A 72,089-nucleotide genomic window follows, 5' to 3' on the forward strand; every position below is an offset into this window, starting at 1 on the left:
GTGGTCAGATTATATTGATATCAGATTAGAAAATGACTTGGATGCTTTTCAACTTTTTCTATTCTCTGCAAGACAGAGTTTCTGAATCTTGGTACTTTAATAACAGACCTGAAACTGCCATGATGCGGTATCTTCAGACAGTGGGATGGGGAAGAGAAGCAAAAGGGTGTGACTAGTCACCGTTACTGATTGAAGCATTTCTTCCGTAGTTATTCACACTTTCTTCTTTACTTTGAGTCCATTTTTTTTTTTTTTTTTTTTTGTGAGGAGATCAGCCCTGAGCTAACATCCGCCAATCCTCCTCTTTTTTTTTTTTGCTGAGGAAGACGGCCCTGGGCTAACATCTGTGCCCATCTTCCTCCACTTTACATGGGACGCCGCCACAGCATGGCCTACCAAGCAGTGCGTCGGTGCGCGCCCGGGATCCGAACCAGCGAACCCCGGGCCGCCGCAGCGGAGCGCGCGCACTCAACCGCCTGCGCCACCGGGCCGGCCCCTGAGTCCATTTTTTAATCCATAATTTTATAAAAAATCTTCTGTATTTTTAAGATTTTCTCTTTTTTGCATAGATTTGTACATATTATTCTCAAACATGCATATGCACTTTAATTGTGAAAGCAATAAATTCAATCTTAGTAAATTTAAAAATGCATTACAAAAATAAAAATGTCATCATTAACTGTAAACACCCAAAGAGAATCATTGTTAAACTTTGAGGAGTACACTTTATCAATCCAGTTATATCCATTCAATCTAGCCATCCCAGAAGAGTTAGTATTCTTATTGGTTCTCTTTTCTATTTTACATTGTTGAAAAAGCAAGCTGTAAAAAGGTACATTCAATGTAATAATATTTAAGAATTTAAAAAATAGCAGTGAAAGTATATTCTGGATACATACATATATTGGATATATATTAAAAACAAACAAAAATTATAGCTTTCAAATAGTAATTAATGGAAGGCAGAAATAGAAACAGGATAGGGATGGAGGGGCTTTTAACTCCATCTGTAACATTTCTTGAAAAAAAAGAGGGAAAGAGTTGAAGCAAATAAGTTATAATATGTCATTTCTGGCTGACAAGGTTGTTGTTGCTTTTACTATTATTTTCTGGAGTTTTCTATATTTTTGGAATATTTTATCAGTCAAATCATAAATTATGCGAATAACAAAGAATGAAGTCTTGAACATACTTATCAATGAAATATTTTCTACTTTCTAGTTCAATAATTTCTCCCTTTAAAATTCCATCCCTCCATCCACTTTCATGAAGTTTTATTTTTATGATAATTCTTTTACTTGTTTAATTTATTCATTTTTTAAAATTTTCTTGGTTAGTAAGGAAAGTATTTAAGTTGAGAAAATTCCACTCTCAGTACAGCTTTAGAAAATTCCATGTATTTTTGCACCAAGTATTCTTACTATCATATCTATGTTTTATATTTAAACAAATATCTTACACCTTTTGAATCATTTAGTAAGCATTGATTATTTCCTAATATTGCTTAATTTGTCAGATTCTCTATTATACATTCATATATTTCATCTTACTTAATACTCTCCAAAGTCCTCAAAAATACTTTTAAAAAATAACAGAATTCAAAATGTCTCCCAAATAATGTGACAAATTGATGGAGAACTCTAATGTAAGTGTTCAAGTTGTACAATTTTTCTAGCCCCCAGTATTTTTTATAATATTTCCTACATTAAAAAAAAATCAGAGCACAAAAGTCAGTGAAAGTCCACAAACACTAAAAACTCACTTATTCAAAATATAGTAAAATACAAGTGGGAATCTTTTGCTATTTTTAAAGATTTTTCCCCATAGCACTATCATATTCTCATTACACTGACACATTCTTCAGCACAGTTACAAGTGTTTCTTGACCACCATTGGCAAGATCACAGAGTTTTTTCAAGCAAAACAAAGGAAGAACACAAAGAAAATTACGTAATATTTTCCAGTTTGTTGTTAATTCTCTATGAAGACCATTAAAGTACTTCTTTCAAGATATCTAAATCATTTACAAGTTTAAATGATCCTACAACTGTTAGTCTTAGTCCCAATATTGAATTTTATAGTGCTATACATCCCTACCAAAGAAACAATAGGAAAAACCTCACTAACTTTATTTCACACTAAAATAACCAAATTTTAGATGACTTACTTCCACCCAATGAAAGGAAAATAAATCTAAAAGTTGAAGAGTCAAAATGAATTATACTAATACTTATTTATTATATAAATTATCAATGATACAACTTTATCAATAATATTTAATTTTTAAGAATCAAAAGAATAAACATTTTAAATATTTCCAATAAAGATATTCTTTAAATAATTGACTCTTTTTGTGTGCATTGGCTTTACCAATTCTGTGAGTCTATTATGGGATTTTCTTTGGTCTTAGCTGCCCATCCATTCCTCACATCCATTCATTCAACAAATAATACTGCGAGTCTCCTATGGCCATTGAGATAGGTGCTGTGAATATAGACGTAAACAAGAGATTTGGTCAATGCCTTCTTGGGTCTTTTAGTTCCGTAGGAAAGAAAAACATTCAAGTAACAAATAAATAATTACTTATCTAACGTTATGATATACTCTAAAAATACACAGGTCACAGGGGCTTATAACAAGAGGTCTAAACTGGGGTCTCAGACTGCTGCCTCGCTGACATAAATCCGTTCCAGGTGCTCTGTAAAGAAAGCATCACATAGTTGTGGGACAGCTATGTTGGAATAGATTTTTCTGAAAACAAATTGAATAAACAGAAAAGTAGCAAAAATAATTGGGACATCTATGGAGAAACTTGGAAAAAACTATGGAGGTAACACAAAAATTATAGCTCATAAAAGAATATATAGCTTGAGAGATATACAACAGGAAATTTCTAGATAGTTACACTCTGTGTAATATATAAAATCTAGATTATAAGACAACAGCCTGAGATGAAAAAGAGATAAAAAAAGAGAGCAGGCTGTGATGAAGAATAACACAGTAATATCAAAGTAGAATTGAAGATTGCACTTGGACCTGCAGACAGCCTAACTAGGCATTTTGGAGAACTGAATTACTAACTGTAAGTGGAAATCTTAAGAAGCTATTTGAAAATGCAACAGAAAAAATCAGAATAGACTATATTGAGATAAGGGATAATAACAATGGAAGATAGAGAATTGTGATAAACTGTATTAAGGGAACATATCAAATAGATCTGAATTAATAATCAAAGTTATAAATGAAAAAATAACTTTTAAGTTGAACAAAAATGACCATATAGAGTAGAATGGCCCATCAAATTCAGATGAGAAAATAGTAAAAAGATTCCTAATGGTATTATTCATTTTTGTGTCTGTCAATGATTCCCTAAATTTCTACAATGGATATACAATTTTTTAAAATAACATCTTTTCTTGTATTTTTAAATAAATTTGTTTTATTTTAGAACAGATTTAGATTTACAAAAAAGTTGAAAGATATTACAGAGAATTCCTATACACTCCATACCCAGTTTCCCCTGTAATTAATGTCTTACATGAGTATGGTGTATTTTTTATAATTAATAAACAAATGTTGATAAATTATTATTACCTAAAGTTGATATTTTATTCGGATTTTCTTAGTTTTTACCTAATGTCCTGTTTCTGTTCCAGGGTTTCATTCAGGTTACCAGAATACATTTAGTCATCATATGTCCTTCGGTTCCTCCCGGCTGTGACAGCTTCTAGACTTTCTTTATTTTTGATGGCCTTGACAGTTTTGAGTAGTGTTAGTCAAAAGTTTTGTAAAATATCACTCAACTGATATTTATCTGATGATTTTTTTCATAATTAGACTAGGTTATGTGTTTTGGGGAAGTTTTGGGTTTTGGGGAGGAAGACCTCAGAGGTAAAATGCCATTTTCATCACACTATCAAGGGTCTATATGTTTTTGTTGTCGTTGTTAGTGCCATTGAATGAATTCTGACTCGTAGTGACCCTGTGTACTGCAGAGCAGAACCTTGCCCAGTCTTTTTGCGCCATCCTCGCTCCTTCTGGTAATATATCAGACAGTGCTCTGCTGCGATTCATAGGGTTTTCATGACCAATTTTTCAGAAGTAGGTGACCAGGTCCTTCTTCCTAATCTGTCTTGGTTTGGAAGCTCCACTGAAACCTGTGTACCACGCCGCCCCCCAACCATGGGGGACCCTGCTGGTATTTGAAACACTGGTGGCATAGATTTCATCATCGCAGCTACCACAGTATGACAACTGACAGACAGGTGGTGTGCTTCCCTGACAGGGAAGTGAATCCAGGGTGTGGCAGTGAGAGCACCAAATCTTAACCTCTAGACCACCAGGGCTGGTTCTATGTAAGTATAGATTCATATATATTTATTTTATACTTTGGGTTATAATACAATACTATTTCAACTAATTTTTGTTCAAATTGTTCCAACTTTGACCATTAAGAATTCTTTCAGTTGGCTCCTGTGTCCCTTTGACATGTCCCCATCACTGTTTATTGTTGTTTTGAACACTTCTTTACTTGCTGGCACTGCAAGATGCTCCAGGCTCACCTCGTATATTTCCTGCTACAGTCCTAGAATCAGCCATTTCTCCAAGGATATCTGGTTACTTTTATAAGAGAATAGTATTAGAAACCAAGTTCTGAAATTTAAATGCACTCATTGCTACTGGGGTACTTTTACATCTAGGCCTTCTCAGCTGAAGGAACTATAAGTATATAGTAACCCACGTACATACACACATATACATTTACTTCTATGTTTAACCAACTGCATCTATGTTAAGTTAAACATGAATTCATTGAATGTCTCCAACTCTAACCCATTACTACATGGGTCATTCTAGATTTCTCTCCTTGCTTGTCTAAAATTTCCCACTTCAACAGTGAAAAACTTGGCTCTCAATCATATGTCATCCATTTACTTGTTTAACTCCAGTATACATGTATAACGGTTTGAGAACTGTCAATTGTACCCTAACGGAAAACAACTTTATCAACTAGTGAACAGAGCTCATGCACGTTTCCTTTCCCCTTTACTCCTACAGACTCCAATCATTTCCAAAGTTACTTAGGTCAGCACCTTTTCCCCTACTCCATTCAGTGAGGTTGTTTCACACATTTGTAATAGAGGTGGATTCTTTTGCTATATTCTTTATTCTCTCCTGGAATCCCCAAGCACCTAATTGATTTTTTTAAATGTGCATGTATTAAGGTTTAGTCTTTGTGCTGTAAAGTTCTACAAGTTTCCAAAAATATATAATATTATGTATTTACTATTGCAATATCATACAGAATAGTTTCACCACTGTAAAAAAACAAACAGAAACTGCTATGTTCACCTATTCAACCCTCTCACCTTCTTTGAGCCCCTGGCAACCACTGTTCTATTTACAGTGTCTTATAACTGGAATCATACTATATGTAGCCTTTACGGATTGATTTTTTTTTTCATTTAGTAATATGCATGTAGGATTCATCTATGTTGTAGGGATTGACAGTTAATTCCTTTTTACTGCTGAAGAGTATTCCATTATGTTGGATGTCCCACAGTTTATCCGTTCACTTATTGCAAGATATCTCAGTTGCTTCTAGCTATTATGAATGAAGGTTCTGGTAGTACCTTAAAACCAGTAAAAATGCTGGTTTTTGTTTGGACATATGCTTTCGAATAAGTTGGATAAATACCTAGGTCAATGATTGCTGGATCATGTAGTAAGACAACATTTGGCTCTGTAAAAAGCTGCCAAATTGTCTCTAAAGTGGTTTACCATATTGCATTCCCACAAGCAACGAAGGAGAGTTCTTGTTGCTCTACATTCTCATCAGCAGTGGGTATTGTTAGTTTTCTGGATTTTAGCCATTCTAATAGATATAGAGGTACTTCATTACAATTTCAGTTTGCATTTCCCTAATGACCAAGATGCTGAGTGTCTCTTCACATGCTCATTTGCGATCTGCATATACTCTTTGCAGATATCCTCTTTGGATAGCCTAACCTCTTTGGTGAGGTCTCTGGTCAGATTCTTGGCCATATTTTAATTCGGTTGCTTCCTTATTGTTGAGATTTAAGAGTTCTTTGTATGCTCAATATACAAGTCCTTTATCAAATATATGTTTTTTAAATATTTTCTCCTTGTCTATTCATTTTCTAACAATGTGTTTCACAGGATAGACATTTTTAATTTTACTAAAGTCCAACTTAACTATTTTTTATTTCATGGATTGTGCTTTTGGCACTGTATCTAAAGACTTATCACAAAATGTTAAGGTCACATTGATTTTCTCCTATGTTTCTTCTAGAAGTTTTATATTTTTGCATTTTACTTTTATGCCTATTATCCTTTTTGAGATAAATTTTGTGAAAGGTGTAATGTATATGTCTAGGTTCATTATTTTACACACAGGGTCTAATTATTGAAGCACCATTTGTAGAAAATACTATCCTTTTTCCATTGAGTTGTCTTTGTGCCTTTGTCTATTCATGTATTCTTAATTACTGATGTGGATACATATTCTAAAATCTCTTAAAGAGGAATAATAGATTCAGACCAGCTTTACTATTAAACAAGCAACAATTCATCTCAACAATGGTCCAGGCATTGTGCAAAAAACACACCCAGCTTCCAGGTATATATATTTTTAGTGTGTTATATTCACCACCCCCTCCCAGGGACAACTTTTTTTATTGATAGACACTGATCTAGGTACTGAAGAAAAAATATTGAGCAAAATAACTCAAAGTCTGCACACGCAGAGCTAATAGTCTTTCAGGAAAGACAGAGGATTAAATAAGCATGATTAAACAGTATGACAAGTTTTATAAGAGAAATACGGAGTGATTTGGAATCATCTAACAATTGTATTCTAGTATAAAAGGATCAGGAAGGGTTTCCTGAAGGGATATTCAAGTATTATGTTTATGTTGATTTAGAGTCGGGGGGGGGGGGGCGGCGCAGGACTGAAAATGGAAGGGGTAGGAGTAGGGGAGATGTTCAGAGAGAGAACATCTTGTGCTGACAAAGCATGATTCTTTACCAAGTATAAAAAAGGAACATAAAATTCAAATGTGTCAGTAGTAAGAGAAAAGGCTAAAGAGGTAGGCAGAGATCTAGTCATGAAAGGCACCCTAAACCATTATAGCAATTATTCTGATGACAATATTAAATAGTGACAATATCTGATTTGCAGTTTTGGAAAATCCTTATTACTGTGAAGTGGAAAAGACATGGAATAGCAAAGGGGGAAGAGAGACAGTCCTATTCAAAAGTTATGTGGTAATCCAGGCAAGAGATGACAGTGACCTGGCATTGAAGCTAAGAATTGAAATTGATGTAATAATGGCAGGTAGAATCAACAGTACTTGTTGACTCATTGGACACGGGAAAGGAAAAAAAAGAAGGAAGCAAGATGAATCATAGCTCTCTTAATCGCAGAATGATTTACAATATAATGCCATTGCTGAGTTAGGAAACAGCAAAATAAGTACAGATTTGGGGAGAAGATCACAAGATAAGTCCTGGACATGTTGAGTTTGGTGTACCTGGGAGATATTAAAGTGGATATTTTCAGTAGTCAGGTGGTCCTAGATCTCAGGAGAGGAGTTTTAGATGAAATGTATAGGCCTGGGAGTTATCAATCATGTAATTTAAGCGGAAGTAGCAGCTGAGATTGTTAAGGATTGGGTAAAGAACGAATAGAAGGTCGCATAGGTTGGAGTTCTTAGCAGTACTAATATTTAATGGAGGGTAGAAAAAGAGGCCCTTGCAAAAAAGATACTGAGGACAGCCAAGGAAATAGGACAGGAAAGATCAGGAAAAGGTGATGTTCGGAAATCAAGGGAAAAGACAATTTGAGAAGCATGCGGTGGCCATCGGGATTAAATGATGTTGAAAAGCCAAATTAGATAAGGCATGAAAAATGTCCATAGGTTTTATTTTGCAAGAGAGTTTTCAGTCATTTGGTGAAATAAATTTCAGTGAATTTTTATTGTCAAAATCCAGATTATACTGGATTAAGTAGTGAATGCAAATGGGTATAAGTGCTTTTTTTTTGGGTGTGCAATAAAAAGGGACCATGCAAATGGATGAGTTGGTTGCATTGGAGCTGGTTACACTTTATAGAAGCTCTCATGGATAAAATGTATTACAAGTGGGCGAGAGAGCCAGCTTAGAACTTTCTAAATTTGGACATGAGGACAGTCTGGGAAATATTGTAACTCCAATGAGTCTGTGTGACGTGAACTATAGAAAAATCAGAAAAACTGAAAACCAGACCTGGAGAAATGTGCATTGTCTATCACAAGTCCTTCTCCCATCTTCTTGTTTGTCCTGTGTCCTTTCCTTTCTCCCGCGCTGCTGTCTGGAATGTAGGTGTGGCTGTATTGAGCCATGAGGACAAGGGCACACGTGCTACCTCTTGGAGGCTTCCAAGAGCAGAGTGCCAGATGAGACCTGAACCGCTGGCCTCCAGATATGGTTTATGTGATGGACAGAAGAAGTTCAATCTTGCTTAAGATATTATTATTTGGGGGTTTTTATCACTCTGAGCAGAATTTAATTGTTACTGATAAACCAGTCCTCTCTAAATAATTAATTTCAACCCAGAAGGCAAGTTTGTGTGTTTGGTGACAGAAAAGTGGATGAACTTTTGTTTTGATGGCTTCTATTTAATATCTGAAGTGAGAATAGATGGTGTTTGCACATCATTAAAGGAGAGCTCTGAGGTTGAGGGTTTGAGGAAGCTGGCAAAAGTTTGAAATAGTAACTACGAAGAATGTGGAGTGAACCAACTAGAAAGATAACAGATTTGCTATTATTACTATGAAAGTAATAGAGTTACAGGCATCATCAAGGGACCATCTGAGGCTGGTGAAAATGAATGTTTAATGATGTCAGTTTAATGGTAATGGTTTTGAATTTCTCATTGTTTAACTTTTTATTAAACAAAACTACAGAAAACAAAAATGTACAAATAAATAAATAATCACGCAGAGAATACGCATACAACCATTTCCCAGGTCAAGAAATAGATATGACCAGCCCCCTTTGAGCCTCTTCATACAACAAACCTTATCCTTTTCCAATATGGACTTCCAGCCCTGTGGTATAGTTATACCTGGGGTTTTTTTACTATTTTATTGAATGATATGATACCGTACATATTCTTCTGTGTCTGACATTTTTGTTCAATATGTTTATAAGATGTATCAATTTTGTTGATAGCTGTATTTGTCAATTTTCTTTGATGTATGATATACGACTACACTACAATTTATTTATCTATTCTACTGTAGATAGACATCTGGTTTATTTCTAGTTTTGAGTTATTAAAGGTAATGTTATTGTGAATATACTTGCACAAGCTTCTTAGCGTACATATACACACATTTCTATTGCATATATACATAAGAAAGGGATTATAGTTCATAGCGTAAGTACATCTTAGACTTAATGGATAGGTCAACCTGTGTTCCAAAGCGATAGTACCAATTTGGTACTACTCCCACCAAATCGCATGAGCTTTCCTATATTGCTTCACACAGGCCAACACTTGGGAATATCAGTTCTTTAATTTTAGGTATTCTAATTAGGGTGTATTGATATCTCATTGTGCTTTTCATTTGCATACATATTTCTGCTAAGGAAATTGAACATCTCTTCATGTCTTTATTGACTTTTATTTATTCTCTTGTAAAGTGAGTGTAAAATATTTTGCCCATTTTTAAAAATAGTATGCCTTTTCTTACTGATCTATGGAAATTCTTTATATATTCTGGATATGAACTTCTTGTTGGTTATGTGTTATGTGTTGCAACTCTCTACTCTACTCTATGTCTTTCATTCTGACTCATTTGGTGAACAGAACTTCTTAATTTTAATGAAGTCTAATTTATCAATCTTGGTGGTAGTGCTGTTTGTATCCTGTTTAAGCAATCTTTCTCTATACCAAAATCAAGATTTTCTCCTATATTATCCTCTAAAAACTTTAATGTTTCAGTGTTCACATTTAGATCATAATCAGTCTGGACATTTTTGGCTGAATGGCATAAATTAAGGATTATATTTTCCCTTATTTACATGTAGATATCCAATTAGCCAATTATCATTAATAGAAAAGATCTTCCTTTGACCATTTATCTGAAATCTCATCCATGTTACATGCAAAAGTCTATATATACACAGGGATATTTCTAGATTCTCTATTTTTAATTTCATTTGTCCATTTGTAATCATGCTAATGTGACAACTTTTAAAAAATTCTTTATACTAAGGCTCAATATAGCTAGTATACCAAGTCTTCATTTCTCTTCTTTTTTTTAGTCTTTGCTATTTTTCATGCTCAAGAATTCCCAAAAGAAATTTCAAATTATCTTGTCAATTACCACAAATAATCTCTTCAGAGCTTGATTGGAATTGCATAGATACATACGTTCATTTATCTTCCAATCAATAAAGTTGGGAATACCCTCATTTTATTTAGATCTTTTATTTCTTCCAACATGTTTGTAGTTTTCTGTAAAAAGATCCTGCACATTTTTCATTAAATTTACCCTGAGTATTTCATAAGTTTATTCTACTTTAAGTTATCTCTATATAATTTTTATAATTTTAATAGTCTAAACTTTTTTGCTATTAAATGGAAATACAATTGATTTGATATATTGGCCTCATGTCCAACAATTTCTTCAAAATTTACTTACAAATTCTGATAAGTTATCTTCAGATTTTATATTTTCTACATACATAATCATATCAACTGCAAATATTGACAGTTTTGTTTCAACCTTTTTTATTCTTACATATTTTATTTATTTTTCTTGACAATGCATTAGCGAGTACCTCCAGTACAATATTGGATGGTAGTGAAGATTGTGGGCATCTTTTTCTAAGTTGCAAACTCAAAGGCGCACATTAACATTTTGCTATTAAATATGATATTTAATATTGGTGTTTAATAGATGTCCTTTATAAGATTAAGAGAGTAGTTCTCTTATATTCCTTGTGTGCTAAGGGATTTTTTTACAAGAATCATAAATGGATATTTAATTGTATCATATTTTTATCAATTTATCAAAACTGTTCACTAAATGAGAGTCAGAATTTAAGATGCTAGAATTAGAAATTAAAAGTGACTTTCAGAGTTTACTTGGCTAGGTGACTAAAACTTGGATTTAAAGATGACCTGAATTCAATGAGGTCAAAATGATGAACTTCCATAGTATGACGTGGAGGAAGATATCCAAACATTTAGGAACACAGGAATATTGTATGTATTTACTATGTGAAACACATTAACCTTCCCACTATCCCCTGGGAGGGCTCAGAAGACACCCCATTCACTAAGAGGTTGAAAAATACCTTAGTCCTTAGTGAAGCATCGCCAGCTTCCATGATGTGGCTCTTCTGTAGGGCGTCATTGTAATGAGCTTGTTTTTTGATGAGATTGATTACTTAATGGCTGCACTTAACTTACAAAAGTACAATAATAAGCCAAAGGATTGTCATGGCAATCAGAGGGTTTTGACATCCAGGGACCTCTGGTTGTGGCCAATCGGTCATGATGGCCCTAGTGTATTTTTCATTTAGTCTTCTTGTTTTGAAATAACGCTAGTTTTTCTCCAAATATCAGTTCTTTATTCCTCCAGATTATAAATCACCATAAAAACCACTTAATTCTAGGAGTCTTTGGGTCCCCTTGAAGGAGTCCCCTGACTCATCAATTCCTGGGGACCTAAAATGCCACTATGGTTCACCAGATTGAATGCTTATGGAAATCAGGTCATAAATGGAATCTTGCATCTAATAAGTCTATGGACCAACCCTGTGGTTATTTCCCTTGTTTGTAAATGAATATTAGGATAGATATACTCAGAAACTTGCAGAATCCTTATATTGGCTCCCTGACATAACAAGTGAGGCCAAGCCTGGTTAAAATGATAACACACTGAATTTAAGTTTGAGACAGAAGAAAGTGAAAACAGGAGTAAGATGATATATATAGAAATGTCAGAAGAGAAACTGGCATGGACTTTTTGAAATAGCTGGCCAATTAATGTGGGAGTAGTGAAGTAAAATAACTGAAAGAATAAAAGGTTTTGGTAAGTGATGAAGTGTCTAAATTAATTATTTCCATGGTGCAACAGTTCCAGGAAATGGCAAAGTCCATAACAAGACAATGGAAGTGTGTGATTGAAGTAGGGTGAACAATATTTTTATTTCATATGAAATTACAGATCTGATATATCAGTATTTTGAAAGCATCATCCAAACGAAGGTTTAAGTAACTAAGGGATGAGGGCAGGTCATGGGTTACAGATTAAGAGATGAAGTGCTGAATCCTCAATAAATTAAGGAGAGAGTGTGTAAATAAGAAGAGAGATATGTTCTAGGTTGAATGACATGAGCTTCAAAGGGACAAAGTTAAGTTCAAGGTGGAAAAATCAGATTGGGAAGTTCTGATCTTTGGTTATTTTAAGTGTGAGAGCAAAAGTGGTCTCAGGAGAATAAGGCTCCTGCGGTTGGGGTATCAATAGAGAGAACCAAGCTCTTATTAAACACTGAATGTGTGACAGAGAAAAAACTGGTGAAGAGAGTGAAGAAGGGAGAACTCTAAGGCACAGTGGAGAGAACCAATGGAGAATGTTGGTTAGAGCATGAGAATGACGGTTCCACAGAGGAGAGAAGGCTGGCCTACATGCTCCGTGGAGAACAATGGACACAGCATGTGTGGGCTAGTAAAGTTATCTGGCTGAAAGATTGCAAGCAAATGAGTGCCAGCTGCAGTTTTCCCTTTAATCCTATATTTACTCAACTTGCCCCTGTTCCATCCCACCCCTGAACTTCACTGCTGCAGCACGTCATGTATGCAGGCGTACACACAAACACACACACACCTCTTTACTCTCAGTATGGAGTAGTTAACACACCTTTCACAATTAGTAGTCAAGCGCTCCAAATACAAAACAAATCTCAGGAAATTCTAAATACCTCCTTTATCTTTTCTCTTTTCTCCTTAGATTGCTAAGCATTTTTCCAAAGTATAGTTTCCTGCACTCATGATTCTTTAAATCTTCAAATCTAAAGCCTTTTTGCTCCTTTATAGCAATTACCAAGATTAATTGATGATTCAGCCCAGCCATCAGGGGCTACTCCCACAGGGCCTATGGGTCTTTCCAAAGAAAATGTGAGCTGACTCCTACTCTCTGAATTTAGAGTGTTTTGACATGAGATCAAAATTTTCTGTCTTCTAACCTCAAATAATCTCACAACTAAATCCTGGCCATTTAAAGGAATCTTAAATAGTCTTCCGTCTTGTACCTTGCGAGTTACACAGTCATGATCTTGAACTTGATACTGATCTAAGGGCTTCATATTCCTCTTTAACTAGGGTGGTCATATCATATATCATACTTTGAAAGCAAAAGTATGTGCTATTAATAATTACGATGAGACGATTGGCATGAACCAAGACCATTCTGGTGTGGTCACTATATTTTTAACCAACCTAGGACTTGTGTGCTGCTCCTTTAAAAGGCTTAGGATTCTGAGTTGGGGTATACACTAAGTTCTTATGATGACATAGATCCCATATCTAAGTCATTAAGCCCTTCCTAATGCAGTCAGACTAACTCCAATTGAGCTTATTACCATACAGAATGACTTAATAGCTATTTATTAACATCCTTGGCTTAGTTTTTTGGGTGCAGGTGGGATTTCCATGTATACTGGAGTCAGACCCAAGCCCTTTCCCCAGGATAACTCCATGCTAGAGCACAGCTAAATCAGTTATAGAACCCTGACTGCAGCCTTGGCCCCCTCCTCATAACATCTCATGATTACAGCCTCAAGGTCATAGCGTACTTTTTATTTAGTCTTGTTGTTTTGAACTAACTCCAGTTTTTCTCTAAAATATCAGTTTTTTTATTCCTCCAATACAAATGATTATAATTTACCACCATTTGCCTCTGGAAAAGCTCAGAATACTCCCATACATTCCTGTTAAAAGATCACTATAAAGTTTAACAAGACTTCCTTTTTCATTCAGTCCTAATTTTATAAAACCTCAAGCTCATGAGTCAAAAATAGGAACAAATTACAATAAAAATAATAGTTAGCTTTTATTGATCACTTACTGTATACCTGACATTGTCCTCAGAGAGTGTGAAACAGGAACTGTTATTTATGGAGAAACTGCGTGACATCTAGGGAGGATAAGTCACTTGCTTAAGGACATAGAGATAATAAATGCTGAAGAGAAACTTAAACCCAGTCTATAATACTTAATAATTGGGAAACATGTATATCTAAAAATGTTTTTAATTGGGAAACATATATTTTAAAATGTAAAGCTAGTTATATGTTTATAAATTGCTTTGTTTCTTGGAAGATTTTCAATAGCATTTTTATAAGTTATTGTTTACTTTCATTCAAATTGTAAACATAGGCAAAGAACAATGGACAAGCTTAAAAATTATAGACTCAACCAAAAATTACTGCTTTTCTTGTATTTTGGTTTTCTTTTCCCAAATAATTATCTATTGCACAAAAAAGGATGTAGAAGATAGTTATTCATGTCTAATCAAACCCACAGGACTTTTAATAAAAAAGCATATATTGAAATTAATAAAATCACAAATCCTGAGTTTCAACTGCCACATAATTTTTAAGCAAGGAGAAACGCTCTAGAGAGATATTCAGCTGCAACAGCCTCAGCTTTTCTTACTTTGTGGCTTCTAGCTACAGATTTTTTACTAGAGCATGACACACATCATATTCATGTTAACTTATTTGCTAATGACAAAATTAACTGACACAACTTATATTTGGTCATGAGCCCATTTTAATCCCTCATAAGAGAAAAAAAATGACTGTAAGGGCCCAGGAGAGTCACAGAGGGCATCTAAGCAGATCACGATATTAACTTTTACAGAAAATGCGAAGCTTCCCTTTGCCATTTCCAGAGGTCTCCTCTAGGCCAGATATAACAGTTTTAAAATGACATAACATGACCTCATGAATAATTTGAGTTCTCACTTTGTGAACTTCAACTACAAAGTTACGTAGAGTTCCACAGAATATGAGCTAGATCTGAGTAATCTACATTTTGGCCTTGTATAAAAGGAAAAGATAAAGGCAGAAGGCCATCTGGAAGATTAAAATGAACAGCAGCCATGTAATGGGCAGTTAGAATCCACATAGGCCACCAGGCTGTTTCAAATCTTCGATCACTTCCAATGACCACCAGTTGTTCTCTCTCTCTGAATTGTTTTCTTTATAAGACACAGTATATGAGATAAAAAGAAGTTGCGTGGAGGAGATTTGAAAACTATTCTCTGAGTCTGGAATTTCGAGTGGCTTGTTTACTAGTGTCTAGGAGAATTTGGTTGCAATTAATTTTATTTTTAATGGTCATTTTTTAAGTATAACTTATAGAACCAAGGGCATAAACAAGTTGTGTTTGCTTGCCTTAAAATATTTAATCCTCTACTCTCCATTTTAAGCATTTTAGGTCTTAGGCTCTTGAAGATATAAAGTCTTGATTCTCTTTTGTGATGCATGTGACTGGCTGTCACTAGCAGCCCCTGATCTCTCACATGTAGTACGAGTGGTTTGGATTAATTGCTTCCTAAACTCCATCCCAGTTCTGAAATTCACTCATTTTATGAAGACATTATGTGTACACGTATGGAAAGAGATATTATTCATGTTGTTTTTTTCTGTTATTATCATGTGTCCTTGTAATGTGACACGTGGAGGAGACCAGTAAACCCAGCACTACGAAGGCATTAACTTTTATAATTCAGTGGAAAACAAATTTTTGAAGCTCATTCATCTTTGTTTGATGTGAGTTAGTGGCTTTCTCCTTTACTCTTATTTTCTCCAGTTGAAATAGAGTTTCTGTGTGGATTGTTAATATTGCTTCCATATTCAAAGACTCTGTAATATTTCCTTTTATTTCCCCAAGTGAGAAAAAACAAGTAAACTAAGCGTGAGGTTACAGATGAAAATTTTCCTCAATAACCTGAAATATTCTCTCATGCAGTTTTGAGCTTCTCCAAAGAACACTTTCAAGAACACAGTAGGATGCACTTCTAGGTGCATGAATGGAGAGGCACGTGCAGCTCAACTAACCCCGTGAGATGCCTTCAAGAGAGATGAAGAAATAAAGCTTATGCTTCTGGATCCATAAAGAGATCTTCCAAATACTTAGATGGTTTTATTTTAAAGATTATTTCTTAATAAAATACCTAATTTTATGCTTTCCAATTATTCAGAAAATAAAAAAAGTTTGCATCAGGTACATAAGCCCCAATTTAGGACAGATTACGAAAGTGTACTATGGAAAGTCATTCTATCAGGAGCCTATGCGAGTGAAATATTGTGATCCCCATCAAGTCCCAGATGCACAAATGCCCCAAAGCCCTCTTAGAAGCAAGGGAGGATGTAGTCTATCGTCAGAGAACATGAAGATTCCCCTCTCCAGTTAGGGTCTTGGTAAATCAATGGTTCTGAAAGCATATGTAGAAGTCTGCAGACATCATAAGGTAGCAGTGTCTGAAAGACAAAGTTAAACAAGTTTTTCCATACAAAAAAAGAGTAAAATGCAATCTGAATAAGACACCAAAGGAAGGCAATGGAATGAACTCAAACAGATTGAATTATGCCTGAAAGGAGCATATTCAAATAAGCATTCCTATTACAAATTTTAGGGGAAAAGTAGCTGTGGTGATACATATATTTAAATTTTAAAAAAGTAAAGAAAAAATGATGAAAAGCTAATTCAGAAGGCAAGAAAACAATCAAAAAATGAGATCATAGGATTTTATTCTTGGAGCACTAGTTTGTGGGAGATCAAAATTGACCACCCTGAAATATATCTCTCTACTTTATTTTCTCTGGTGGACATTTGACCTCCCCCATTAACTGCCTAAAGGAATTTAACTCTAGGTGTAGACAGACTGGCAGGGTCCTTGCTAAGCCCATTCTTAACAAAATTCTGTTTACCAAATATTTACATTTGTAAAGGTATCTCCCTCTGTGTGCTGAGAAGAGGTGTGGAATGGCCTTGTCTCTGGAAACTGTTATCAGTACAGAAGGAGAATACTTAAATCTACATACTCTTGATTACAAAGAGAAGACTTAAATCTACATACTCTTGATTACTATAATTCCTGTCTCTCTGGCCACATTCTCTATAGGTGGCCTGCAAAGCATTGTCTGACAAACATTTACATTTCCCTCTTATGTAAATTGTCTTCTTCCCCTCTGAAATCCCAAAACATCACCCACTCCCAACATCCTCCTTTGTCTTTGGCTGACGATAGTATTAAAGACGAGAATCTCTGCCATTTTGTTGAGAAACTCAGTTTCCCTGGTTTCTCCCATGTATACATGTTATTAAACTTGGTGTTATTTTCTCCTGCTAACCTGTCTTGTTAATTATTTGTCCAGCCAGAAGAACTTTAAGGGAAAGGGCAGAGGGGGGAATTCTCCCTCTTCCCCAACAAGTTCATAAATAGGTATTTTTTAAAGAAGAAATTTGCACTCATTTCTATAGGATAAGGCACCAGCAATCACTTGGGGGAGGAAAAATTGAGCAGGAAATGTCACTCCCATATCTGGATGCAGACAAGTTGTCTTTTCTGGTAGGTTGCCTCCAGCTTTGCAGAACACAGTGTTTTACAAGGGCTTATTAAAAATGATGAGATAGTTCCAGAACTATGTCATTTGATATACTGTATATATTTACCTTTTAATTAAATTTTCTTATTTTAAACTGTCAATATAGAGACATTTTGTCTTAAATAAGGCAAAGGTTCCAAAGAGAATAATGCAAATGTGTTTACCAGCACTATTTACAGTCCTTGAGATGATATAACAGATATTTAAGATAAAATTTTTGGTCTACATCAGCAAAACTGAAAATAAAATAAAAAACATAAATTCTTTTCCAATTTTATCTTCCTTCTTTCTTCATTCTTTATTTCTTCTTTTCTTACTTTCTTTTTCCTTTCTTCCTTCCCTCCTTCTTTCTTTCTTTTGTTGATTAAATGCTTATAACTTCCTATTTAAAGTAGTTTGATGGTTTATCTGTCCTATGAAAGCTTTTCTCACACTTTACTTTTCACACTTCTAAGCTTATTTCTATTGTACTTCTGCAGTTACAGTGATCAAGTTCTCCTTAACAGCAGTTGAAGTGCTTTGCTAAAATAATACAGAAATTTCCTTGCTTAAAATGGATGCCCTTTTCTTTATATTGGAAACTGTTCTAACAGCAGAAAAACCTTGAAGTCAGGTCATTTTCATGACATATTAATCTCACGTTTATGTTAAATGTTCAAATAAAGCTAAGGCCTTGGGATAAACATTGAGCTATGCTTGTTAGGCATAATATTTAAAGTTAGAGATGACTAACCTCTGAGGATCTAATACTGCAAAGTTTTATTTATTTTCCAAATAATATTTAGTATGGGGAAGGTGTATAACTTGGATTTGTTTCTGTATTCTGAACACAATCTCTCTGAGAGAGTGTTTGGGCATAAAGAGACTTATTTTCTTGAAATGACATGCTTCAGAATCCTTTGCTCAATACAAGAAGGATATGGGGTCTTGTTAGCCTCAACATGAACAGATGTGAAATATCCCCCTTGCTTTCTCCAAATCTTATTTTCTGCCTCTACCCACAGTGACAAATGAATATATCTTCAGAAAATAAATAATGTTGGTATGAATTTATTGTGTCTTTGTTTTCCCATCTTTTAGGCTACTGACACATTCAGTAGTAGAAGGATAAGTGATTTAAAAATTCAACAGCCATGTTAAGGTTAATTTTTTCTAGTCAGTGAAGGAATTAGCCAACTTCAAAATCTTTACACTAAAATGAAAGTACATATACTGCCTTGGTTTCCTGACAGCATTGTTAAGACTGAGTCACATTTCCAACTAATACTGAAGATTTGTGGTATAGTTGCATAGAAATAATAATGGGAATAAAATATCTGGTAGTCTGCTTAGAAGGCAAATGATTTTAATTTTGCTAAAATGATTTAAATTCCCTGACTACTGGTTGGATTTCATAAGGACAGAGTCTTTAACGTGATATATACTATTTGCAGATTCTTAATAAGAAACAGAATATACATCTCAAATCTTCTCCAGGGCAGATAACTAGATTTGTTCTAAATTCTAAAACTTACTGTGCTTTTTGTTCAAAACAATATTTCTTATTCATATAATCCTAGAGAACATTAATGATTGTTATGCAAAAGAAAAGCAAATAAACAAAACAGAAACAAATCATGCCACGAAAACCTTAATGGTATTTAAAACCCCTCCCCCATTCCAAAATACGTGTGAGATGGAGGCAGGGAAAGCAGAGAGATATATGAATTAAAAAATAAATGAATAAAAGCAAATGTAGTATGGTGGGCTTTTCATTCTGGAAAATTCTCTCAATACGTGACTTTTTGTACTTCTTGTCTTTTCTATTTGCCAGCTAGAGTGGTACGGTGCCTGCATGAGCCGCCTCTCTTCCACTGGAGGCTGCTCAGCAATAAATTCATGTGAAATAACAGCATGTGACCAGTCTAGTTACAGCAGTTAATGACTAGTTAAGCGAAAGCGACATGTCTCTCAAATAGCTGTTTTCATTTCCCTAAAGCAGTCTCTTTCACCCCATCTCATAGCTCCCCTCCTCTTCAACAATGCCCCAACTTCCTGCTCAAATGTCCAGCTCCTAGCCCCCAGCAATCCAACACGGCAATCCTACAACCGTATTGTCCTCTTCAACGCTGAGCAACCCGATCCGCCGAGGGAGAAGGAGTCAGTCGACGGGGGAAAAAGCACATTGGAAAAAAATACATGCTCCTGCTCTCGCGAAGGAAAAGGCAGACTGGCCGCCCAGCCCCGTGCCCTCTGCGGGCTGCGCGGCCGAGTCCCGGGGGCGGGGAGCTGTCCGGCGCGCAGAGAGTTAAAGGCATCATCGCAGCCATTAGAGGGAAAAGTTGCGGCGTGGAGCCCGGCGGAGTCCTCCTGCCCGCCCCCCTTGCCCACTCCCCGCTCGCCGAGCCGGCTCGGTGTGGAGGGAGGGCAGTGATCACGCCAGCCGGAGCGGCGGGCTGACGTGGGACGAGCCGCCGGGTAGCTTAGAGCAGGCAGCGAAGCAGCGGGGACACTTCCCAGCGTGGCAAGCCGGGTCTGGACTCGAAGCCTCACCGAACCCGAGCCGGCTGGTTTTCACCTTCACGAACTGTTCTCCCCTCTCCTAAAGCCAGCGCTCGCCGAGCGAGCAGCAGGATGTTTGCAGTGTTCCGACCAGGACGCTGAGACGAAGCCTCTGATACATTTGCATTCCTTTCTTTTCGGGAATTTTGGCTGTTGGCTACACTGATGTGACCCCCTCCCCCTTTTTGGAATGATGGGGATCTTTTTGGCATACGTTGGATTTGTTTTCTTTTCCGTTTTATATGTACAGCAAGGGCTTTCTTCTCAAGGTAAGTCTGTGCTCATTGACAAATATACATTGTTTTGTGGTGTGTTATGTGTGTGTGTGTATCTTCTCTACGTTCAGAGAATGGCCAGGCGGATGTAGTGAGGTTCCTAGCAAGTAATAGTGAAATAGCATTTTGTTTGGCATTTTTCTTTAAAGTTTACTAAATAGTAGGCAAGCTAGATTTGAGAACAAATCTAGTTGGTGCCTGACAATGAGATAGGTTCCTCGGTGAGCACACACACAGGGCTCTGTGTGTGTGTGTGTGTGTGTGTGTGCGCCTTCTGTGTGCATGCACAGGGTAACCACTCATGCATACATAATCATCGCAAACAAACACGGAGCTGGGAATGGGGGACTCTCCACTGCCAGTCCTCTTTCTCAGTGTCAGCAGAATGGGTTTAGAGCTTCCTTTTCCTGGGTCCGTGTGACTTCGTTTGCATATGTGTTTACCAAAGGACAGACTCCTCTGAGGATCCATTAAAAGGCACGACTTGCATTACAAGCAGTAGCAGCCTGCTGAATCCAGTTGTTCTGGACTTTGCAGGCTGCAGTGAACATTTCAGCACCATGAACAGATCACATCTCTGCTGCCAGAAGACTGCATCACTTCTGCAAGCAGAAATGCCATACTGCTTCCAGCTTGAACAGAAAAGTCCTTTTCAGATCAGAATGTCTTCTAAAATCTCCCATTTCCTCTAAGTACAAATACAGTTCCATTTCAATAGAGATCAATTGGGATTTTATAAAATTTTGAAAAGAGACACTGATGGTGTCTCTCTAAAAAGTGGAGGAAAGTGCATCCACCCTAAATCAGTCCTGCAGACCCCTCAGTCCTCCGCTCCAAGAATGTGCACTGTAGCTGTGCACTTCCCTCAGCCACAAATCTAAGACTAGTTTTAGGGAATCATCAGCTCTTTGCAAAGTGTCCATTAGACAAGATAAGAACAACCATCCAAAGCATTCCATGTTAAAGAAGTGCCTTTGGGAGAAAAGGAATATCTTATTTTTGTGAGTTTCACCATGACTCCATGAATCTTGCCAACTAGCAGTGTCAAGGTTGGTAATGAAAAGGCTGAAAAAAATCTCTCTAGTGACTTCAAAACAACCTTTAATCTTAACTAAGCCCAGGTGTGTGATTCTCACATCCCATGATGTATGGTAATTTACAATACAGTGGCTTGATGGGAACAAATATGAAGGTTAATTTGGAAAGAATCACACCTCAGAAAGCATGCAACTTGTTTCATTGCTTCATAGCCTTCAACTCACAATTGCTAATAATTATTTTGCCACATCAAGAATGTACATTTTGACAGATAATCATGATCCATTCTCTATTACATGAAACAATCACAGATTGTTTAGAAACTTGGAGGCAAGAGGATCTCCTCATATATCAACTGGACAGATTTGTCTAAAATGTACCTCACTGAATCCCTCTGTAAATTTTGGGGAATACTGCAATCTGACACAAGGTATTTGGATCTAACCGTGGGCAGGTTGGCTAACAGAGGGGAGTTATTGGCAAGCTTCTTAACCTTTCCATTATCTGGGCTTGATCAACAACAAAGTGAGTTAGGCATGATACCAACAACAAGAAAAGAGAGTGGCAAAGGACAGAGGGTTGGGGAGCCAGGCAAAGTCCGGGATGTCACAGAGGGATTTTGTTCCTGTATTTTTAAGTCCAAAATAATAAAAATAAAAATGGAGCGAGCTCTCAGGGAAAGAGACGCTGGAAAGAGTGGTGTGGCTATGCCAAAAGGACGCGTTTCTGTTTTGCAGCAAAATTTACCGAGTTTCCGCGGAACGTTACGGCGACCGAGGGGCAGAATGTGGAAATGTCCTGCGCTTTCCAGAGCGGCTCCGCCTCAGTGTACCTGGAGATCCAGTGGTGGTTCCTGCGGGGGCCCGAAGACCTGGAGCCCGGGGCCGAGGTGGCCGGCGCACAGGTAGCGGAGTCACCCGCAACGTTCCCTGCATCTGTCCCACTCGCTCCCTTAGTCTGAGTTTCCAGCCAGGGGGCCAAGGCCGGAAATGGTGCCTGGGCGCCCCTGGGGATCTGCCTTGCTCTCCTGGCGTGAGTGACGCCCCGGGATGCCAGGGAGCTGGAATGTGTCCTGGAGACATCACATTAAAACCAAGGAGGAAGTCATGTTGTCAAGTCTTTCCCGGTTCAAGCGGGGAATAGCTGCCTCCTTGTAATTCTGGTTATTCTCAAGCTGTCCGTGATGGCACCACCGTGTTGATACATCCCAGGACACTCGCTGTCCCCCTTCCGGGACGGCGGAGCGGGGAAGCGTAATTCTGTCGGTGTCTCCATCACCCCCCCCCCCCGAAGTCAGTTCCTGTCGTGTCTGAGGTTGGCAGAAAAGGGGGGGGAGGTGAGGGGAGGGACAGAGGGGTGAGAGAGAAGGAGAAAGAGAGAGATGAGGGGATGGAGAAGAGACAAGGGGAGGACTGAGGAAAAGAGAGGAGAGAGAGGGAGCGGGGAGCGGGGTGAGAAGGGAGGACGGACTAGGGAATGAAGGGGGGCACGGGGGGCGACCTGAGAATAGATGGGAGGGGAGGGTGGAGAGGGACCTGGGAGGCGGAAGGGAAGGGGAAGAGAGGAGGAAAGGAGGAGGGGCAGAGAAACGAGGGGACGAGGAAAAGGGAAGTGGGGAGACAAGAGGGAGAAGAAAAGAGGATCAGAGAGGAGGTTGGACACAGAGTTCCGCAAAAGGCGGCGGACGCGTCGGAGCGACAAAAAGAACATCATCCTAAGGGCCGCGGGGAGGGGATGCAGGCCGGGCTAGACGCAGAATCCCGTCCCGGCAAACTCACCCCGCGCCCGCCTCCCCGAGGCCCTGCCGCTGGCACCGCGCGTCCAGGTGGCCCGAGGCGCCCGCGGGGCCCCGCGCCCCCTCCCCGAGGCCCTGCCCCCGGCACCGCGCGTCCCGGCGGCCCGAGCGCGCCCGCAGCGCCCCCGCGCCCCCTCCCCGAGGCCCTGCCCCCGGCACCGCGCGTCCCGGCGGCCCGAGCGCGCCCGCAGCGCCCCCGCGCCCCCTCCCCGAGGCCCTGCCCCCGGCACCGCGCGTCCCGAGCGCGCCCGCAGCGCCCCCGCGCGGAGGCCCGCCCGCCGGCCCGGGAGGGCACGTTCCTCCGCCTCCGCCTCTTTTCTAAACCGCGCTGCCTGAGATGTTTCCGCAGCCGTTTGGGTCATGCCGCAGGCTCCGCGCAGCGCGCTCCGGCCCGGGCCGGGTCCGGCCTGGCTCGAGTCTGAGGTTCGTCTCCTCTTCCCGCAGGCGGAACTGGTGCCTGACCGAGACCCGGACAACGACGGGACCAAGATCAGTGTGAGTATCACGGCGACAGGGCGCGCGGGCCTTGTCAGCGGCCGGGAGGCCCAGTGAGTATTAGGTAATGAAGTTTAGGTTATTAACAGCCTTTTAATTTGGTGTCCCTAAAAAGGCGGTTTCGCAAACACAGGTCGAGAGTCAGTTTTCCTTTCTCCTTCACTGGGTACATAACAATTGAAGCAGATTTTAGAGTTGATACAATAAAATTACTTATCATAAATATTTAAACAATTACTAGAGAATCATTTTGCCACCCAAAGCGGTGTGTGACACTTTTGTCCTTGCTCTTTTTAACAGTTACATAACTGTAAAAGCGTAAGGCTGCAATGCTAATGTCCATTCAAAACTATAGGAATAATCACTCTTTAATGGGAAGTAAAACACTAACATATGAAAATCTCCCTAGGTAGAAAAAATTAAAGCATCCAACAGGATGTTGAAATTGTAATGAAAACAACTCAATTTTCAACGTTTGTAACGCATGCAGTGTCTTTCTAATGCCAATGTTCAAATCATATAAATATAAAACCAAGAGCTAATATAAATATAAAACCATAATTGGAGGAGGTCAACTTATTGAAAGTATAGAGATGAGTTTCTACTTGTTATTACTTTTTATAAATGTGTGTGAAATGAGAAAAAAAAAGAAAATCTTATTTTTTTCCTATACCTCAAACGAGGCTACATAGAATCACTTCATATTAATAGAACTGCTTAACTTGTTGATAAATAGTAAACAAGTTTCCACTACTAGAAATGAAATAGTTATATAATAAGAAAGGAGGATGTCTGCTAAGCATAAATATATAATATCTTAGGAATCTAAAAATCCAATGACACATTTAAAAAGGAAATTTATTCTGAGGCTTTTACAATAGCATAAAGTGGTATAAGATTGGAGTTACATCATAACTAAAAGTGTAAAAATATATTGTACTTACAGAATAAAATTATGTAATCTAAATGTATAATCTCAACATGAAAGAAAATATCAAACAAAAATGAGAAACTTCCATTTATATTCATAAACTCACTGACTTTTTAGAATATTTCAATTCAATTATTCTTATACCACAGAAACTCTTGTTTTCAGGCAGTGATAGAAAAGCTTTATTGGTAGGATTAATAGTTAACAATTTTTTCTTAAATATTTCACTTTTCATACACACATAAAATTGGATAAATAGTTTATTGACTATTCGTCTTTCACCCTTCACCCATGCCCATGTCCTCCAAAGACCAGGGATGAAACAGCCTCACACGCGCCGACCTAGGGAAGCATACAATCAGATACAAAATCACGCACACAGCTGCTAACAGTAGTATCTAGGCCAATAGTTCATAAAAGCTAGTGGATTGGAAAGAGTTCTAGATACAAACTGTAGAAAGTCATTTGTTCCCAGTTGACCCACCGTGTGACCTTGAACATATATCCTAAACTGACAGTTGTTACTTAGAATTCCCAGGAGAGCTTTTATAAAATACTGATACAAGCTTCACCACTTAGAGATGCAGACTTAATGTTTCAGCATTAATCCAAGTGAGAACATCTTCTAAGAGCTCCTCAGAGGATTCTCATGTGCAGTGTTAGGAATCACTGACCCAAACCCACTGGGCCTCAGTTGACTGTAGAATAGGATCATAATAGTATAAGTGCTCTGACTACCTCAAACTTTATTAGGAGACTCAGCTGAGAAAGTATTTGAAACTATTGATTTCCATTATTTTTATAGTATTAGTATATTTATATGTAATTTTTCATACACATAAATATATACTTACAGTTGTGGTTCAAATGTTCAAAACTGTTTGTATATACAACTCTATATGTAAAAACAGATGAACACTTCCCACGTTTTCTTAATTATTTACAGCTATTTGAAAGTGTAGTGACCAGTAGCATAATAACTTTTGGCCTTCATTACTTCTTTTCTCTATATTTCAAAATCATCCAAATCTTTAATTCCTGAATGTCTTATGAAATCCATCATTTTGTCAAACATGGATACTATATAATATATATCAAATCTAGCTGTTCTGATAAAGATGCTTATGGATATATATTACATATTATATAAAATTTTATATGTTATACATAATCTTATATCAAATATAAATATTATCCTATTACTCTAGCATAAAAATTATTAGAAGAAATACGATTTGAATTTTGAAAAAGAAACCAGTGTTTAATTAATGACATCTCAAGTTCCAGTAGCATAAAGACCCCTGGTGCTCTGAGGGGTGTGTACTCTGAGCCATGTGACTTCAGGTGATGTTAGTCTGCACCCTGAGCCATGGGCCCCATGACTGCAGGTCAGAACGCACCAAGTCTGTGCTGTCAGTACCTTAGGAGTCATCTCAACGTGGGGTAAAAGCACATTCTCACTTAAGCTCTGTCGTGACCAACAAAATATTTTTGTGATCTCTCAGAACTGTAGCTGCAGTGAAGAAGAGAAGCTGTGTGAACTATAGACTCGACCCCATTAGGTTCCTGCGTCATTCAGTTGAGCTAACCAGGCAGAGGCCAGTCCCATGGCTGGAAAGTGGGAGAGCTGCTGCTGGAACCTGGGAAACGGGGACACAGGCTAATGGAATCTGGTGCTGGCCGGATTGAACTAATTATTCCATGATCTTGGGAATCCAGTTGTGCATAGAATACATGAGACCTTCAGATTTGACTGCTGAGAAAATAAAAAGCCCTCTGACTGTGGCTGTGAGGCCATTAAGACCCTTTAATTTTCCAACATTAGTAAGCACCAGTGTACAGGAACAAAATCATTTGATGTAGCACTTTATTTTTTTACCTGCAATTTTTCAGACAGTGAAAGTCCAAGGCAATGACATCTCTCACAAGCTTCAGATTTCCAAAGTGAGGAAAAAGGATGAAGGCTTATATGAGTGCCGGGTGACCGATGCCAATTACGGAGAGCTTCAGGAACACAAGGCCCAGGCCTACCTGCAAGTCAACGCCAACAGCCATGCTCGGAGGATGCAGGCCTTCGAAGCCTCGCCCATGTGGCTGCAAGATGTGAAGCCTCGCAAGAATGTCTCTGTGGCCGTTCCCAGCAGCATCCACAGCTCTGCCAACCAGCGGATGCACCCCACCTCCAGCCCTCAAGCGGTAGCCAAAATCCCCAAACAAAGTCCACAATCAGGTATGGAAACCCATTTTGAGCCTTTCATTTTACCACTCACAACCCCTCCATAGGAAGATCAGTCAAGTAGAGTAGACAGATGTATGTATGACGGTTTTTAAAATTGGAGACCTAGTTCAGTTGAAGTAAGAATGAGACAGGAGACACGGAGAGCCTGAGACTGGCTTCACAGAGGATGTGAATTGCCCCACTAGTGGCTGGCAGTGCTTCATGTCCAGAGGATCTAGGAGCTGGACTCTTTTTCTCCTTCTGTATTTGCACATTGTAAGAACAATAAATCATGTGATGTTGGTTGCATTCTAAAATGCATGTTCGTTTTCTCTACAGATTTGCATATTGATAATGACCCAAATTAAGGGAATTTCACTTAATCAAAATGTAAATGAAAGAGAAACACTATGTTTTCAGCAACCCATAGGTTTCAGCAGGGCTGTTCTCCAAGGGCTTTTGATTTTGAAGGAGAAACTTCAGCTGCCTGTTGCAAGTGGTGATGATATTGGGAGGAAGTGAGGGGATGAAAGGCAGTAAGTGGTGCAGTGATAGAGCAACTGCTGTAAATGTGCCTTTGATGCCATTTCAGAAGCTTAGTCACGCGTTTCCTAAGTCAGCTGTGCAAGTTAAAGCTGTTCTGAATAGCATTAATTTATGCAATCATCCAGCCAGTAGAAACTCATGGAAGTTTTAACTTTGATGTGGGGTGAGCAGTACCCTACATGACCCCAGGAATGTTCTGTATTTTTATCAAACACTTGGCATAGTATAGGACAAAGGGAGCGTAAAAATATTTAATCTATCTTTCTTTAAGTTTTTGTCTTTACGTTTTATCATTGAAGAATTATTGATACTACTATTGGTAATAGAGACTTATATTGCCAACACTCAAAGTCTCTTTAGCCATTATATTAAAAAATCTGGTCACTTCATCAGGATGATTTGCAGGGAGCTTGGCTTTTAGGGCCCTGCAAGTTTGCACTGCTTTTAAATGTAGGTGAGCAGCTATCCCGGCAGCCTGAGTCACAGCAGTTTATGTCAATCTGACAAATGGATAGCTCGGCCTCTCTGAAGCCCGGTTTGTGTGGCGATGTCTTATTTTCATCTTTATCATCTCTTTTGTTTTACAAATTAAAGAACAAAACCAGCATAGCTAGAAAATGTATGTATGTGTGTGTGTGTGCGTGTGTGTATATACATATACATATATAACAAATACATTATATATATATATGCACCTAATGGTTATAATTTTTATAACCATTATTTGATAAAGATTTAATGTCTTTGGAGGTATTGCCCTCTCCCCTTCATGCTATCAAAAGAGGAAACTAGACACTATATGCAAAATTACAAAGTACCCTCAACAGACAATTTATGACCTAATTAGTGAGATCTCCAAATCATGGAAGGGAACTTATTAGCCTACATAGAATATTCCAAGCTAGATGTCCTAAATCCATTCTGTGGAATAAAATCACACAAATTACCTATTCCAAGTGAAGGATTCTAAGCATGGAATGAAATGTTCTATCTATTTCTACACTATTTACTTTTTGGATTAAATAATGTACTCTAAAAATGTCTATTTTAATATCTCTCTCTTAGCATTGTGATGGGAGCTGAATGGTAAGCTCTAGATATCTTCTGACAATTTTCAGATAAAAATCACTGCTCATTTTCCACCCCACCACCTGCCTCACTCATTGCTTTTTCTAGAATGAGGGTGAGAGGAGGGAAGGAATGATGACTCGTGGAAGCCTGTGTTCATTAAAAGCCTTTTCTGCTAAAAGTTATCTGCTTATAACAAAGATTAATCTGAAATATATCACAATTTTTAATTTTTATTTTTTTGCCAGTGAATACTGGAAAATATTTTATATACTTTTCACAACATTTTCTAACTTCTAGTTCAGAAGCTGGGGTGGCACAGCCACCCTTTCTATTCATGTGTAAGTTTCTGTGCTTGCACAATTATTATATAAAACACGGTATCTGGGATGGATATTTATATATTATATTCACTGTAATACCCACATTCTGATTTATAATTTTGCCAGGTGATATTCAAATAAAGCTGATTTCAACATCCCTGCTTCATTTATTCACTCATTTATTCACTCTCCATCCTTTCAAGAGCTTTTGTGCCAGTATATTGACTCAAAAATGGAAGACACACTTCTCTTCAAAGAATTTATATTTTAATTTGTGAGAAAACAAAATATTTATAAATTCCATTTATCATGCATCTTTCTTTTCTTATTCTATTAAAGGCAAGACACAAAAATTAAAATCTTGCTTATTTTCACTTAATGCAAGGAGGCGTGCTTCATCCTTGGAATACATGACACTGTTATATCAACCTGTGTTACAAAAGACTGGTCTATCTGGCCTATTATTTTCGTCATAGTCTTTGACTTAGTTGACTGAATTATTTAGACTGAAATACTCAACTCTTAATTCATACTATTTTTCTCTCAAGAATTTCTATGTCTCTGTAAAGTATTACCTGAAAATAACTTTGTATATATTCATACCTATAATGTTCAAATTGTCATACAATTAACCAGTTTTCCTAAAGTAAAAATTTACATGGAAAAAGATAGTCTGTTGCCATCTACATATCACAAGATAAAAGATTTAGCTGTCATTTAATATAGCCAGTCCCATATCTTTTTCAAATATTTCTCCAAAAGTTAGTGAGCATGTGACTGTCCCCTCCTACTTGAAACTGTTTATGTTTATAACATCTCTTTTTAAATTCTTTTAACTCTACCTCCATTTCTACTTCCAGTTAGAACCAAAATAATGAAGAAAAATGATAAAGCAAACAGATAAACAGAACTTGGCTTTTGCAATCCCTTAAAAGTTTCTCATGTCTGATTCTTTTGAACCCTCTCCAGTTTTGTGTACCCATAACTAATTTTGAAGCTGTTGTGAGGAGGGGGAATTCCTGATTCCAATATGGAGTAGTTTAATTCTGTCTTCAGAAAGAGCACAGAGACTTACCTGAGCTCCCTGCCCTCCACCACATCCCCAAATACCTCCATATACTACACCATTTTCTACTCATTTCTTCCTGTCTTATCAAGTCTCTCCATTCCTTTCAGAAGCCAGACTTCCCCTCCATAAACCACCCCTCCAGGCCTTCCTTTGTTCCTCTCTGTCTTCTTTCCCCTCTACTGGTCTCTTCCCTGTGCACTTACAAATAGGCAAACAGTTCATTCAGGCCCCTGCACCTGCCCTTCCCAAGCCTGGCGTTACATCCCACTCCCCTTCCCCTGCCCAAGGTGCACACCCCCTGCTGCCAGCCACCCTCCTGCAGAGGGCGCTGTACACGTCTGCTCATCTCCCTGTCCCTCCTTGTCAGCCCTGCTGGAAATGCTCTCTGGCCAGTCATTGGTCTCCTCAACTCCCAGTCCCGGCACCTCTCGTTTCTTCTCCTGCTCAGTTTCTAGGCAGCATTTGTCCACTCGTGCCCTGTTTCTTGGTTGTTAGCCTTCCCCTCTCTCTTGGTTGTTAGCCTTCCCCTCTCTCTTTGTTGGCTTCTCTCCTGAATTCCTCTCCTAAATGTAGTTCTTTTCTCTTTCTTAACTCCCTGAACTTCTTATCCATTTCTGTGGTGTTAACTGCTAACTTTTCCATTGAAAACCCATTCACGTTTCTAATTCTGATTTCTTTCTGGAAATCTAAACAAGGATTTGCTGTTGTCCCCAGAACATCTCCGCATACGTGTCTACAGGCACTGTGGCAGAGTAGAGATGGCTGCACGTTTGCTGACACTCCACCCATTAAGCTGTGGTGCCTCTTTTCCCCTCTTGAACCTGGGCTGGCCTGTGACCACTTTGACAGTAAGGTATGAAGAAGTCATGCTATGCGAGTAATGCTAGCCTTGAACAGGACTGGCAGCTTCTGCTGTAGCTTCTTAGAAGCCAACCGCCATATAAGAAGTGCACCTAGCTTGAGACCGCCTTATCGAGTGAAGCCCACACCATCCTTTCACTTCAGCCGCAGCTGCTGTTTCACTGCAGCAGGAGAGACCCCAAGCAACACTGCCCAGCTGAACCCAGCTGACACATAGACTCCTGAAAGATAATAATAAATTGTCGGTTTAAGGCACTAAGTTTTAGGGTGGTTTGTTTCACAGCAGTAGATACCCACATCAGGCACCTAAACTCAAATATTCAAAACTGAATTTATCATCTTAGCTCTCTCACCAAAAGGAAATGTTCTTCTCATGTTCCCAAATTTTTAGTAACGTCGTCACAATCACAGATCTGATGGAAACTTTGAAAATGGTCTTATCTCCTCTTCCTTCATCAGTTCCTCACTGAATTAGTCATTCGTTTCTACTAATGGTCTCTTGACAATATCCTTGAGCAGCTGCGTCTTTTCTGGTCCACCGGCACTGGCTTAGTTCTCACCGTAGGCCCTCTGCACTGTTCCAGCAGCTCCTAATAGTTGCCTTGTTTCAACTCTAACACAAGGAACAGATCACAGCAGAGCAAGTATTAAATAATTACTGTTTCCAAAGCACCATCACTATCATGGTCTAGTTTCCAGCCTTGTTTCTCCTGAGTTCCTAATCCTCACACATAATCTTCCTAATTGGTATTTCCTGAATGTTTTCAGAGACTTTCTTACCTCTGTGACTTTGCAAATGCTGGTGTTTTTTGTGTGGTTCTTTCCCTGTTTGCTGAGTTCCTACTCAAATGCAAATTATCTTCTAAAGCTTTCGTCTTAGAATTGGTTGTTTGCTCCTTCAGGTCTCCACAGCAATATGTTCAGGCTTACTTTGGAGCCATCACTGTGCCTTGTTATTGTAATTTTTCGATGTGGCTTTCCTCCTTCTAGTGCTGGAATCCCGCCTTCTAGGAAACCTCTCAGTCTCAGGCACAACAGGATAGTTGCCTACCCTAAAGAAAACTTCTTGGAGACAGACATTACAACTTGCATTTGAAATTCTCTAAGTGCCTGGAACAAGCAGAGCTCATGTTTGGGGGAGAAAAGGGAAAGAGAGAGGGACAGTATAGCCTTGTTTTTATCTTCTTTTCCTTATAATTATATTTGCATAAATAGATAATATTGCCACTATTCCAAAACTGACCAAGACTCCTAAACAGTGTTTCTCAAGTGTGTAGTGCAGATGACCTATGCCAGACTCGCCAGGGAGCTTGTTAAAAATTCATCTTCAGGGCTTCACCCAGCACCTATTGAATCCAAGTCTCTGGGTCTAGAAACAGAAATAGGCATTTTTATGTGAATTATGAGAATCAAAAAGTTCTTATGAGTGAGAAACAATTTTTTATCCTTTACTGTGAGGTATGTGTGCATGTGTGTATGATGCTACAAAATATATTTTTAGGAACTGGCCTCTTGCTATTATTTTTTTTCCAGTATTGGGGTGGACTTGTGCAAAGCTGTTTTCTTCACTCCTGTGATCAACAGCTGGCGCTTATAAGAGAATGGCCACAGTTGAGGCCTATTTCTGTTTCCACGTGTGGAGTCTCTAGTTGCTTGCAGGAGTGCTGATTCTCTGAACGCCCAAATATAACTGTTATGTGTTTACCACGAAGTGAACCTGAGTGGTGACAGGCAGCTGCTGCTGCAGCTGCTGGAAGCCTCGAACTCCTGAAGTTCTCTGCTGCAATCAACTATGGCAGCTTTCCAAGTGGCCAGATTGAGCAGGAATGATCTTAAAGCAGAATTGAAAGCTGGTAGGGGGAGGGAGATGATGAGCTGAGGGTCTTGCGGTAGATTATTCTCCTGACTTAAAATATGAAGAAACGGTGCACTGCATCAAAGTGTGGAGCCAATCACCGATTGTATAATTCAGACCATAATGTCGATTTTGGGTTAAATGATCCAACTTGGCTGCTTACACAGATTAAATTAATTTGATCATTGTAATTCTATCAGTTAAAAGGCTGCTATGTAAATCAAGTGTCTATGAATAAGATGAAAAATAGATTTGAGGTAATGCTTTGGATAATACATGCCAAGGAATCTGCTAGAGCTGTGCTTGAACCAGAATTGTGTAGATTAAGAGTCTATACTGGCTAAATTCTCCTGCAAACCATGTTTAACTTAACTCATTGAAATGCTGTAACTAGCTGGTTCTATAAAAACAAGGCCCAGCTGTATGCTGGAAGAGCTTTTCAATGCATGACTGGCCATGTTAAGGTTCACTTGTGATTACCAGGAGCTCTGTAATTGAGGAGACATGAAGCAGAATTTGCCAATGTTCTAAGCTCTTTAATGATTTCATGAGCCTTGAGATCTCAGGAAGCTACCAGAGGAGCAGCTTTCTGGATAGATGACCAAAAGGTTGAGAAGTTGCTAGAAAGACTTCACTCTGTTGGTGAAAGTAACACACACTCTAGAAAAGAAAAGACAAGGGCTTATTCTCCCAAAGAACACTGTTGCTGCCTGTGGCCTGACACAGGTCCATTCACCTCGGCTGCAAAGGATGGGACAAGACAGGATGATGCTCCTTAGACCTGCCTCTGGCCTGGCCATTCGCAGGTAGAGGCAGTAGGCACAGCGCTTGAGAGGAAGACTGTTCATATCTCATCTCTGTCACTCATAGCTGTGTATGTCTCCGTTTCCTCATTTATTAAGTGGGAACTATAGTACAATCCTTACAGAGTTTTGAGGATTAAATAAAATTATATACATAGAGGGCTTGGCATTGAATAAGCCCTCAGTAAATGGTAACTAGTTGCTGTATCAATATTACTCTTATTGTGTGTGCTTATATGTTATTATTAGCAGCAATGAAATGATGAGAGTAAATGGTCTACACCACCTGGCTCTACTATGGTGAATATTTTCCTTAAGTGCATGTAAGTGATGAGGTAAAGAAGACTCAGTGTACATTCCTGGCTTATATTTTATTGTTTATAATTTCAGAGCTTTCTTTTTTATTCTATCATGATGCCATTGATGGATGATAAATTTCCCCTATATAACCATACATATTAGCCACCAGCTGTCTTGCCCAAGGTTGTAAGTAGATCCTTATTGTAAAACATAATAAAATTCCACAGGATTTTTAAGAATTCGAACCGTGTGAGCTGAATAAACAACATGTATTTGGAAGCTGCAATTATATAAACTAGCTGCTATCCTAATTAAATTCAGGGTTTTAAAATGACCCTCAGAATTTTTAACATCATAAAATAATTATAGATACATCTAAAAACATAAACAAGTGAGAATGCTGTTAAAAGCTTTCAAAAGAGAGAAACAGCAAATGGCTTGAGAGTGCTGTGGTGAGCAGTGCAGTCGGTGGTAGCAGGGGCAGGTGCGGCTGCTCCCTCCCTCCGCCAACGTGTGTGGAGTGAGCTGCGCACACGTCTCTGTGACCCTGGGTCCTTGTTTATAAAGTGGAGGTAGTAACACGGACGCCCCAAGAGCCGTTTCAGCATTTAGTGACGTAATGTATTTTAAATATGTCGCAGAGTAAACCTGGCTCAGCCGTCGCTGGCACATGTCCTCTGTACCTACCAGATATGACGGTGTATTATTAAATCATCATCATTTAAGAGGATCATAAAGGAACATAAATATGAATAGAGATGAAAGAAAAGAAGCCTAGAAAGCTCTAAAATTATGTAAAATAAGGTAATATCTGATGAATTCAAAAATATAATAAAAAGGCTCATTTAATTAATAAATGATAAACACTATCACAGTTTATGCTATATATTCCAATGAACTCCAATTAATTAAAGAACTAAGCAGAAAAGAAAAAGAAGATAAGGAAGATACGTGAAAAATGAGAGGCCCGAGGCTTTAAAGGTTACAGTTACTAAATGTACAAATGAAAATAACATTTACTATAAATAATTTAAAGCATTTGTTTAATTAAATCAAATGTAACTAAAAAGTGATAAGACGGACAAGGAAATATTTGTGGCTAATACTTACCAAAAGGAGGGAAAAAAATGTCAATTTTACAGATGCTATAATTATGTAATCTACTCCAGATGCCTTAGAGGTATCAAAAGTAATGGTGTAATGTGGATAAAGGAAAGATAAAGATATAAGCTTAAATCAATTCTGTGTATGACAGCAATACCCAAAGAGAAAATATTTGGGGCATAATATATAATCCTCAGTGGTAACAACAAGGAAAAGGTATAAAATATCTAGGTTTTTTTAAAAAAGACAATAATGAATAAGTCGTATATATATCTGAAGACCAGAGTTTAGGTTTGATTAAATGAGTAAACATGCTATGTTTTTGGATGGCCAATCTCAGTATTGGAAATATGTCAGGTTTATCAAAAGTATTTATAGACTTGATGCAGTCCCCATCAAAACCCTAGTCATTTTTTTAAATTTGGCACATATAATCTTGATAAAGATTTTTAAAATCAACATGTGTCATCAAGGCCACAGTGACTCAGGCTTTCTGCTGTATTAGTACTTGCACAGTGTATTGGTACTTTTCTTCTGGAGGAAAATTTGCCAGGAAAGATGAGTCACAGGGCTTTGTCCCTGAAGTGAGGCTCCTGGGAGGAAATTCCATGGAGGTTAGTCATGAGGCAGACCCAGCCTGAGGAACAGGGATGCTGATCACAGAGGTCTTCCCATAGTTGGAAGTACTCGAATGACCGAGAGTAGGGCAGTTACCTAATGAATGTGCCGAAACTGTACAGTGAATATTAAGCAGCTTCTAGAATCATGTTTTCAAAGAATGTTTAATGAAATTAAAAAAGACTCAATACATAATGTGGAAAAACGTAGAATAAAAAACTTTAAATCAATCCGAGATACGTGCATAGAAAAATGACAAGAAGAACTATATGAAAATATACATCAAAAGTCAAGTTATGATTTTTAATTATTTTGTTTGTATTGGTAACATTTGTATAATGATAATTTATTCCTTTTGTGACCAGAAATAAAACATTTTTTAAAACTTCCCAAATTTAAAAACAGGCCAATGCTAGACAGCTCATGAGAGACAAAACAAACAAACAAATAAATTATATTCAACAAATAAAGAATGGCAAAGTAAAATAATGGTGTGTGATTGTGGAGCTCCTGACAAATTAAAAGTATATATACCCGTGTACACATATGTATGTGTGCACATGTGTATTGATGCATACATGTACATGTGTGTACCTAGGTATATTAAAAGTACTGTTATGAAAGTGGTGTTCTCAGGAATTGCTAGGAGCATTGAAATTAAGAACGTTATAGCTTATTTCCAGGGAGCCGGGTGGAGAATCTGACCATCAAATTATTCTTTTTCTTTTTCTAAACATATGGGTGTGATCTTGATAAATTTCTGTTGATTAAATAAATCAGGCACATTAAAGTCCATAAATAAAATATCATGCAATCATTTTTCCTCTCAATAGTCTGACTCATTCGGCCCCCATTCAGGAGCTCAAAGTGACGAGCAAGGGTGCAGTCATTGGGAGTGTCTGGGAAAATCAGTGCGCTGCAAGATCTGTAAATGATAATTATATTTATTTAATATGACTGCTTCAAAAAAGTCTGAGAGAGCATTTCTGCATGAATTCAGAATCCTGTATGTATGAAACAGACCCAATATAGGTTAAATTCTTAGTGTTTGAATTAAAGCAAATTGTGGAAGCTAGGAGTTATGATTTCTTATTCCACGAATGATGACTATGGAGCTATTGAAAAAATAAAAAATAAAAAATTAAGTGATTTTATTATCTTCGCAGACACAAGATGTTTAGTGAAGATTAAATAATGCAGTCAGATATTCCAAATTTCAGGATATAAAGGTCTCAAGCAGTGTGCAATGAGGGGTCTGTTATGGGAGTGATTTTTTTCTTGCTTTGTTTAGATGTCTTATAGGTACATCTTTAGCAGCATTTTCTCCAATCATTTAGAAAATATTTTTAATTTTTCTGATTAAATTTATATACTATCAAGGCAATTTTCCCACTTCTGTTAGCAATGTAAATAGTTAATTTGAAAAATTACAATTAGGGAGCAACCAGTAGAATCATAACCACTAAATAGAAAAAAATACTTTTGAATTGAAAAATTCACTCTGTTTCTGATGATCTGCAACTATAAGGGTCGTGGCGATATGAAGTGTGTCCGACACGTCTGGTGCTATCGCAGCACCTGGCACTGTGCTTAACACATAATGGGAGTTAAATAAATGTTTAGGGATTGAATGTTATGTTTTGGTTTACGTATAGTGCAAAACACTTATGAGGATAATACCACTGCTAAGAAGATACATGAAGTTTTGTGTAATTTGGTCAATCTTTAAAAAAACAACCCCAGACCACTAGGTATTAATGGAGAGAAAGGACTGAAAAATAGCGCTTGAACCACCCTTCAGTACTTACCCAGGGTAAATATTCATTTATTTAAAATTATAGTTAAGAACAAATTATGTCTAGGAAGTTTGATGAGCAGTCCCTGGCAGCTGCTTACTTTTATCATTTTATTTGCATGCCTTGATAAATAGAATATGGATAAAAAATTATTCCTTCAAATATCTGTTGATTACTTAATTCTGATGGCTAAGAAGATAATTCATTATGAAGACAATTTATAAAACATTCTAATGCAGATAATTTTGAAATAGCTGGATTAAGGAAAATGGTAAAACCATTCACTCATTGGGAAATATATGGGTAAAGTCTTAAGACATTTTTGTGTTAATACAAGTGTGTTTTCTGAAGCTATATAATTAATGTCTTTGTACATCCTATTGACATTAGGTCATCAAGTAATTTTATCCTCAAAAGCAGACATTGCTGAACAATTAAAATTAATTTTTTAATTTAGGCAAAGGACTGTATTTATAAATTATGGTGAAATCTTTACTTTTCAGTTTACATAAGATATGTGAAAGTTGAGATCACATAAACGGCTATGTTTCTCTCCTTCTCTTCCTTTTACTTCTGTTTCTTGACTTTGAGTTCCTCAGTTGCCATTTCTCTAAAAATATGATATGCGTTTCCTTCTTTGATGAGGAGGTTTTCTCTGATGATGTTGGAGATGGGATCTGTGACAATGTGCAGAATGAGTGTGGGTGGGAGGAGGTATTCTTTATTCACCAGTGAGTGATTGCTCAAATATGAAAATACGTCTTTCTTGCCTCTCCACTCATTAATCAACAATACTAGCTGTGGTGCACTTTTTATCTGCTCCCCCCTCAGGGCCAACTATCCTAGCCTGCTCTGGGGTAAGTCTCCGGGATCACAGTCCCTGCAGCAAAGCCATCCCGCATGGGCACCAGTTGTCCTCATAGTTTCCTTTATTCCATTCCCCAACTTGAATGTACTGTTTTAAGCTCTTGGTCAAATTCGGCATTATTCAACAGCGTTGTCAGTGCAACAAAACCACACGTGTGTGCTAGCCCTAATAGGGAATTTGTGATTGTTCCAACAAGGTCTGGATTAGTATCTACCTTCACATTATGAATAAAGAGTTTGCTAATTAATAATGAAAACATACATGCAGGAGGCATATTTAATCTCCGTGAGTAAATAGTTTCAAGCCCTTTAGTGGCATTTATTTATATACCAGTAAATGGCATACTAATACTAAATCATTCTTACTCATGTGTTAAAGCAGTTGTTAAATATATGTGATATTAAAACTTCATTCCTTGTAAACATTTTGTTTTTGCGCTAATTTATATTGTTTTCCCTTCCATTTTGTCAAAGCCGCTCATATTTCCATATATTTTTGATATTAGGCAGAATTGAGAAAGCGTAGAAGATTTTTGAGGTATGAAGAATCACCAGATGAGATTATGATGCAGATTAGTTTGTGGAGTCAAACAGAACTGGCTTTGAATCTCAGCTGCACCACCTACTGGCTAAGTAAACTTGAACACATTTCCCTCTCAGCTTCAGTTTCTTAATCAGCAAAATGGTTATAATAACCTCACGGGATCATAGTCAGAGATAAGGAAATAATAATTGTTCAAAAAATATTAGCTGCTGCTGTCATCATCCTGTCTGCACCAAGATCAGTTCTATTTGCCTGAATGAATTGCAATGAAAATATGCTGTTTTCAGAGGCACTATGGCCTTGGCAGGCAGGAGCTATGCCTACAGGGACTAGCTGTAGGCAGGAGAGTCTGGAACATTCTGTGGTGAATGAGCGTCACCCAGGCACCTTGTCATTTAGGCCTTATGCACTTTCTTCCCTCCGCTACAAGAGGCCTCGTAACTGCAAGAAAGGTGTAAATTTGCTGACTAAAGGAAAGCGGGAAAGGAAATTTAAACAGCTGCTGCCAACAGGCCAGGGCACATAAAATAGATGATTTGTGTATTAGGTCAAAATGAAGAACATTTCTTTTAAAAAATGGATTTCTAGAAGAAATTGGCACTGAACCCATAAGAATTCTAATAAAAAGATATTCTTTTCAAAAAATTGTAGGATAAAATCATCCTATTATTTGACCTTTCCCCTTAAATGGTGATTTAGTATGTGCAAACCTGAATAAAAATTGCATTAAAAGTTAGCTCAAATTTTCTCACACAGCTATTTTATTTCTTAAGGCTGACATCTTTAATAAAAGATAAGTATGTCAAAGGAGCCCATCTGTTCCTAGAGCTGTAATGGACACTCCATTCTTTATAGGCTTGCCTCTTCACAGATAAAAAATTATTTGACTGTTGCTTTTATTATCAGAAGATTTCCATTTTTAGGTTTGTTCATATGATAAGCATCACTAATATTCACTTTTACAAAACAAGGATTCTGGAATCAGACCATAGAGCCACAGCAGGAGAGAAATTCTGTCTCTTTTCTTGCTTCTTTTGATTCTCCTAAATGCTCAAACAAGAAAAAGAAGAGAAAAACCTATCAAGCATTGTACCTAAATCTGCAGACATGCCTTGAATGGTGACTTTTCCCCAAATCTAAACCAACAAAAAGTTGTATGCACATAGGAAATTAATCCATCGGAAAATATTCATAGCCAAGAGAAAGTGGATATCGAGGAGCTGGTAAAATTAAGACGGGACACATTGTCTAGATAGTTGTCTTAATCTTCTGAATTAAATCCCCATATCCTCCTTTGATGATCTTTCCTGGTAGTCAACAGCTCTCTGTTCTGTTCAGATAACAAGAACATATAGTTAGTGACATTAGTGAGTGACATTCTCTCCCTGTCATTAACTAAAGGTGGCACTTTGAACAATCAGGTTAACCTTTCTTGGTCCCGGGCTATCAAATATGAATCAAATGCTTGGAAAGAGAAGTTCTTAGAAAGAAGAGGGACATGTAAGGATAACGATAAAGCACCTCTCACTCAAATATTTAGATGAATTTAGAGGAACCTTTAAGCTCTGAAAGTCTATAATGTGAAAAGTTCAGAATATTACTATATCATAAGACATTTTGTAGGCTATATGGAGCAAAACAAACTTTACCCATTATTAATGCTTAGGAAAACTAAGAGGCTGATGATGTTTTCATATCCAATACTTATCAGTTCAGAGTTGGGGAAAAGAAGTTTTATATCAAATAATTTTTTCTCTAAGGTGGGTTATATCCAGTGCATTTTCTCTAAAAGATTAGTGTACATTCAGATAATAGCTTCACATCTTGATTTAACAGCTGTGGAGACACTGAGGCAAGGTTGCTTGCCACAGGGAGTTTCGGAAAGAAGCACACCCATATTCTAAGTTGCTCTGACCACGTCGCTGTTTCTGCATTTCTGTACCATTGCTTTCCTCCCTGTTATCCGTGTCACCTAGGCTGAGTTATTCCATGTCGCAGAGGTACGTCTTCCTGAGCTGTGTTTCCTATGCAGGGTTATTGAGAGGATGAACTAAGACAGTGTGTGCAAAGAGCTTACTGTGTATTCCCTGACGCGGAGTAGATGCCCAACTCATTGCAGTCATTTTGGAGATTGAGGTGAGCAAGAAGAAGGAAGCAGCATTATTAAATATGCCAGTGTCTTCCAGCCTCTCGATCACAGATACAGGGAAGAAATGGTAGTACAGATGGGACAGTCTAAAAAGGAAGGTGCTAGAAGGGAGCTGCTTTCTTCCATCTGGCAGACAGATGAGAAGGGCAAGGCAGACTTTCCAGTCTGGGAAGTTGTGCTCAGTTAAACGAGGTGGAGAAGAGGGGGAACCTAAGCTCTCCATGGCAACGCCTCTGATGATGTGGTGGTATAACTGCGTACCATCTCTGCCTGGTTGCTGAGGGTGTCAAGGTCTCAACTACTGTGTTGATTGTTTTCTATTTATTTGTTTTAAGAAATAGGCCAATTTTTCTGTTATTCTCTGAAATAATAATTATAGTGAAGATAAAATATTTGAGGCTTTTTTTCGTGTTTCTTTTTGGTCAAGCTCTCATCTGTGACAGACACTCTCTTGAGAAATGCTTGCTTGTCCACATCTCAGGGAAGGCAATGTGACGTTGGCTATTGCATGAGGTATAAAAAGGGCTGAGAAATAGAAGCCAAGTTTCTGCACTACTTAGACTTCTAAGAAGACTTTTCCATATGCAAAATGGAGAAAATATCTTCCCTGCCTTACAAAGGCATGAGGAATTACATCAGAGAGTACGATGAAAATCTTTAAGTATAAAAACAAATGAAAGACATCATTATTAAATAGAAATTGAAGGACATCATGAAATGGCATTCTAAGTGAGAGAGAAATCTCTAGGTTCTATTAGGCTACTCTTCATCTAGGCATGCTATCTGCACCTTTTCTTCACATAGTTTAGATAACAGCATCTCCCTTTCTTCTTCACAGGGTAATTTGTGTTGGGTGCAAAAGTTTAAAAACTCTCAGGGCATAGTTTTAGACATTGAGAGTAATAAAAAAAATCGCTAAAATCTTACCCCTTGCCGTTAATGAGCTTATAGTGTAATCAGTGAGATAAGATATGAACATAAAGGATTACACGTCAATGTTGGCGAAGTTAAGGTCATAGGAGCAGCAAACCCAAACACCCACAATTCAGAGGAGAGAGAGATTACACTGTGTCTGGTGTGAACAGACACAGTGGACAGCAGGTCATTTGAGGACAAGAGTTACTTAATGCACGGTTGTCTTAGGGGCATCACAGGTTATCCTGCTGGGCCTGGGCACTGAGCAAGAGAAACCAAATAAAACAAAATAGATAATTCTATTCCAACACAATGTCTGGCATACTAATGTGGAAAAAAAAAACAACAATAATACACAAACAGGTATGCTCATTTTAGAAAACACAGAAGAAATAAGTATTTATTTGGGATTTTAGAAATGAGTGGCGGCAGAGGAAACTAGAACTCAGGGGTCTTGACTACAATCATGAATCTCATTATTTCACAAAAAATAAGATGTTTATCTGTAAAAATAAGAATACAGCATGATGAGTGGCCAAAGTTTACTTTTTACAAAATAACTTTTAAAACCTCTCTGCAGAATAGACCATATCGTGTTTGATAAACAATGTTATATTCATTGAGAAAAATATTATATTCAGAATAGTCTACATCTGAGGGAAAAGGACTATGATGATTATTTTTTAAAATCACACAGGGCAAATTATAGCATTTTAGATTCTCAGATTTCACTAATTCTTTGGGATGACAAAGATAAAGGAGTACGTATCCCTTTACTCAAGACATAAGTAAAACATAGAAAGAAGAGAAAAACAATCAGTGATTTGATGACCAAACAAATTTGCTTTAGAATTACTGTACAGCAAAAAAATGACTTTATAATTGGCCTGACAGAAATAAATTTCATTTAATTAAAAATATGCTAGGAAATGCACGTGCCTAGAGTGGATGAATGATTACAATCTGAAAAAATAAAGTACTGTGTTACAAGTATGTTGTATATCTGATGGCAGTTCAAAATTTTAATGGCCTTTTAAAAAATACTCTTTGCAGTATAGAATTGAGTTTCTTTCAAATTATACTGCTGATGTAAATTTTGTTTTAACTTGCACAGGCTGGACATATTATCATAGGAAACATTGAGTCAAAATGAGTAGCTGTTCCCTTCATATCTTAGAGGAATGATGGCATCAGGCAACCGTTGAAGAGTTGCTTACTTGAGAAAGGGGCAGCGTAGTCCATAGTTGCAGCAAGTTTGAGCCAATCTGCAATGCTCATGCAGAAAAGGAAACCATTATTTCACAAAATATCTTTTTTGAAGAGTGAATCACTTTAGTTGGTTTTATTGCTTTAAGCATTTTTTTTAAACCTTGATTCAATACGTGACATGCTTTGTGTCAAGTCAAATGCCATTGGCTATTTAAGGAGCCATGTAATCATTACTTTTTCTTTCTTTCTTTCTTTCTTTCTTTTTTGTTTTGTTTTGTTAAATGAATCCTTGTCAAAGACTCTCTCTTCAAAAGATAACAAGAACATATATTTAATTTTGGAAAGCTCTGATGCTAGTAGTTCTACATAGATTGTATATATTTTCCTTGCATTATCTTTGTACTTAGGCTGCACATGGGTTATACTGTCACTGTTGCATTTTTGAATCTTGTTACCCAGCTTGAATGAAGGAACACTCTCCAGCGACCTGCCACTAACCTCTGGGTCTTCAGTCGTTAGGTTTCTATGAGGAGATACTGTGTTAAATATATGGCTCCCCCACCAAAGAAGGGCAAATCAATTGACAACACTAACCAAAAACCAGTAATGTGAGTCTACTTAATGTCCTCTTTAGAACCCCCAAAGATTTAATCTGCAGTGACTTCTTGAGACCATGTGGTTTTGCCTCAATTTTTATCCTTGCCAATGTGGACCTGAATGTGATTTAGCTGAAATATTCAAAAGATTGAATTTCCCTACCCTTACCCTCTTCAAACCTTGTAACCTTTCTCCAATTAAAGAAAGAAAAGAAATGCTTTGAGTTTCATCACACTTTTTGTTTTCTTACTAATAAAGATATTTAGTACATCATTTGTAGCTAGAAGCTTATTGGATAAAATATATGAAGAAAAAATTGTAAAACTACAATTTAATTCTCTCCCTTAGCATAGTCTTGGAGTTCTTGCAAAAATTTCTAATTCTTGATAGCGCTAACTTTTCTCAGATTTCAAGGATAAAAAAAATTGAGGAAGATCTTCCTCTAAAAGAAAATGCCCAAATGCACCCATCCCAGAACACATCCTCCCCACCCTGGAGAAGCCTGCTGCTCTCAGCCTTGGTTGTATCTCCTGTGGTTTCATGCTTACAAGTAGTAAGACAGGGGATGTGTTTTTAAGTACCAATATAGGAACAACCAATGACTCTAGGGAATGATCCTCAAAGAATTACTTGAGGGAAATGTGTTTGGATTTGTTCTCTCAGTGTTCCCAGCCGTGGGATGGCATTGTTTGAAAACAGACAGAACAAGCAAGACCAACTTCCTGGGACTGAAATACTTTGTATGTGTTGTTATTTGCAGTGCATGCCAAGACATTCATGGGCACCAGAGCCAAGCTGGCGAGCTAATTAAATATATATATGTATGTGTTTAAAACAGCCTAATAAGGAGCATTGGAAATCTTCAAGATGAGCGAATATCTTATAACTTCTTCCGCAGGTGCGAGGATAGCTACAAGCCATGGACTTTCTGTCCTGCTTCTTGTTTGTGGCTTTGTGAAGGGTGCTTTGCTTTAATCTAAAGTGCTGACTTTTTCCAATATCACTTTCTCTTCTTAAAGCAAAGAGCAAATCGCCTGTAAAATCTACGGAGCGGACAGCAAAGTTGACCCTAAACTCCAAGCACCACTCTGCACCCACTGTACTCTAATTACCTACACAAGGAGCGCCTGCTTCCGGAAGCATAAACGAAGAGGCTATCACACGCTTTGTCCATAATATTTTCTTTGGCAAATCACTGATCTTTTATTTCAAGAGAATTAATGTGAAGTGATAGGACATTTTCTAATAACAAGATCTATTTTTTTCTTTTCTTTTGGCTACTTAAAGCACCATCTCACTGACTACTCAGGGGTTGGCCTGACCTTCATCGGTATAGTAAATATTTACCATGGAGACCACTGATTTCCTACTAAAGGACCCATTATCTGCAGGAAGCAAACAGAGATCAAAAGGCTACAGAATATAAACTATCATTAAACAAAATCCTTGTTTTGGGGCAAGAACAAACTTATCAACACTGCGAGTCAACAGGGAGAACATTATTTTAAATAAAAAATAATGGAAGAATTTTTTAAATTTTCCCTTTTTCTTGGATTTTTCTCCTTTTTCTTGATTATATTTCTTCTTTAATGGTGGCAATGCTGATTATGCTGATTACGGCCAATCCCTGTCAATCCTGGGAGGTTTATATAAATACATTTTGTGTGTTCTATATGTCAATGTATTTTAATTCATTTTGCAACTCCTGTATATGCGAACTTGACAAATTCTGTAAATCGCTTATAGTATCTGTGCTATAACGTCAAAGTAGATAGACTGTGACCCTCATGCAAGCTGATTTTATCACTAGATATATAAATATATACATGCAAATATCTATATGTTGGGCCATCAACCAACTTTTTTTTGATAAAGCGTTTGTTTTTCACTTATAATTCATGTATTGTGTGAATTTCGTAAGGCATTGTTTCACTTCCACAGGTTTAACAGCTGCAGATGGTCTCTGTTGCTCTGCTTCCTTCTGGAAAATGCATTTTAAAATTACATCAGTCTCTGATGAATGAATTAATTTTGTTGTGTGTATGCTGTGTTGGAATTTGCTATATTCCTTTATGTACGCTGTTTATTGAGGTTTGTGGGTCTCTTGACTCTGAAGAATGTACATTGTCTGGTTTTGACAACTATCTCTGTATTATTATCATCATTATTATTGTCAAAAAGCAATGTTGCTTCTAGAAAATTTGCCTTGGAGGTGAATGTGGGAAAGGGGAAGTGGGCATCATGATTCCCTGAGTCCCTGGAAGAACACTGTTGCTGGGGCTAGAATGCTGCTTCCTTTGACCTTTATGAATTTTTGTAGCTTTGTCATTCTGTTATTTGCTGCTAATTATATTTTATTGTCTCCTGATTAAAAATTAAAATTTGGTTGTTGGCTAAATATAATATGCAAAATATAACTGCAAATCCCTGACTAAAGAAGATAATGTGTTTGGTTTTCACTAGTTGAGTGAGTTATAATTTTAAATATTCCATTCTTATTTTTGGCTTTATGATAATTCAGACTATTTTCATTTAAAACCTGTTTTCTGCTCTGGCAAAGAATGATAGGCAGAACTATTAGTGTGTTCCATGTATGCTCTGGAGTAGATATGGGTTGAAGATATGGAAATGATCTAAGTTTTCCTTGCAGAGAGACTCTTCCATTTTCTTTCATAACAAAACCAGAAGATCATCTGTCTAGGACGTCGGCTTCCGTCCTGAGGTCCTAAACTGAAGCTTGAAGGCAGTGAATGCCTCTGCTTCTCAAAGGTAAATGCATTGACTTTCTGCATTCGATTACAAGCAATGTGTATATTTTCATAATGTTATTGACATTATCTTCTAAGAAATAATGTTTCATGCTAAATCTTTTATGGACATTTTTCTTGTTCATTTGGTTTATTATTTCAGTCTAATGAGGAAAATAAATAAAGGATTTAATTGCGCTATTTTATTAACCAAGAAATTTATTTTCTTTCAAAGTTTAATACTTAAAATGCATCAAACAATGGTAAGATAAATATCATTTATTAAGTCTCTCTGGGCTTTAAAAATCACGTACATTCTAGCATAAGTTAGTATACTGATTTAAATTCAGTCAGGCTGGAAAAATCTACCATGTAATTTACTTTCACCCAAAGTTGAGGTCGTGAGGTTGGTCAGTTCTAAAGCAAGACAGACTTGTCTCCGTATCAATGATGTTTACCATGCTCGCTCATAATAAAGGATATATGCTCATTTGCGGAGAACTCGCACTGTACTCATTGTGTCAGTGTCCAAAACAATGAAGACTTCTATGTCAGTGCACTATCAAGAGTCTGACTCACTGGCGTCTTGGAGAAAGAACACAGCACACTATTTCTCCAAACTCGAAAAGTTTATGTGAAACCTTAAATATTGGAGCAGAAGCTGTAACAAATTAAGGAGACCGTGTAGTGGTTTTCACCTTATATTACATCCCTCTGGGACTATTACTTCGTGTGTAACCATGACTATAGAAACAAATAAAGGTTGAAAAATAGGTTATCTGACTTTCTCAACCTTGATTTCCAAGGTTATGTAATGTTTTTCATAAGAGGGAATCATAAAAAGTTGAAATTGCTTACCTGAATTCAAGTCAAATTCTTTAGTTCTTTCTTAAGGACTTACAGATTGCTTACAAAGGAAACAGTGCAAATGAAAACACTTGAGGATAAAATAAGATAACAAAAATCATCTAAAGGCAGAGCTCTTAGTCTGAGTTAGTAAATAAACTTGCTGGAGTCCATGAACCCATTGAAATAATTTGCATATTTTTGCATGTGTATTTGTTTTATGGAGATTGTCCTTCAGGTTCATTGACTCTGAAAGTGATTTGCTTATGGTTTGCTGGCCTAAAAGAAGAATGCTTAGATGCCTTTAAGCACCTATGAGGACCTGATTATTATAATTTTGAACTAGTTTACGCTAAAATTCTTGGGACAACAGACATGTTTTGGGAAATAAGATATGCATATTTGGCAAAGAAAACATATATTTTTAAGTCCAGAAAAAATTTTCCTTTAAATTTCTCATATACAGCATGGAATAACAGATATAGGATGATGTTTGTTGAATTTTTAGAACCAATGCTAAGAGCTTAAAATATAATTTTACAAAATATACACAAATACCTTTCAAATAAGTGGTCCTGGTATTGATCCTATATAAAAGATAAAATATTAAGTGTAACTTACTGGTAGTTTCTATAAGAAAAAATAATTGCAAAAGGTAAGTGTATCAGTCTGAGTTAATACGTAAGCATCTTGGTATTAAGACTATGAAGCTACAAAATATGTATGCATGTAATTTCAAATATTAAACCCAAATAAATTTAATTTTAAAACTGCTCACTAATAAGGGGGGCAGTCTATCATTCAGGAAGTGTTATAGACTTCATAGTTTCAGTGATGGAATAGATAAGGTCCTTTCCTTTATCTGGGGAGAGACTGACAGTAATCATTCAAAATCAAGAAAACATAAGATAGTGATAAACTCTAAGAAGAAACCCACCAGGGTGATATATAGAGGTGCCACTCGGAGTGGTCAGGGGAGGCTGCTCTGAGGAGGTGACATTTAAGCAAAAACGTGAATGACAAGAAGTCAGTCAGAAGAGGACCTGGGAGAAGAGGTTTCCAAGGAGAGGGAGCAACTTCTGCAAAGCTCCTCACGTGAAGTCCATCTAGGCTTGTTCGTGGACTGGAAAGAGGGCAAGGGTGTAGTAAGGTGGGGGGGGGGGGCGTGAAGTTAATATCAGGCAAGCAAAAGCCGGAGAAGAGCAAGCCAAGGACAGAAGAACAGAACACTTTGTGAAGATTCCAGTGTGAGCTCCTATTCTGAGATCAGGACACAGGCCCTCCCCAGAGCTGACTTATCCTGTCTAGTTTAGCTTGTAAACAAGACACCTTTGGGAAGAACACTGAATCTTTCAAATCGTTGGGTTATATTTTTGTACAGAAGCTGCAGGGGTATGTTAGGCACGAGGGAATTTAACTCAATGTTTCAATGCTAATTTACCATGGGTAATTTTGAGAAGCAAAAGGAAAGATTGAAAGATAATCAGGACTGCTTTTAGTGTAGCACAGAACTAGTTACAATAATTACAAATGTAATTTGAAATAAAAACATGAGTATATAAATGGAAAGGTCAGGTAGATTGGAAGAAAAGAGACTCACTCCTAGACACTTGTTGGCAAGACATTGTAATCGAAAAGGTAGAGGGAGAGGGCAAAAAACTCTACATGTACACAGAAAAAAAAGAATGATCAAAAAATCAGGAAATAAGATGTTAGAGTTCTCCACAATACAAATCCCAGAAGATGCTGGAAAAAGATTGTGGTAAAATAATTTTATACTTAGTTAAGTTATATTTTCAGTTATATTTTCATTGTTAAAGAAATAAACAAAACGATTCTGAGATAGGCAAGGCCCATGGAAAAATAGCACGTATCTACCCTTCTTGAAAACAATGCTTGCCTATGTGCCCTGAGATAGGAATCAAATATGACGTTAAAAATAAATAGGCATAATATAAACTGTCTTACATATGAGCTTTGAAATTGTGCTAAATCTAAAGAATCATTGAACATTTTATTGTATTTCACTCTATATGAAAAGAAAAGTTTCACAAAACAATATTTACTCTTATTTTGTGCATGCAATGCAGTCTAATATTTTCTATTTTGGTCTGTTTCATTTTTGTTAACTGTTGTCACAAAACATTAAATTGATTTACAACCCAAATTTGAAAAAATCACAGGTATATTTTATCCCTCAATTTAATACAAATGGCAAACATAATTAAATTACAGTATATAATATAAAACAAAAATTTGAGTTCTAAACTTATGTTATGTTTTTAAAAACCAGGAAGTCAGAGATGATCCGAGGAAGAAAAAAATGCATCCTTTGTCCTCTTTTGAAGTGACATGACTCATGTTGGGGGCAGGAACGTAATAGTGCTCTTGTACATGTCTGTGGTCTTTGCATTCTGTTTTAGGTTTGCATCTTTTTCTTTTCTGGCTTATCATTCTCCGCCCCCTTCCTATGTGTGAGATGTCCCCAACCTCTATTTATGACTGATAGGGTTCTCCAGAAGGCGTTCCCTTTCTCAGAGCTTTGAGGAACATGTTGGAGAGCAGTACGCTGGCATAGTTGAAGTCCACTCTCCTTGGATCTCCCCAGATACTGGAGAAGTGCAGGTAGACACTGAAGTAGCAAAGCTTAATCACAAGAGGAAAGGCATGAGTGGTGACTGTAGTAAGAAGCAACCCCAGAAGGGTAATCAGAACAGTCTGACCCAGCTTTGAATAGCTGATTGATCGTGGGATCTCCAGGAAGAAAATAGAAAGGTCCCACCTTCTTGAAGTCACACTTTATTTGTGTGATAACCTTATAAGAAAAATCCTACATTTCTTGAGAACAGAGTTTTGAGCCACCACACTTAAGTCACGCCCCTCATTCAAACCCATCACCAGAGTCAGATTCACTGAAGGTATCACTGGTCCCAACAATAATACTTCATGTGCATACTGGGAAGATTGCTCTCAGACTCCTCCAGGCTGTGATGGAGAATAACTGTGTGTCGAAGCAAGAGAAACATCCAGACCTTGCTGTGTTAACGGGCAATGGCTAAGAACTAATACTATATCCTGGGGTCCTTGGGGTACACTAGTCCAAGACTTAGGGAGCAAGTGATTGATAGAATATTTATCGTAATCCATTGTCAGCCCATGGAGACCACTCTTCCCACGTGCAATTATTTCCCCAGCTCCTAAAAACACAGTTGAAATGTATACTTGTAGCAGTGGAAGGAAAACTCTACATTGGTTCCCTGTCCCATAGGATAACGTCTATAAGTTTTTGAAGGACCTTGGAGTTTCTCCCCTGTGCCAAAATAGTGAATAAAAAACAATAACAGAAATAAGGGACACTAGGGAGAAGTCAAGATGGTGGCGTAGGCAGACTCTGAACTCACCTCCTCCCCGGGACACAGCCAATTTACAACTACTCGTGGAAAAATTACCCCTGAGACAGAACTGAAAACTGGCTAAGAGGAGCTCCTGCAACAAACAACAGTCCTAATCGAGGTGGAAGAGGCAGAAACTCCCTTCTGGAGAGGAAAAACGCTGCCTTCACAAGCTGCAGTGCCTCACGGCCACCCGGGAGCAGCGCACAGGTACGCAGCCCTCCCTGGAGGCACGGGGCCCCAAAGCCGGGCAGCGCCCTGCTGGGGGCACTTTGTGGACCCAGCACAATCGAGATGAGTGGCATAATATCTGACTTTGCGTGCTACTGAAACATTGGGGAGTACCCCCAGGAAAGCTGATTCACAAAGAAATTAAAACCGGCTCTTAAAAGGCCCGCACGCAAACTCACCCGTTTCAGAAAGCAACCTAAAATCAAAAGGTGCACAGCCCTTTGGTGAGAAGAGACTCACCTGATAGGCTCTGAGTGCATCTCAGTGAGAGGTGAGACCTCTCCAGGGACTGGGACATTGGCAGCAGCCATTGTTCTGGACTGGTGTGGGTGTGCTGACACAGACACTGGCAGACGATACGCCATTGGAGGTCTCCCTGGGGCCTGCTAGCCCAGGGTCTGCCCCACCCACTAGAGCACTGATTTAATCCAGCTCAGCCAGGCCAGGCAGCCCACCCTAGGGACTGGCTCCACCCAACAAGCCCTCAGGCAACTTGTGGGCTGGCATAGATTGGTGACGGGTTTCTCTGCAGCCTGGCAACTGAGCCGACTTCAGTGGGGCAGGGTGTGCACAAGGAGTGGGTGGAGAGTGTGGGGCAGTGGTACAGTGTGTGGGGCTCCCGCTGTGGAGAGACTGGGTCCACTTCAGGAGGTCGGGGCATGCACATGGGGCAGGACTGTGTTGACTGTGTGTCTAGACATGTGGGCAGTGGGGCTTGTCAGCTCCAGAAGACTTGTGCTTCTCAAAGACCCACATAGGGGGTTTGCCCCACCTTCCGAAGCCTGAAATAATTGGGTGCTCCTGTGCCTGAGGCCAGCCCCACCCAGCTGCAATCCTCAAAGAGCTGACCAGACCTAAAGGCTGGAGGCTTATAGCAGTTGTAAGCCCTTGAGCCTAACAACCTGCCATGCTGGGGGCCTACTCACTTAAAAGAAATACTGCAACACAAATGTGCTATTAGAACTTGCAGTCAACTGTGCTAGGGCTCCCCACACCTGATGAAGAGACTGAATGGCCCACAACAACTACAAGCAGCTGAGCATTACAACAGCTTTCTAGGAGCATAGCTCAGCCTGCCTGGGCACCTACAGGGAGATGAAACACACCACAACAGAATGACTTATGTAGCCCACATAGGGGTCACTCCTGGAACATTCGGAACTGAGGGAAGCACCCTGTGGGCTTCATAAGGCGTCACTTATATAAAGTCACCTATCCAAGAGCAGGAGATGTAGCTGACCTACCTAATACGTAGACACAAGCACAGGGAAAGAGGCAAAATGAGGAGGCAAAAGAATACATTCCAAGTAAGGGAACAGGACAAAACCCCAGAAAAGGAACTAAGTGAAACAGAAATGAGCAACCTACCTGACAGAGTTCAAACAAAGAGTGTTAAGGATACTCACTGATCTTGGGAGAAGAATAGATGAACTCTGAGAATGTCAACAAAGAAATGGAAAATATAAAAAAGAATCAATGAGAAATGAAGACTACAATACTGGAAATGAAGAATACAATACTGGAAATGAAAAATTCACTAGAGGAACACAAAAGCAGAGTAGAGGATACAGAGGAACGGATCTGTGAGCTGGATGAAAGACTAGAATAAATCACCCAAGCTGAGCAGGTAAAAGAAAAAGAATTAAAAAGAGTGAGGACAGTCTAAGGCACCTCTGCGACAACATCAAGCGCACTAACATCCGTGTTATAGGTGTCCCAGAAGGAGAAGAGCGAGACAAAGGGGCAGAGAATCTATTTGAGGAAATAATAGCTGAAAACTTCCCTAACTTAAGGAAGGAAACAGACATCCAGGTACAGGAAGCACAGAGAGCCCAAAACAAGGTAAACCCAAAGAGGGCCACACCAAGACACATCATAATTAAAATGTCCAGATTTAAAGATAAAGAGAGAATCCTAAAAGCCACAAAAGAAAGACAAGTTACATACAAAGGGAACCCCATAAGGCTATCTGCTGACTTCTCAGCAGAAACCTTACAGGCTAGAAGAGAGTGGCATGATATATTTAAAGTGCTAAAAGGAAAAAACTTACAGCCAAGAATACTCTACCCAGCAAGGTTATCATTCAAAATGGAAGGAGAGATAAAAAGTTTCCCAGACAAGCAAAAATTAAAGGACGTTGTCACCAAGAAACCAGTACTACAAGAAATGCTAAAGGGACTTATTTAAGGGGAAAAGAGAAGACCACAGATAGGAAAAATTATTTCCATGATAAGAAGGTAATGGATACAAATGCACAAAAAAAGAGGTTAGATATGATATCAAAAACAAAATGTGGGTGGAGGGGAGTTAAAGAGTAGAGCTTTCAGACCGAGGTGAAACTAAAAAGACCATCAATTCTGTATATGGACCCCATAGTAATCACAAACCAGAAACCTATAATAAATACACAAAAAACTAAGAGAAAGGAATCCAAACATAATACTAAAGAAAGCAATCAAACCACAAGGGAAGAGAGCAAGAGAAGAAGAAAGGAACAAAGAAGGACTACTAAAACACTGAGAAAAAAAAAGTTAAAAAATGGCAGTAAGTACATACTTATCAATAGCTAATTTAAACATCAGTGGACTAAATGCTGCAATTAAAAGGCATAGGGTGGCTGATTGGATGAAAAAACAAGACCCATATATATGCTGCATACAAGAGACACACTTAAGACATAAAGACACTCACAAACTGGAAGTGAAGAGATGGAAAAAGATACTCCACACAAATGGCAATGAAAAGAAAGCTGGGGTAGCAATACTCATATCAGACAAAATAGACGTTAAAACAAAAACTGTAACAAGAGACAAAGAAGAGCGTTACATAATGATCAAGAGAACAATCCAACAAGAGAATATAACACTTGTAAATATCTATGCACCCAACCTAGGAGCACCTAAATATATAAAGCAATTATTAACAGACATAAAAATAGAAGTAGACAGTAACACAATAATAGTAGGGGACTTTAAAACTCCACTTACACCAACGGATAGAACATCCAAACAGAAGATTAATAAGGAAACATTGGCCTTAAATGACACACTAGAACAGATGGACCTAGTAGATATATACAGAATATTCCATCCAAAACCTGAAGAATACACCTTCTTTTCAAATGCACTTGGAACGTTCTCTAGGATTGATCACATATTAGGCCACAAAACAAGTCTCCTAAATTTAAGAAGATTGAAATAACACCAAGCATTTTTTCTGACCACAATGACATGAAACTAGAAATCAACTATAGGAAGAAATTCAGAAAAGCCACAGATATGTGGAGATTAAACAAAATGCTACTGAACAACGATTGGGTTAACGAAGAAATCAAAGGAGAAATAAAAAACTACCTGGAGACAAATGAAAATAAAAATACAATATGGCAGAATTTATGAGATACAGCAAAAGCAGTTCTAAGAGGGAAGTTTATAGCAATACAGGCCTATCTCAACAAACAAGGAAAATCGCAAACAATCTAACAATGCACCTGAAGGAACTGGAAAAAGAAGAACAAAGGCCAAAATCAGTAGAAGAAAGGAAATAATAAAAATCAGAGCAGAAATAAATGAAATAGAGACTAAAAAAACATTAGAAAAAATTAATAAAACCAAGAACTGGTTCTTTGAAAAGATAAACAAAAATGACAAACCTTTAGCTAGACTCACCAAGAAAAACGAGAGAAGGCTCAAATAAGTAAAATTAGACATGAAAGAGGAGAAATTACAACGGACACCTCAGAAATACAAAAGATTATAAGAGAATACTATGAAAAGCTATATGCCAACAAATTCAACAATCTGGAAGAAATAGATAAATTCTTAGAATCATACAACCTTCCAAAACTGGATCAAGAAGAAATAGAGAATTTGAATAGACCAATCACCAGTAAGGAGATTGAAATAGTAATCACAAACCTCCCCCAAAATAAAAGTCCAGGACCAGACGGCTTCCCTGGTGAATTCTACCAAACATTCAAAGAAGACTTAATACCTATCCTTCTCAAACTCTTCCAAAAAGTTGAGGAGGAGGGAAGCTCCCTAACTCATTCTATGAAGCCAATATTATCCTGATACCAAAACCAGACAGGGACGACACAAAAAAAGAAAATTACAGGCCAATATCACTGATGAACATCGATGCAAAAATCCTCAACAAAATATTAGCAAATCGCATACAACAATACATTAAAAAGATTATACATCATGATCAACTGGGATTTATTCCAGGTATGCAGGGATGGTTCATGATTCACAAATCAATCAGCGTGATACACCACATTAATAAAATGAAGAATAAAAATCACATGGTAATCTCAATAGATGCAGAGAAAGCATTTGACAAGATACAGCATCCATTTATGATAAAAACTGAATAAAATGGGTAAAGAAGGAAAGTACCTCAGCATAATAATGGTGGGTTTGTCACCATATGTGACAAACCCACAGCTAATATCATCCTCAATGGTGAAAAACTGAAAGCGATCCCTCTAAGAACAGGAACCAGACAAGGATGCCAACTCTCACCACTCCTATTTAACATAGTATTGGAAGTCCTACCAGAGCAATCAGGCAAGAAAAAGAAATAAAAGGGATCCAAATTGGAAAGGAAGAAGTGAAACTCTCACTATTTGTAGATGACATGATTTTATATATAGAAAACCCTAAAGAATCCACCAAAAAACTTTTAGAAGTAATAAATGAATATGGTAAAGTTGCAAGATACAAAATCAACATACAAAAATCAGTTGCTACACTAACAACGAAGTAGCAGAAAGAGAAATTAAGAATACCATCCCATTTACAATTGCAACAAAAAGAATAAAATACCTAGGAATAAACTTAACCAAAGAGGTGAAAGATCTGTACACCGAAAACTATAAAACATTTCTGAAAGAAATTGAAGAAGACACAAAGAAATGCAAAGATATTCTGTGCTCTTGGATTGGAAGAATTAACATAGTTAAGATGTCCATACTTCCTAAAGCAATCTATAGATTCAGTATAATCCCTATCAAAGTTCCAAGAACATTTTTCACAGAAATAGAACAAAGAATCCTAAAATTTATATGGAACAACAAAAGACCCCGAATAGCTAAAGGAATCCTGAGAAAAAAGAACAAAGCTGGAGGTATCACACTCCCTGATTTCAAAATGTACTACAAAGCTATAGTAACCCAAACAGCATGGTACTGGCACAAAAACAGACACACAGATCAATGGAATAGAATCGAAAGCCCAGAAATAAACCCACACATCGATGGACAGCTAATCTTCAACAAAGGAGCCAAGAATGTACAATGGAGAAAAGAAAGTCACTTCAACAAATGGTGTTGGGAAAACTGGATAGCCACATGCAAAAAAATGAAAGTAGACCATTACCTTACACCATACACAAAAATTAACTCCAAATGGATTAAAGACTTGAATGTAAGACCTGAAACTATGAAACTTCTAGAAGAAAACATAGGCAGTATGCTGTTCGACATCGGTCTTAGCAACATATTTTCAAGCACCGTGTCTGACCGGGCAAGAGAAACAATAGAAAAAATAAACAAATGAGACTACATCAAACAAAAAGCTTCTGCACAGCAAAGGAAACCATCAACAAAACGAAAAGACAACCTAACAATTGGGAGAAGATATTTGCAAACCATACATCTGATAAGGGCTTAATCTCCAAAATATATAAAAATGTCATGCATCTCAACAACCAAAAAACTAACAACCCAATTAAAAACTGGGCAAAAGACCTGAACCAACATTTCTCCAAAGAAGATATACAGATGGCCAACAGGCACATGAAAAGATGTTTAACATCATTAACTATCAGGGAAATGCAAATCAAAACTACAATGAGATATCATCTCATGCCCATTAGAATGGCTATAACTAACAAGACAGGAAACAACAAGTGTTGGAGAGGATGTGGAGAGAAGGGAACTCTCATACACTGCTGGTGGGAGTGCAAACTGGTGCAGCCACTGTAGAAAACAGTATGGAGATTCCTCAAAAGATTAAGGATAGAACTACCATATGATCCAGCTGTTCCACTACTGGGTATTTATCCAAAGAGCATGAAAACACCAATGCATAAAGATAGATGCACCCCTGTGTTCATTGCAGTGTTATTCACAATAGCCAAGACTTGGAAGCAACCTAAGTGCCCATCAAGGGATGAATTGATAAAGAAAATGTGATATATATACACAATGGAATACTACTCAGCCATAAGAAACAATGAAATCCAGCCATTTGTGACAACATGGATGGGCATTGAGGGTGTTATGCAAAGGGAAATAAGTCAGAGGGAGAAGGTCAAATACTGTATGATATCACTCATTAAGTAGTAGATAATGACAACAACAAACAAACACATAGAGACAGAGATTGGATTGGTGGTTACCAAAAGGGAAGGGGGGGTTACCAAGGGGGAGGGAGGAGGGCAAAAGGGACAATTAGGCACATGTGTGTGGTGATGGCTTGTAATTAGTATTTGGGTGGTGAACTTGAGAACATGATGTAATCCATGCAGAAATAGAAGTATAATGATGTACACCTGAAATTTATGCAATATTATAAACCAATGTTACTGCAATAAACAAAAAATTAAAAAAAAAAGAAATAATGGGCCCTATTAAAGTCATGGATAAAGCATTTATCTCTTTCTTTGGTAGTACAAAAGACAGCTGAGTCTTGAGTCTGGGTTGTTATGATACAGTATAATTAGATGCTGAGTGCGATTGTAGCTACTGGCCCAGATATGAGTACTTACTGGAGCAAATTAGCAGAGCTCCTAGCACCTGTCATGCAGTTAATAATGTGGTAATTTTCTACTTTGTTGAAATTAGAATAAATGAAAGGAATTTTTTTTTTGCCTGGCAGGGATGAAAGTGCCCCTTTACCATCTTGCCTCAAAGTTACATTGACTCTCCAGGTCTGAGCCAAAATTTAGTCTTCCTCACCAGCCCCTTGGACATCCTATTGATCTGTTATATTGATGGCATCATGTTGATAAGATCTGGAGATCAGGAAGAATCAGTGCCCTGGAGGCCTTAATAATATACGTACACTCTATAGGATGGAAGATAAACTCTCAGAAACTATTCCAATGAATAGAAAAATATGACGTGCTATCCAATTCATTTTATGAGACTGGCATTACCTTGCTAGAAAACCTGACAAAGACAGTCAGAGAAAGGGCAATTACAGGCTAATCCAACTCATGAATATAGGAGCAAATATCATCCATAGAATAATAACAAAACAAATCCATCAATAAATAACACATCACAGGGAATAAGCATGGTTTATTTCAAGAATGCAAACTTGGAAAAACCAACAATGAGACTCTCAATGGTCTTAGATTGTAGTCCTCAGAAGCAGACACTGAGACCAGGATTCAATTATAATTGATTTATTTGGGAAGTTCAAGAACCACAAGTAGAGAAGGAGAGGGTAAGACAAAGAGGGAAAGACAGGGTGTGTTGTCAAACCAGCTACCACTGTGGACAACTGGAGTTTAATCCCAGGCGGAAACTAAGCAAATGGTATAAAACAGACCTCAGAGTTATCCTCATCAAAGGAGAAGCTGGAGGGTTTAAATATCAGTCATTGGTTGAGGGTGGTTGGCCCTGGGGGTAGGAAGAGGGAAGGAGGTTCATTTCCATGCGCTTCAAGCCTGCCTTGTGCATGAGCAGAACAGCCATCTGCAGTTTCTAAGACAGTCTTCGGGAAAAGAACTGCAAATGTTGTCAGTGTTCAAAATATCTTGTTAATTTCAGGATTCTCTATGGGGCCTGCATAAAATCTTGCTAGAAGAATCACTATGAACATCACTAACTAGACTTTTGTAGGAAAGCCGTGTCTTCTGTGGCAAGTTACTCATCTACTTTTAAGAACCTATTTACCACTGTCCCCAGTGGAAATTAAACAAAGATGGGACACCAGGCAATTATGTAACCTCTCAGGACTTAGTGTTATCTATCAAGTCCAGCATACTACAACAGTCTGCTAGCAAGTAGAAGAAAGTATCTGAGAAGATCCTGAACATACAAGTAATTGCAAAAGAACATTGCACTCTCAGTTGCCCTGTTCCTGCCATACTGTCAGTCCTCAATCAACCCACATTATAGTGTTGTGAGGAATTAGGTCTCTATAAAGGAAAAAGTTTAAATTCAACTTATGGATAATTTTGCAACCTGAAAATTCCCTTCTTTTAAGATATCTAGAGGACATAGAAAACTTGACTTGAAATATCCAACAGCAGATCCTTGACCATCAAAATTGTATGTATACATGTTTGTACGTATATAATATGTATATCACATAGCCAGTGATAAAAACATTCCAAATCTCTGGGAAAAGAATTGTTCTATAAGGAATTTTGTAATAATTGATTAACTATTTGGGAAAATAATTCAAGCCAAATAAAGTGAGGAAAGAGTAAATTAAATGGCAGTATAAAACATAAAATTTATGTAGGTAAAAATTGAAAATCACTTTCAATTTTTTTGAAAAGTGTTTTTTTGTAGGGAAAAAAACACTTCAATATACATGATACGCCCAAATCAATATCCTTCTATTTTTTTAAACTTAAATAAATCAATAAGCAAAAGAAAAACATCTCAGTTTAAAACAAAATGGACAAATCAAAATTTTTTAGAGAGAAGAAATTTAAATAGCCAATATACATGAAAATATGCAATCTCAATAAAAATGAAAGAAAGTGATAACAAGACCAATCCTTTGTAAACATAAACCTGAATTTGAGAAAAATGGATATTCTTGAATTTTTATTATAAAACAAGAAAGAAATTGTATAAATTATATTCTCAACCCAAGAAGGTAAAAGGTTCGTTTAAAGGAACCAGAGAATAAGAAGAAATAATAAAAATCAACACAAAAATAATGAATGATATAATAGAAAAACCTTAAAGAGCAGATATAAGAGAAAGTTGCTTCAGTCATAAAATAGGCAAAATTTTGGGTGATAGACTCAAGAAAAAAGTGGAAGAAAATAAAATGTTAACACATAACAAGAGATGAGACACAAAAAGTTACACAAGAACGTAATGTGATAATCTATAGTAAATTATCTGTGATAATCTATAGTCAATTCAGCGGCATGAAAAGCTCAAAATAGCAAATGGCAATCTCAACTTCCAATTCAGTGCAGCCACTGTTAGTCACCTGATGAAGACACACCTCCCTTGAGAACCAGAATCTCCAAGTGAGCAGATTTTTAAAGGGATAGAAAGCCAGACTTGTGTGAGTGGATAATTATGTATAATCGTCTGAGGAGCCACTCCCACTTCCACCCTTGGTTCCTGGACCCATGTAAGTTGACTTTGGAAAAATCAGCACCACATGTCACATACTGATTCAAATCATATATTATCTTTCTAGGTATTGATACTAATTAGGGCATAACTGAGGCTTCCATAGGCTATGTCTTTGTTTTATCAGGCCAGCTGCTTCTGGGTGATGAGGTAAGTGGTAACACCAGTGAATTCTATGGGCATGCATCCTTTGGCACACTTCTGCTGTGGCATGATTCCTTGATCAGAGGCAATGTTGCAATGATAGTGCTGGCAAAAGCATTACCTAAGGGAAGAAAATCCATATGCAGAATGCTTGTGTGTTCCAGACAGAACAAATGGTCATCCCCTCCGTGATGGAAAGAATCCAGTATAGTCAACCTACCAGGTCTTCCTGGGAATGGTGCCACATCAGGGTCTTAGCACTGGATTCCTGCTGTGGGCAAGTTTGGTGCTCAGCAGTGAGGCAGCCAGAATAGTCTTTTTGTGGGAAATCCCCAGTCATTGAGCCCAAGCATGTGTATAAATATAAGATGAAGTAAGGTAACAGAAGATTGTAATATGGCTAAGAAAATAATAATCATGTCTATAGACAATAAATGATATTTGATAAAGTTCAAAATTCAAAAAAAAAAAACTCTTTGTAAACCTGGATTTGAAAGATACTTTCTCAATAAAATGAATTAAATCTATCAACAACAAAACACATTATTAACATTTAAACACTGTAAACACTTTCATTAAGCTAAGAAACATAACCAAGATCCCTGTTATTGTTATTTGATATTTAACATTGATCTGATAATCTAGCCAATGCAAAATTCAAAAATAAGGGGAAAAAACTGGAAAGAAGACTATAATTGTCATAATTTGGAGGTAAATAGTTGTCTGCTGAAAAGCACAAGAGGGTAAACAGACATTTTTTAGGGCTGAGTAATTATTATATGAGAAAATATAAACATGAATGTACAAAAACAGCACTTTCCTCTGTGCCAGTTAGAAAAAAGAAATGCATTCACATTGGGAACATATACACACAAAATAGATTAAATTAGAATTAAATAAGAATAACAATATTAAGAAAGATGCTAGACTTAAGTGAAGAAAACTAAAAGAAAAAAAAAATACTGAGGGCACAAAAGAAAATTAATCATTAGAAACTATACCGCGTTCCAGAATGAGTCTTTATAAAGATGACAGTCCTTCCTGAAGCCATACCTTTCCAAACACATCCTAGCTAGGGTTTTTTTTTTTTTTTTTAATTTTGCAAAATTACTTTAAACTTAATCTTGGAGAAGAAATGAGGGAAAGTAGCCAAGGAAAATTTTTAAAGAGTAATGAGTGGAGAGTTAACCTCCCAGATAATGAAAGCACAATAATTAAAATAATGTGAATGGGTCCAAATATTGACAGGGAGATAAATAGAACATATGAATGTTCCAGAAAGTACTCAAGTGTATATAAAGAATAATACATGATGAAGGTGGTATGAACAAGCAACTGGGAAAGTGGAATTATTCAACCAGTAATTATGATTTGATCAAAGGGTGGTTGCACAGTCACTGTTCACCATGAGTATATGAATATTCTAGGTGGATTAGACTATTAAATGGGAAAAAAAAGGTGAAAAAAGTTCTAAGCATAAAGCGTTAGAAATAAGCAATAATGAAAGTAGTCAATAGATAAAATACATAGAAATATGAAATTTCTGTAAGATAATTTTTGAAAGGCAACTTGACAAGAACAACAAGGTGAAAAGAAAACAGATAAGTACATTATATCCTTAATATTTAAGGAGACCATAAATACGAAAAGAAGACATTAACACCCCAGTTAGAAAATTGGCTAAAGACAGAAACAGTTACTAGACAAAAGAAAAAAGGATATTTAAAATAGGAAGAAGAAAGGGATAAAGCAAGATACATAGAGGAAATTTAAATTATGAGAACGTTTTTTATAAAGCTATGCAAATGTATTTGGCAGTATAAACATGGAAGAAATATACACATTACCTGCTCTTTCCATCAACTCAATACTGTGTAGACATATTTCCCAGGTGATCCTTGGTATTTATTATTATGGAGAAAATGTCTGCAGCCAGTCTGAATTACATCTCTGGATTGGTCAGCTCCTTTTTCCCAGGAAGCTTTAAGGACTTTTTTTTTTTAATCCTTAACATTAAATTTGTTGTGAAGATATTTTTTTCTCCCTTGAATTATCTGTTCAATCTTAGTTCAAATATCACTACTTTCTGTCATTTTTGTTGCTGGAAGATATAATAGAAGTTTTGAAACTTTTTGGTTGGAAAAACTACTTTTAGCTTGAAGTCTGAGCTCATGACAGATCCCAAAGTGTGCAGGAACCTATATAAGCATACTGCCAGACTGTTAAGCACCTGTCTGACAATGAGCAGTTTATAGACAGCTCCCTTTACCCTGTTTTTACACAAGGTTCCAAAAGTGATTTGCCCATGTCCTGGCACATAGTAGATGAAAAATAAATATTTCCTTCCATTGTTACTTTTGATGACAAGGTCCCTTCATGCAATGGCCCAGGTTTCCATTCCTGTGTCATCAACATGAGGTTTGTTTTCTGATATGGTGGCTAATCTACACATAGGGATGCACAATGTAACTGATAAAAAGGATGATTCCAGTCAGTAATTAAGACAGTGTGATATTGGCAAAAGAATAGACAAATCAATGGAGCAGAATAGAGAGCCCCAAAACAGACCCACACGAATATAGTCAATTATCTTTGACAAAGGAGCAAAGGCAGTTCAGTGGAGAAAAGATAGTCTTCTCAATAAATGGTACTGGAACAACTGGACATCCACTTGAAAAACAATGAATCTATGCACTGATCTTACACCTTTCACAAAAATTGACTCAAAATGTATCTAAATGTAAGCTAAGTGTAAAATACAAAACTATAAAACTCCTAGAAGGAAAAATAGGAGAAAATCCTAGATGACTATAGATTTGGTGATGAGTTTTTAGATACAACAGCAAAAGCATACTCCATGAAAGAAAAAATTGATAAGTTGAACTTCAGTAAAATTAAAAACTTCTATGAAAGATAGTGTTATAAAAGAATGTAAAGACAAACCACAGACTAGGAGAAAATACTTGTAAAGCACATATCTGACAAAGGACTTGTATCCAAAATATACAAAGAACTCTTAAAACTTAATACAGTCACGTGCCGCATAACAATGTTTGCGTCAAGGACAGACCACATATACGACGGTAGTCCTGTAAGACTAGTACTATATAGCCCAGGTGTGTAGTGGGCTGCACCATCTAGGTTTGTGTAGGTACACTCTATCCTGTTCACACAATGAGGAAACCACCTAATGATGCATTTCTCAGAATGTTTCCTTGTCATTAAGCAACACGTGACTATAATAAGAAAACAACCCATTTTAAAAATGGGCAAAAGATCTGAGCAGACATCACATCAAAGAAAAATACACTGATGGCAACTAAGCATATGAAAAGATGCTCAACATCATAAGTCATTGGGGAATTCCTAATTAAAACAATGAAATACCACTATACACCTATTAGAATAGCTAAAACCCAAAACACTGACAACACCAAATGCTAGCGAGGATGTGGAGCAACAGAAATTCTCATTCATTGCTGGTGGGAATGCAAATGGTCCAGCCGCTTTGGAAGACAGTTTGACAGTTTCTTACATAGCTAAATATAGCCTTACCATATGATTCAGCAATCACACTCTTAAGTATTTACCCAAATGAGTTAAAAACTTATGTCCACACAAAAGCCTGCACATAAATGTTTGTAGCAACTTTATCCATAATTGCCAAAAACTGGAAGTAGCCAGGATGTCCTTCAAAAAGTGAATGGATAACAAACTGTGGTACATCCCTGCAATGGACTATAATTCAGGGATTAAAAAAAATGAGTAATCAAGCCATGAAAAGATGTAGAGAACCTTAAATGCATATTGCTAAGTGAAAGAAAAGACTACATACTGTATGATCCCAACTATATGACATTCAAGAAAGGCAAAACCATGGAGACAGTAAAAGATCGATGGTTGCCAGTGCCAGTGCAAATAATCCATAATCAATCTATAAATTAAAATTGGGTTGAGTTTATTATGAGCCAGTTTTGATGACTATAGCCTGGGGCCTTCCTTCTGCAAGGAAGGAAGGGCACCAAAAGAGTGGGGTGTACAGAGTGGTTGTATACCATTTTGGAACAAAGAGCATACATCATGTATGACAGGAATATCTCTTTTACTGCTGTCATGAGGTGCTTGACTGGCACAGCAGGTCAGTGGTCGGCAGGTCAGTGGTCACAAGGTGAGCACAGCACGTCAGTAATTAATCCTTAGTTTCCAGGAAGAGATGCTTATCCTTAAAGAAATGACACTATGGGGGGAAGTTACATCTCTGTCTTTAAGGGCATCATTCTTGTCTCTGGGACATAGTAAATAAAGCAGATGTACAACGCATGGTCAATAGGCCACATCAGACCCTTTTGGAAAAACAAGGTCAGACTGAATTAGTTTTAAACCAAATGGCTTCCTCATATATTCCAATATATCCTATTGCTTTTCATTTATTACCAGGGTGTTAGGGAAGGAGGGAGAGATGAATTGGTGAAATGCAGGAGAATTTTAGTGCAGTGAAACTATTGTGTATGACACCCTAATGAAGGTTAAATGACATTGTGCATTTTTCAAAACCCATGGAACTGTACAATACAGAGTGATCTCTAATGTAAACTATGGACTTTAGTTAATGATAATATATCAATATTAGTTCATCAATTGTTACAAATATACCACAGTACTGGAAGATGTTAATAAGGGGGAAACTGAGTGGGGTAAAGAGAAAGTATATCTTAGCTCTCTGTACAATCTGTTCCACTTCCTGTAAATCTAAAATTTTTCTAAAAAATAAAATATATTAATTTAAAAGAAAAAGATGACTCAGATGCCTTAAAAGATGTCAACACATTTTACTGTGTTTCAAAAAACAATTCAAGATACTCTAACTACAAATTGACTCAGCTTTATTGAGGGCAAAGATTTTGATAGGGTTCTAACAATCACTCTGCTATTTTTTGTGTGTCTTTAAAATTGCATGCCAATGTTACTAATTAAGTCATGAGATCAGTATCTTCAACTAAAAATCAAGCCAAACAACAATTAAATCTTCACACACCGAGATGCAAAATATACAGTAAAATCTTACATTATTAAAAAATTTATGGTGATGATAATTATGCAAAGAAAACTATAATACAAGCAACGAGCCGTTAAGGCACAATATCATATGTATTGCTACATCATGCACAGTTAGGAATTCCTTTGCTGTAAGATTTCATTCTGCCTGCTTCTCAAATTTAGAGATTTGAAAACGTGAATCATAGATCTTCAAGGAGAACCTAGTGGTACATTTCATAAGCCCCCATGAGTTGTATCTCTGTATCCCCAGTAGCAGTCTAGGCTCTTGCCTAGAGTAGAAATGCAATGCTTGCATGTAAATAAAGAGAAAAGAAGGGAGGGAGGAAAGAAAGACAAGAAAGATAAGGAAAGAATGAAGATGCATTGATTTGGTTGTTTGTGCAAATGCATGCATCCATTGTCTAAGCTTGATGGAGCTCTGAGTATTCTAACTCCTTGCATGCATCACCCCCCTTTTGACAGCCCAAGAACTTGGAGGAATCATAAAGATAGTCAAACTTTTCCATATTTGACATATTTCAGATTTCTGAGACTGTGCAGACAGTGTTAGATGCACCATTGGTTGCCTTGAAACTAAGCACATTTCCACCTCTACCTCATGCAGATTTTACTTAAAGCGTCTACTTTGTGTACACATTGCTTCAATGACGGTTATGGACAAGGCTGACGTATCTAAAGTGTTTTAGTATACGAAGACAGGAATGCCTTACTTTTTTCATGAGAGCTTCATTTCATTTTTAAATTGGCAAAACAGTCCATTTTCTCATATTCCTCAGTGTAGACACATACCCGTTCCTAGCATGGCTGGGATGGCCAGCACTGGCATATCATTTAAATGTTTGCTGTGATGCATCCTTGCATTTTATCTGTGGTTTGGGGGCAGTGAATGAAAGCGATTTGTACAAGCTTTTAAAATCATGCCTAGCTGGAGAGACATTAAATATGCTTTTAGATGAGAGTGACACCTCTTTCTGTTACATATTAATTTGGTCATCCTTCTCCTTACACTTGCAGGAAATGAGAGGGTGAAAAAGAGAAATTCTCATAAATTTGAGAAGAATGTGTGTTTGGGCATTGGGAAATAAATTTATAGAAATAAAGCTGCAAAGGTGAGAATATGCTCTTGGCATTGGACAACAATAAAGAGAGCCCTGGGAGACCAATCTTAAAGTATTACAGGAAGAAATTCAGTCAAAAATTGCTGGAAACAAAATACTAATTACAGTGATAGTATGAGAACTGGGAGAGAGAACATTACTGATGCCAGCACTAAACTCGCAGTGAAGTTAGGCTCTGAAATGGATACTGATGCACTGCTATTTGCTCTAGGTCCAGTACTGCTCTCTTCACAATATACCGTAGAGAGTGTAAAGATTGGACAGCTTCAGGAACTGTTGCCCCACAAGACATTAGCCTATATATATTTTATAATGTCTATGTATTTATTGTAAACATCTAATAATTTAAGGAGTATACACACAGTTATAATTATATATAAACTATATATTGTAAATAGTTTGGAATTTTAAAAAGTCACTTAATTTGTTAAATCCAGTTGGAAATCAATGAATGCATCCAGTGAATGCACAGTATGACTTTGCTCAAAACTTTTCAATATCTCTCATTTGTCAGTAGAGCATAAATTACACAAACAGGCAGTCAGAAGTCTCTGAGACCTGGATTCACCTTACCCTCTCAGCCCCATCCCACAGTGATTCTTCCTCGACATCCTCTGGCCCAGTCAAAGCCTTATTCATCACACCCCAGTACACTATAATAAACAAACACATAATTCAAGCCTCAGGGCTACACATTTCAGGTTATTGCTAACGTATCTCTCCCCAAATAACACCTGCCCAACCTGCTCTTTTCAAGAAGTGGCAGGTGCTAGGGGAAAGGGTTGTAATGTCCAGGACGATCATGTCCACACATTCCTCACCACTAAAAATGTTATAGGTTCGTGATTGAGTATACACCCAAAAAAGCGTTCCAACAAAGGAAGTAAATCCAAATAATAATAATAAAACTTGCCTTTCCACTCCATTTTCAGCATTTTTATCCCGTCTTGTCACTTGTCTCTGTTTGTTGGCTCCAACCCTTGCCTGCCTTCCCCACTCTCTGCTCATCACATTTATTATCTTAAGCTTCAAATTAGCCCTCTGGCTTTGTACATGGGTGTTATTATTATTTGTGCATTTCATTTAAAGACACAGACTTCAGGGAATTTAAATGACATGGCCAAGACAGTGCAGGAGATAGGAAAAGACAGGGCTCTGAGACATTCTGTTTTCTAAACTGATATCTCTTCTCCCATACCTTGCTCCTTTCTACAAAAATGATGCCTTTCACCAGGGAAGAAGCGTGCCCTTGATGAGCCACTTAACCTCCCTGATCTCCAATTTCCTCATCTGTCAATGGGAGTTATGAGTCCTGCCCTGCCTATCTCACATGGCAGCTGCAAGAAGCAAATAATGTAATGTATGTGAAGGAGTTTCTGAAGTGCTAATAAAAAATTAAAAGTGTCATTTTATTATCTCACATAGAAGACAGCTGAAGAGCACTGGGATTAAAAATACCAGATTTAACCTCTTACTACCTGTATTTTGTTGTTGTTAGTGCTGTTGACTTGATTCCGACTCCTAGTGACCTTGTGTTCAGCAGAGCAGAACCCTGCCCGGTCTTTTTCCGCCACCCTCTCACCTTCTGGTGCTCTATCAGATAGTGCTCTGCTGCTGTTCACTTGGTTTTCATTGCCATTACCTGTATTTCCCATGGCAAATAATGAAAGCTGTTTGGACCTAATGTTTTTCCCAACTATGAAACAAAAATGGTGAACCAAATGATCACACAGGTCCCTACTAGGGACTGAATCAAAGTTTGGATTAAACTGATGTCTGATTCATGCTTTCTCAATGTCCAATTAAAATAGCCTTTAAGTTATCAAAATAAGTATCAAACTTGCAAAAGATTAAGAGTGTTTAAGAATCCTTAGAAACATTTTTCCTAAGAGTACAATGCCTTAGGATTTTGAGTTAGGAAATGAGTTGTGCCTAGATTAAACTAAAGTCTCGTTGGAAAGTCCAAAATAATGCCTATGAAGACTGATAAAAACAAATTCCATTTTTAAAGACTAAGATTGACAGTTAGTGTTCTGCCAGATTTTGTAAGTGTTTTCTGTTAACTATAATGTCACCAAAGCTGTATTTAGCATTGCCCTCAGAGTTCTGGCGCACTCACAGAGCAGCCCTCCAGCCCCCATGTTCCCTGTCGCAGTTCACAGATACAACAGCTGGGCCTGTGAGGAAAGGAGCAGTGAGTCCTCCGCTGAGCTGTGGCTGCTTGGGGCATGGCCGGAGAACTCTGCTCCACAAACCAGAGGACTCGGTCAGAGAAGATAGAAAGTCCTGATGTGCTAGCAATCTGGGAACTGTGGGTTTTATCTCTGCCACCATCTCTTCGGGGTCAATAGACAAGCCAGGTGGCCGTAAAGGATGATTTCACTTCAATCCAGCAGAACCACTCTAGATCAATGCCTGGACATTTATGAAGGGGCTGTGCATGTCCAGCAGCTGCAGACTGGAGATGGGAGTTCATAAAGGACCAGGGTGGATGGCAGAGGGCTGAGCCCAATCCAAGTGCCCTGAGAGCAAACAGTAGGCCTCGACAGAGCTCTGTTAGTTCACATTTTGCAAAAAAGAGAAAATTCCTGTATACATAAATTAAAAACAAATGAACCCAAAACAATGGAATTTACTAAAGAGGGTTCATGTTGATCACAAACATCAATTAGGTACATATGTTACTGGTATTTTTAAAATAAATGTTGTAATATATAAAGTCTTAAATTATTTGTAACCACTTCTAATAGTCTACTCTAAACAAATGACCTCAAACATGGAAAAAATAATCTATATATCATTTCAATTGTTGTATAATCAAACTATTACTCTGATGCATAGAAAGATATTTAAGGGTTTGTAACATAATGGAAAAATTATTGAAAAATATCAAAACATGAAATTTTCTGAAAAATGTGATGATGACAGCTAATATTAGTAAGTATTCATGATGTGTCAAGCACATTTCTAAGATATTTATATATATTAACTTATATCATTCTCATAAGCATATGAAGTAGACACTGTTTTTTTTTTTTTTAATTTTCTTGGATAAGGAGACTTAGTTTCAAAGAGTTTAAGTGACTTGTGAATCACTCTAGTGTCATAGAGAGGATGTGGCAGAATCAGAATCTAAACCAAGTCATTCTGGTTCCAGATTCTCCATTTATAATGACTAGGCTATATTAATAATAATAACAAATATATATATGCACATCATGCTGGAATGATATAAACCAAAATATTATGTCATTGTATTGAACTATGAGAGTCAGGATATTTATAGACCTTCTTTTCAAATTAGTAATTTTTAATTTGAAAAGAACAACACCTTGCTGCTTCTAAAGTGTAAAAGTAAAGTCATTTTATTAAAAAAAATTGTTACTCTACATGTACACACATGCAGGTGATAGAAGGAACACACACAACATAAAAGACACAATCTGTACAATTGTGTAGCCAAATCAAAATGATTTTACTTATGCTAAAGGAGTGTGTTGATTCAGCACTGAGCTGTCACCGAGTTGACTCCACTTAGGGGACTCATCGTCCCATTCTTTTCATTTAGAGCCTCTTTATTCTTTCAGTTGTATTTTTTAAATGGTCTAAAATAAATACATGTTTATATATTTTTTAAATATCAGGAATATAATGGTAAATAATGCTTTTGAATCAGACAGGATAAAGGGTAAAACCAGTAACAGCGTCCAGCTAAGTGGAGCCAGTGAAGCCTAGAAGTAAACTATGCAAAATTTATTCAAAATTCTGCGATTAGTGTGAGTTTAAACTACTCATTTCTTAGGTAATTTTAACACAGAGCAAATGTTATGAGCGTGGGTCAGGCATCCACACTTTGGTGTCAGTCCAGAGCCCCCATTGACCACTTGGCCTAGGGAAGTTTCTTAACCCTGTGCCTCAATTTCTTCATCCACAGACCAGGGATAATAATAGCACCTACCTTGTAAAGTTGTTGTGAAGATTAAATAAAAGGTAATGCTCGTGTCAAGTTCTTAATTAGAATAGCACTTGTTATATACCAACTGTTCAAGGGATGTTAGCTACTACTCTTATTTAGAAAATGAAGTAACACACAATTAAAGTAGGCAGCACCATACCTTCCTAGCAATGTTCTCTTCTAAAATAGTGACTCTGGTGGACAGAGGATAAGTTTATCTTAGATGAAAAGGAAAAGACTAGAGCCTTGCTACTCAAAGTGTGTTCCTTAGATTAGCAGCATCTTCATCACCTGGGAGTTTGTCAGAAATGCAGAATCTTTGCCCCCAGCCTGGATCAAAATCTGCATTTTAACAAGACTTCTCAAGAGATTGGAATGCACATGAGTAGCACTGTGCACAGAATTTATTGTGTGCCCTAAGGTCAGAGACTTAGATCACATGCCTCTCTTTCTTTGTGTTCTTCCCTCGTCCTCTGACTTCAGGAGCCCCAGCTTCCTTTGGTGAAACATTCTCTTGGCCTGGCTAAGACAATCATCTATCACTAATTTTTTCATAGGTCAATTTCAATTCCAATGCTAAAGAAAATATCTGCCAGACAGACATTAGACCAATCGAACAGAATAGAGAGGCCAGAAATAAACCCACACACATATGGTCAACTGATCTTGGACAAGGATGCCAAGAATACACAATATGGAAAAAAAATAGGCTTTTCAACAAATGGTGTTGGAAAAATTCACATGAAAAAAATGAAACTGAACTCCTACCTTACACCACACACAAAGTCAACTTAAAATGGATTAAAGACTTAAACATAAAACCTGAAACTGTAAAACGCCTAGAAGAAGACATAGGGGAAAATCTTGACATTGATCTTGGCAATGATTTCTTGGATATGACACCAAAAGCACGAGCACCAAAAGAAAAAATAGACAAATAGGATATCAAACTAAAAAGCTTCTGCACCGCAAAAGAAACAACAGAAAGAAAACACAACCTACAAAATGGGAGAAAATATTTGCAAATCATATGTCTGATAAGGGGTTAATATCCAAAATATTTATGAAACTCCTGCAATTCAATAGTAAATAAATAACCCAATTAAAAAATGGGCAAAGGACTTGAATCAACATTTCTCAAAAGAAGACATAAAAATGGCCTATAGGTATATGAAAAGACACTCAACATTACTAATCATCAGGGAAATACAAATCAAAACTACAAGGAGATATCATCTCACAACAATTACGATGGCTATTGTAAAAAAAAAAAAGTGTTGATGAAGTTGTGGAGAAATTGGAACCCACTATTTGTGGAAATGTGAAATGATGTAGCAGGTATGGGAAACGGTATGGAGGTTTCTCAAAAAATTAAAAATGGAACTACCACATGGTCTAGCAATCCCACTTCTTGGTCTATATCCAAAAGAATTGAAATCAGGATCTTGAAGAGATGTCTGCATTCCCACATTCATTGCAGCATTACTCACAGTAGCTAAGATATAGAAACGACTCGAATATCCATCGACAGATGAATGGATAAAGAAAATTTGATATATATATATTTTTCAAATATATATACTTAAGATATATATATTTGAGCTATATATATAGTATATATAATATTATTCAGTCTTAAATTTGAAG

General features: G+C 37.4%; 1 protein-coding gene across 3 annotated transcripts; it reads left to right on the forward strand.

Annotated features, from left to right (window-relative positions):
* The first annotated feature begins 19,773 nt into the window (after positions 1–19,773).
* VSTM2A (V-set and transmembrane domain containing 2A) lies at positions 19,774–46,014 on the forward strand. Of its 3 annotated transcripts, none has more exons than XM_058534820.1 (5): positions 19,774–20,504; positions 22,286–22,452; positions 23,788–23,838; positions 26,663–26,999; positions 44,510–44,692. In XM_058534820.1, exons 1-5 carry the CDS (start codon positions 20,426–20,428, stop codon positions 44,584–44,586), a joined length of 711 nt encoding a protein of 236 aa, XP_058390803.1. In that variant the 5' UTR covers positions 19,774–20,425; the 3' UTR covers positions 44,587–44,692. The 3 variants fall into 3 exon arrangements, with proteins under 3 accessions (XP_058390803.1, XP_058390804.1, XP_058390801.1); XM_058534821.1 differs by lacking the exon at positions 44,510–44,692 and adding an exon at positions 44,372–44,503 and having other exon boundaries at positions 19,776–20,504; XM_058534818.1 differs by having other exon boundaries at positions 19,779–20,504; positions 44,631–46,014.
* Positions 46,015–72,089: the final 26,075 nt, after the last annotated feature.

Source organism: Diceros bicornis, chromosome 41 (genome assembly GCF_020826845.1).
Source record: "Diceros bicornis minor isolate mBicDic1 chromosome 41, mDicBic1.mat.cur, whole genome shotgun sequence".
In the NCBI taxonomy this organism is placed as follows: domain Eukaryota; kingdom Metazoa; phylum Chordata; class Mammalia; order Perissodactyla; family Rhinocerotidae; genus Diceros; species Diceros bicornis.

Coding starts and splice junctions, on each gene's coding strand:
- VSTM2A (XM_058534818.1), top strand. CDS start 20,426: ATGATGGGGATCTTTTTGGCATACGTTGGATTTGTTTTCTTTTCCGTT. Junction 20,505..22,285: donor GCAAGGGCTTTCTTCTCAAG/GTAAGTCTGTGC, acceptor TCTGTTTTGCAG/CAAAATTTACCGAGTTTCCG. Junction 27,000..44,630: donor CAAACAAAGTCCACAATCAG/GTATGGAAACCC, acceptor CTCTTCTTAAAG/CAAAGAGCAAATCGCCTGTA.